Source organism: Triturus cristatus, chromosome 3_1 (genome assembly GCF_964204655.1).
Source record: "Triturus cristatus chromosome 3_1, aTriCri1.1, whole genome shotgun sequence".
Lineage (NCBI taxonomy): Eukaryota > Metazoa > Chordata > Amphibia > Caudata > Salamandridae > Triturus > Triturus cristatus.
This window is the reverse complement of record NC_140583.1, coordinates 1140319320-1140391408: the sequence shown is the minus strand read 5'-3', so window position 1 is coordinate 1140391408 and position 72089 is coordinate 1140319320. Positions and strand designations below refer to the sequence as shown.

Genomic DNA, 72089 nt, shown 5'->3' with positions numbered 1-72089 from the left:
GTTAGGCAGAATTTGGATATAAAGTGATCTGACCAGCATATGGGTGTTGCCAGGGCACAGTGGATGTGATGAAGGCTCGAAAAGATGGGGTCAAGCAGGTGGCCGGCACTATGAGTGGGGCCTGTATTTAGTAGGTTAATATTCATAGCTGCGAGGTCAGAAATGAAGTTGCTGCAGGTAGAATTAAGGGGATCGTCAAGATGTAGGTTTAGGTCGCCTAGGACTGAGAAATTCTTGGAATTTAAAAGGAAAGGGGTTATGAGGTTGGGAAAGGATGAGGCCCAGTTGGTGGGGGGTCCTGGCGGGCGGTACACTAAAACACCGGAAAGTGTGAAATTGGGGTTGAGGGATATTTTAAATAGGGCGGCTTCGCAGTTGGGAAAGTCTAACGGATCTAATTTGCTATCCCCCCCCCACTTTTTGTCACTCTGTCCTTCCTGACGATGGCATAATTGGAAGGTAGTGCTACTGCCACATCAGGGCTGGCACTCTCATGGAGCCTGGTCTCTGTGAGGAACAAAGCGTCAGGTTGTTCGTCTAGAAGAAGGTCAAGGATCTCCATTTTATGCTTGGGGAGTGATCGGCAATTTAGACTGAGGAACGTAAAATCTTTGATGGGTCGGCCTGACGAGTGAGGGTAGGATTCAGTACCAGGAGATGTGAGGCGGAGGGACTGTGAAGTGACAGGGGCAAAGTTGCAGCAGGGACAGACCTTCACAGCTAGGCTGTCAGCAGTGAACCGGGTGCATTTTGGGTTAACTGGGGGGCGGAGAGCTAGGAGTTGTTTAGAAGAGAGATTCAGCCGATTTATGCACTTTTGACCAGGGGTCGTGGCCCCTGGCCCCGTTTTGGCGCGGACGGGCGCAGACGGGCTTGCCTTTGGCGTGCCGGCTGCGCGCCCGCTGCATGCATCCACTGCGTGGGAGAAGTGGCATTGGATTTAAGTAGAGAGGAGCTCTAGGTCACGTGACCGTCAGAGCGCCGCCTCCCCCAAGCCTGAGCAGCTGATAGCAATCAAGGAAAGCGTGCACACGCCCACACCCTCCACAACAATCAGGGTAAAAGCCCTGCGGTGGACCGAGGTGAGAGCGCGAATTACCACAAAGTGCAAATAAAATGCTGAGTGAAGTAAGAGGTTATATTAAAAAACAAAGGACAGAGATTCGTTTTTTTTTTTAAATCACCAGAGCGCAACAATTAGACAGCAGCAAGCCTCCGCTTTACTTTCAGGATCGCACCCTTCAATTACTGCGTGCGTCTGCTGCGCGGGAAAAGTGGCATTGGATTTAAGTAGAGAGGAGCTCTAGGTCACGTGACCGTCAGAGCGCCGCCTCCACCAAGCCTGAGCAGCTGATAGCAATCAAGGAAAGCGTGCACACGCCCACACCCTCCACAACAATCAGGGTAGAAGCCCTGTGGTGGACCGAGGTGAGAGAGCGAATTACCACAAAGTGCAAATAAAATGCTGAGTGAAGTATGAGGTTATATTAAAAAACAAAGGACAGAGATTCGTTTTGTTTTTTTAAATCGCCAGAGCGCAACAATTAGACAGCTGCAAGCCTCCGCTTTACTTTCAGGATCTCACCCTTCAATTACTGCGCGCGTCCGCTGCGCGGGAGAAGTGGCATTGGATTTAAGTTGAGATGAGCTCTAGGTCACGTGACCGTCAGAGCGCCGCCTCCCCCAAGCTTGAGCAGCTGATAGCAATCAAGGAAAGCGTGCACACGCCCACACCCTCCACAACAATCAGGGTAGAAGCCCTGCGGTGGACCGAGGTGAGAGGGCGAATTACCACAAAGTGCAAATAAAATGCTGAGTGAAGTATGAGGTTATATTAAAAAACAAAGAACAGAGATTCGTTTTTTTTTTTAAATCGCCAGAGCGCAACAATTAGACAGCAGCAAGCCTCCGCTTTACTTTCAGGCTCTCACCCTTCAATTACTGCGCGCTTCCGCTGCGTGGGAGAAGTGGCATTGGATTTAAGTAGAGAGGAGCTCTAGGTCACGTGACCGTCAGAGCGCCGCCTCCCCCAAGCCTGAGCAGCTGATAGCAATCAAGGAAAGCGTGCACACGCCCACACCCTCCACAACAATCAGGGTAGAAGCCCTGCGGTGGACCGAGGTGAGAGCGCGAATTACCACAAAGTGCAAATAAAATGCTGAGTGAAGTATGAGGTTATATTAAAAAACAAAGGACAGAGATTCGTTTTGTTTTTTTAAATCGCCAGAGCGCAACAATTAGACAGCTGCAAGCCTCCGCTTTACTTTCAGGATCTCACCCTTCAATTACTGCGCGCGTCCGCTGCGCGGGAGAAGTGGCATTGGATTTAAGTTGAGAGGAGCTCTAGGTCACGTGACCGTCAGAGCGCCGCCTCCCCCAAGCCTGAGCAGCTGATAGCAATCAAGGAAAGCGTGCACACGCCCACACCCTCCACAACAATCAGTGTAGAAGCCCTGCAGTGGACCGAGGTGAGAGCGCGAATTACCACAAAGTGCAAATAAAATGCTGAGTGAAGTATGAGGTTATATTAAAAAACAAAGGACAGAGATTCGTTTTTTTTTTTTAAATCGCCAGAGCGCAACAATTAGACAGCAGCAAGCCTCCGCTTTACCTTCAGGATCTCACCCTTCAATTACTGCGCGCATCCGCTGCGCGGGAGAAGTGGCATTGGATTTAAGTAGAGAGGAGCTCTAGGTCACGTGACCGTCAGAGCGCCGCCTCCCCCAAGCCTGAGCAGCTGATAGCAATCAAGGAAAGCGTGCACACGCCCACACCCTCCACAACAATCAGAGTAGATGCCCTGCCTCCCCCAAGCCTGAGCAGCTGATAGCAATCAAGGAAAGCGTGCACACGCCCACACCCTCCACAACAATCAGGGTAGAAGCCCTGCGGTGGACCGAGGTGAGAGCGCGAATTACCACAAAGTGCAAATAAAATGCTGAGTGAAGTATGAGGTTATATTAAAATACAAAGGACAGAGATTCGTTTTTTTTTTTATATCGCCAGAGCGCAACAATTAGACAGCAGCAAGCCTCCGCTTTACTTTCAGGATCTCACCCTTCAATTACTGCGCGCGTCCGCCGGACTAATACCTCAATTATCTCCTGTGAAAGAATAATTTCCTCTGAATACTTCAAACCACTCCTTGAATACCTGGCTTTTAATCTCTGAAGAGCTCGATAATGTAAAGTTCCTGAAAAAATAGCTTGAATTGTAGATGAGAGCAAACCTAAAACTTTTGCCAACCCTCTCAAAGATACTTTTGCTGCAACCAAAACTTTGTGTAACTCCTTCCTTATTCTTCTCCACCTTTCCCTTGGTAATTTAAATAGACCATCCAAGGTATTCACCATATAAACCAAAAACTGTGTTTCCTGTTCTGGGACAAGACAAGACTTCTTCTTGTTCACCACAAACCCCACATCCTCCGACAATATCACCGTCATATTCATGTGATCCATCAACTTCAAATTTCATTGATCCATCAACAAAGCGTCTTCCAAATAGATAATCAACATGATCTGTCTTTCTCTTAAATACACTGCCACTGGTTGAAGAACTTTTGTAAAACACCATGGGACAGAAGACAGACCAAAAAGAAGGCATACAACCCTCCACATCTTTCCTCCCCATCTGAATTATAGACATTTTTGATGGGGCTCCCACACTGGAATTGTCAGATATGGATCCTATAAACCTTTAAATCCAAGCGAGTCAACCAATCTCCTATTTGTAACACATCCCTAAATAAACTAATACCTTCCATTTTGAAATGATGATATTACACCCAATCATTCAAGCTTCTCAATTGTATTACTGGTCTCATCCCTTTGTCTTTTTTCTCTACAAGCAAAATGTTGCTGAGAAAACATTCAACTTCCTTCTTTAATTCCTCTATTGTACCCTTTTCAACTAAATCCTGAACTTCCTTGTCTACTAAAGCTGTGAGTTCTACATTGACCTGTAACATCTCCGGAATATGGTTCTGAAACGGTTCCTTTATGAAATCTAGATGATATTCTTGAACAGTTTGCAAAACCCACGGATTCCTTGTTACCCATAACCAGTTGCCGAAAAAAAAAACAAGTCTGCTGCTCAACGTTTTTGGGGTAACAAAAGGGTCTTGCCTTACCTGGGGCCACGGAACATCAAACTCCACATCCACCTCTTCCTCTATTCCTCTGTCTTTGAGGATAGAAGCCACCAAATTGATATGAGATCTGAAAAGTAGTGGGTCTAAATGAAGCCCTACAAATGCCTTGTCCTCGGCTGAGTAACCGACCTCTTGTTTTCCCAGCCCCTCCAAAACCAACTCTATCAAAAACTCTTTTGATCTCTCTCTGATATTTCTGTAAATAACTAACTGTTCCCACGTTTTTAGACATTTCTTTGATGAAATCATTACCAAGTAATAAACCATTCGCTGATTGACCACCTTCATTATTCGCAAGCTCCACCAACTTTGGGTTAATCTTTAAAAAAATCTTTCTCCGTTCTACTGACAATGCATTATTTGCATTTCCCAAAAGAGAAACTAACCTTTGAATCCAATGTCTCAATTCCTCAATGTCCAAAGTTTTATTACCAATGTAAACCTTTTCGGCCATTTCAAATATTTTTTTTATTGGAACAGTCAGATCAAAACGACGGTCTTGACACATTTAAAGGCCCTTATCTAGACCTATTCTAGGATCCTTACCTCCTTTGCCAATGAAGGCTATATTTTAGCATCAAATTCGGGTGTCAACATAATCCTATCTGCCAAACTAGGCCTTGGACATTCAGACCTCAACCGAAGTCTAGCGTCTTTAGGAATTTGGGGGCACATGCATCAAAGTAAGGAATTGCGATTCCTTAATAGCGATTTTTAAGGAATCGCTATTAAAGACCTGCAATTCCATATGCATGTAAGAATCGCTAAATAAATTGCAATTCCTACACATTCCCTATTAGCGAATCACAAATTGTGATTCGCTAATATGGAATGCCTTCCCATTCATTCCTATGGGCCTACAATTGCAAATTACCATCAACTTGAAGTTGATGGTAATTTGCAATTCCTTAATGCAAAGTTGCATTCTCAGAATGCTTCTTGCATTGCAATTTCCCTAACTGCATTTGCAAAATAGGTATTCACAAATTTTGCGATGACCTATTTTGCGAATGTCTTTGGGCTTGATGCATCCCAAAAGGCTAATTACCGGTCGCAAAGGGGCTGATTCTGCAAACCGGCTCCTTTGCGACCAGTAATTAGCTTGATGCATGTATCCCCTGCTTCCTTAACCAATTTTCCACATACTCTGCTACATGAGCTATCAGAGTCCACTCATGTGACAAAGGATGCCTAATTAACAAGAGGTCAAACATACATTCCCCCAATGGATCTGTAAGAGCCTCCTGCTATCCATCATTATATGCCAAATCTGCAGACCTATTTGTGCTTCATCTCAACTGTTACTTTGATTCTAAATATGAGGGGCAATCTATTTCCACCTCTGCTCTCCCAGAGGATTCATCACAAAAATCAGAGGAATGTTTATGTGTTCCATGAGGTTGCCTACCAAAAAACTATGGACCCTTAACTTGGTCGCCATGTGCGTTTTTAACACCATCCTTTTTCTTTAGACCACCAAAGCCTTTATCTGAGCTTCCTCTAATATATTTTTAGCAACTGTCCCTACTTCCACCAAAAAAATTCTCTTCCTTCTTACTTTACCACTTTTACTTACAGCTGGACCTTCCCCAGCTGAATAAAACCTTTCATCCTGTGCTCCCAGACGTTTACTCTGCAGTAAATCATCCAGCTTCTTTTTCATTTTGTTGTTGAAATCGTTTGAGAACTTAGTTAACATTCCCATTAACCTTTCTTCTAATGAACTACTCTCCAGACTTGCCAAATTAATTTGCTCAGTCATTTTTCCAAACTAATATACTTATAAACTTTAAATAACTACATTAACCCACAAACTACTTCTCCGATGTGATCGCAAATACCTCCGCAGCGTTAATATTAAAAGAATACAAAGTCCGGTAAAAAACTAACTTCTGATCGCAATCTGTCAAACTAACCACTCAATCAAACAAATACAGGTATCCCAATCTTTTAACATGGTGGCCATGCTACATAAGATCTAAAGTCCTTCACCTATTTCTTCGCGCAATAAGAACAACCACACCAAATATTTGCACTTAGCATAAAAGGTCACTTTATTAGGCCAGGCAACATAAATTAGAATCTTGCTACAATAAACATTCTTGGAACAAAAACCCCATTGTCATTACTCTTGAAACTTTTTGCTCTCCAACCAAATATTCCCCACAAGACTTCTCATCAAAAATACCCCATGAAATGCACAATCCCAATCAACCTTTTCAACGCCCCTCCCTCACCCCAGAGGGAAGGATAAGCCCGCTCCAGACCATCCAACCCCCAAGAAAAAACGCCTCCAAAGGAAAATCAGCGAACCAGGAAAATGCTACCTGACCTAACGTGACTTTTTTTTTTTTGTATTGTATTCTTATCGGGAGGGTGGGTGGGTCACAAAAACGACAGCCTCCCAATCTCCTCACAGAAAAAAACACAGTTTTCCCTAACTGCTGCCTGCTCTGCTTGAGCTGCTAAGCCCCACCCCCTGCCTGCCTAGAGCCCTGACGCGCTGTGTGGACTGTTCCACCACGCCAAATTCCCATGGGGACAGCTGCTTGTGCAGCGATCCCCTTGGGACCCCATCGCGCAATAAGAACAACCACACCAAATATTTGCACTTAGCATAAAAGGTCACTTTATTAGGCCAGGCAACATAAATTAGAATCTTGCTACAATAAACATTCTTGGAACAAAAACCCCATTGTCATTACTCTTGAAACTTTTTGCTAGCCAACCAAATATTCCCCACAAGACTTCTCATCAAAAATACCCCATGAAATGCACAATCCCAATCAGCCTTTCCAACGCCCCTCCCCCACCCCAGAGGGAAGGATAAGCCCGCTCCAGACCATCCAACCCCCAAGAAAAAACGCCACCCAGGAAAACCAGAGAGTTTTCCTGGTCCCCCCCCCCCCCTTTAGACAAAAATTATGTTTGCTGCCACAACCTTAGTGGATATTAAAGGAACACCAAAGATTCTCGCACCAAAAATCCGCCAATAGATCTCTCAACTCCATTAAATAGTATGCCTGGCCCATTTGTGACAAGTGCACCCCGTCTTCCCTGAAAAGATGATATTCCGCACCCGTGATATTATCATGAGCTAAAAACTTTATCCCCATTGCAGAACAAAAAATTTTCATTTCCCGATTGAGTTTCCTGCGAGCCCTTTCCATCGCCGTGTGGTTGCGAGCTCAACCTCCAATGGTGCCTGTAAATAAATTCAGTCCAAGCCAGAGTGGTACCTACCCAGTTATTCTTGAGCACCGCCAAGTCCACTTTCATTTTCTTTAAAAGGGGTAAACCGGACAATGCCACAAGATCATTTTCCCCCAAATGGATTATTAATAAATCTGGGAAACCTCTAGCAGAAGACGGCTCAGATAGCATAGGAAATAAATCATCCCACTTCATCCCCCCTTTCCCCCACCATACAACTTCTTGTCCCTTGCTAGGCAAACCAAGAGCTCGGCCATAAATCTGCTGTTGGGCGAAGCTGGCTGACCACTTTACAAACGAATGGACCACTATCCATGTCCGCCTCTTTGATGATAATGAACTTTTAACACGACCTAACGGGAAAAAAACAAAATTAGTCCACATAGTAAATAACATCTCATTTCCTTACATAACGTGTGCAGCAATCAGATTTCCATCTCCCAACCTTTTTAATGTCATCCAAACCCCAACCCAATCTGTAGGCTTCCGTCGCTGCCCCTATCCGAAAAGAGTGAGTCCCAAAAAGTGCGGGGCTTTTTCCCAACAATGACAAAGTTTTACGTAAAACTGCCAATAGTTGTCCACTAGTAATTCTATTCCATTCTTGTGAATGAATATGTCCCCACATTGTAGGCGTAAGGAAACAAAAAATTACTCCCATTCCTTCACTGGACAACAATCCTGCACCCCGCTACCCTTTAAAAAGATACAAGTGCCTCTACCCAGCTGATCAGTTTTTGACTTCCTCAAAAGAATCCTACCTTCCCACCTTGCACTTCAATATCCTCTACCTGCATGCCCTTCTGATCCCGCAGACCTAACAACTCGGAAACTCTAAAAGCGCCAAAAACAGCCAAAAATACAAAGTCTAAAACGTGAAACCTCCCACCAATCATAACAGCACACTGTTAACTGCTTTAAGATTTGTTGCAAAATGTGAAAAGTGATTGGCTCACGTAACTCCGAAGAAAAGGAATGTTCCCTCCCCAGACCCTTCAACATGCGCCTTAATAAAACATCCCCCGTAAACTCCTGTCCCCACCACAACTGACTATAAAACGAAATGCCGGACAATTTTCCTGAGATTGTTGTATGAGATAACCCCAAATTGACCAAATGCAAAACAAACCGAAACATAACCTCTCTGATACCCTCTGTTGAAAGAACCATTTTGTGAAACTTAACATAACTTAAAAACTCCAACCAGGCCTGATGATAACTGCGTCTAGTAGAAGGGGCTATAGAATTTTCCACCAGATCAACGGTTCTCATTCCCCCAGCGCCCAGATGTCTTTTGGGATCGAAGTTTTGCAGCCATCCGCCCCCGGTGCCAAACTGCGAAATTTCTGCCAATTGAATCGAGACAGAGCATCCGCCATTGAGTTATTAACACCTGGAATGTGTCTCGCTCGAAACACAATGTTTAATCTGAGACTTTGCAGCATAAAAACTCGCACCAGGTGTAATACATGCACATCTTTTGCCTTTTGCTTGTTAATTAGCTCCACAACAGCCATATTGTCAGTATGAAAAAGAACATTCCTGTCCTTAAACTCCCCCCAAACTAAAACAGCCACTATGAGAGGGAACAATTCAAGAAAGGCTATGCTTCGGCCCTGTTGTAGCCAATGCGGAGGCTATTTTTCCGCACACCAACGACCCTCCCAAAAAATACCGAAGCCATGCGCTCCAGAAGCATCTGAAAAAATCTGAAAATGCCAAATGGTATCATCCTCCACAAAATATACAAAGACTCCATTAAAATCCTTCAAAAATTGCAGCCAAATTAGTAAATCCTCCTTAATCTGCTTGGTGAGCCTAATCCTGTGATGAGGAAGACATGCTCCAGACATCGCCATCCCCAAGCGTCTACAGAAGGTCCTGCTAGCACGCACCACGCGGCAAGCGAAATTCAAATAGCCCAAAAGACGCTGAACCTGCCTGAGCTGAACTTTTTCCTTGTCAATGATCTCCAATAAAAATGACCTAATCTCAGTCACTTTAGACGCTGGCAACCTAGCCATCATAAATTCCGTGTCAATTTCAATACCTAAGAATGTAAGTTTGGTACCTGGACCCTCAGTTTTTTCCCGAGCCAAAGGAACGCCGAACTCCTCAGCCAATTGTTGGAAAATGTTCAGGCATCTGTGGCACTGATGTGACTGAGCTTTGCCAATAAACAAGAAATCATCTAAATAGTGACAAACCTGTTTGTGACCACTTTTTTATGAAAAAACACCACTGAAGAAAAGTACTGAACATTTCGAAGAGTGCACATGACACCGAACAACCCATTGGGAGGACTCTGTCTATGTAAAAAGAATCATTGAAAAACATGCACAACAGCTCAAAATCTGATGGGTGAATGGGCAGTAAACGAAACGCTGACTGGATATCGCATTTAGCCAGTTCCGCACCACTCCCAGCTGTGCGTACCATCCTCAGCGCATCATCAACAGATGTATAAGACACATTGGAGTCTGACGGGGAAATGAAGTCATTAATAGACTGGCCCTCCGGCCACGATTAGTGATGGATTAGTCTAAATTCACCTGCCAATTTTTGGGGAACCAAACCCAACGGAGATATCATCAAATTCTTCAAAGGACAGTGCTTAAATGGACCTGCTATCCTGCCCTCCTGTATCTCCAAATCCAATATCTTCTGCACCACTTGAGGCAACTCCTTCGCCGATTTTAAATTGTCAGACCATCTATTATAACGGGGACCCTGATAACCTATCTTAAAAACCTCCTTGAAACCCCAATAGAGTTTTGAAGCTGATTCCGTATCAGGATACCCTTCCAACCACTGTGTCATGACCGATAACTTAATTGGGGTATGAGCCCTTTGAGATAAACTGCGGAAAAGCTCCTCTACCTCTTGGTGATTTTCCCTGATCCCCAAACCTTTGGTTGGCAAGACACTGGATGATGGCATGTTTCCCACCACACCACACGAGGACATCCACTGAAGCCACAGTTCCTGATCCACATCCCCCCAAGTCTTATCAAGGAAAAGACTTACTCTAGCCCTAAACTCCTCATCATAGTTGAGCCATGCGAACCCCCCGGACTGTAAATGTGCTTTGCGTATGATATCAATATACTTAAACATTCCTGATGTTTTTCACAATAGACGCGTGCATGAATTAAAAATGCTGCCGTCCAATTTTCGATATTTTTTGGAACCCTAGGACGCCTCAAAAGCTCCCACTCTTCTTCCTTGGACCCCTCCTTTGCTTGAATATCCCTATGAAGGAGCTTGAATACGTCTACAAATTTGTGGTCCCAAATCCTCGTCTTAGTTTTCTCAGCAAAATGCGTACCCAGGGGCATGGACAAACCGATGTTAGGTAATTTTTTATGCATGGGGTGAACGGCACCTGAAACTTGCCCAGATGAGGATTCAGATCTAACCAAAACCTGTTTATCAGTGCTAACCTGTTTAGCAATGCTTGGCGCCTTATGTGATCCCACAGCACCTGAACCCACTCCCACCTGTTCTGCAGATTTACCAAACGCCTCCCCCGCCCTGCAACCCGAACCTTCCTTCACTGAGTCATCACCCACCCCCACTGAACGTACACTGGGTTTGTCTGTCAAAGGTTGTGGCCACGAAGACCCCCACTGAGGCCTACCTGATGTCAATTGAGTAGCCCGCTTCTGGAACTCCTGAGGATCCTCTCGCCGTTGTTGCCCCCGAAGCCGTTCCTGTGCCGCTGTCTTGCCCGCTCGTGACCTTTGAAAAATACTAGCAACAACAGTTGACCCCGACCCCTTTGTAACCGCTACTTGTTCTTGACCCATAGCTCTTGTATCAAAAATCCCTTCATCAAATAGAAAACCTTCATGTATATTTTCATCCACCAAACCTTGACCAGCATATTCATCAGGTATGACCAAATCATTATTACTCCCACTCGGCATTTCCCCGTCTCCCACCCCACCATCATAACAATCCCAATTGGTCACAGCAACATCCGCCTTTGATCCGCTCTGTGACACAACACCCTTACCAACAGCCGCACCATACTTCACCTTCTTGTACTTGGACATGCCCGCCGCCATCTGCGGGACCTTGTAAGATAAAGACTTCCAGCCGCTCGTGCCAGACGCCGCTACCAACTTACCACCATCCCGAAACTGCGTGGCACTGCTCGTTGCCGAAGGTGAAGGAGTGGCATGATCCACCCAGACCCATTGCCCTCGACTTGGCCCTAATGCAGAGTCAAAAGAAAACTGTGAGAAACAAGGAGGAGAACCAGATTCTGGAAAAATAGATTCAAAACCTGAAGAATAACCAGGAGGTTCAGAACGTGACGTAGGGTACATATTGTGATACATTGAGTCAGCACCATCCAATTCCTGAACCTCCTCAAACGCTGAGTCTGTTAAATCAACAGCTAAATTGTTGATATTGTCTTGTAAATATATGATTTGACATACTCCCCAGGCGGGCCCCTAGGCACCGGGGCCAAAAGCACCTCGGGAACGGCTCCCTCCCCTGCAGTACCCTGCACTGGAGCAAAATTGTCGTTCAGACTATTGTGCTTACCCGCTGCCAAAATTTGCACCCCCTCACTGTCATCATCACTGTCACTAGAATAATCCACCAAAACAGCAGAGCGTCCCTCAAAAGACACAGGAGGCGCAATATTAATGGAAGACATTCCTTGAAAATTAGCAATGTTGGTGAGCACCTTGCCACCGATGTGCGCTCTCTTAAAAGCTGATATAGGTGCCGGCAAAACCAAATTTTCCTTTACCCCAATGTCATAACAAACCCCCCTCCCCCTGCTCGACAGGGAACTTGTTGTAGTAAGGCTTCTGGAGGTAGTACCACCCCTGTCCTTTACTCTCCTCCTAGCACGCCCCATGCGGAGAGAAGATACCTCCCTCAACTGGCCTGAAAACTTGTCAGGAAGCGAGTGACATCTGGTAGCCTGTGACCTGCTGGCTCCACTGTGACGCGCCACACAACCTCTATGTTGCAGCGTCGATGTTTCCACCTCAGCACGACCCACAGCCCCTTGAGACCGGCTCTTCGCAGGTAAACAAGCTGCCATTGCTTCTGAAACTCCTTGAGCTGCCATCCTCTTCGGGCTTCTCCCCACCGCCGCTAAAACTGTTGAAACTCCTGGCTGCAATAGGTCCTCACGACCTGCGTCAAAAATAATGCGCAATGCCTCCTTCACAGCCTCTGACTCTGCCATCCTGAAGCAAAGCCTGAAGAAAAACACACCAAAACTAGCAGAAAATGAGTAAAATTGGCAAGGCTTGTGTCACAAAAACGACAGCCTCCCAATCTCCTCACAGAAAAAACACTGTTTTCCCTAACTGCTGCCTGCTCTGCTCGAGCTGCTAAGCCCCGCCCCCTGCCTGCCTAGAGCCCTCACGCGATGTGTGGATTGTTCCACCGCGCAAAATTCCCCAAGGGGACAACTGCTCGTGCAGCGATCCCCTTGGGACCCCAATAACAAAAATAACCGGAAGCGTTCTTTCGGCTTTCTTGTAATGCGTGTGGCCCTGAAACACTAAAGCACATGATCATTCTACACTAACTCTAAAGAACTGCAGACCGGACACACACGCCAATCCCCTCATTCTACAATTAAACAAAAGAGCTGTAGACCAGACAGATGCGCCGATCCGTGTTTGCCTCGAGGGCCCGGACCTCCGTTCCTACCAAACTGTAAGGTCTTCATTTATAAAACAACACTCAAACCTATACTTGCCCCATGCTGCGCGGCGCTGTAACCCGTAACCGTCAAAATCAAAACCTGGACATTGCGGTCATAAAGCATATGCTAACATTACTTAAAAGTACTCAAATATTGTATATAATGAATTAACATTGAAACTCGATCTCCACTAATAACTCATCGTGCTGACACTCATAAGCGACAAATACTGTTTGTTAAAAAAATCAAACTCCATGCAAACATATCCTAACAGTCACGTTCCTCACAACAGCGAGAAATATACTCACATGCTCAACATACCAATTCTTACTATAATAAATCTATTCTAATAAACATTCATACACAGAGCTACCAAAGTTTACTTATTTGATCATGCAGCAGCAAAAAAAGAAGAAAGAGCAATTAGAGTTCCAGGGTGTTGGAATTCTCCATGTTTTGTTTTCTTTTCTTAAAGGAGCTGCGGCATTAAAGGAGAATGCAATATATTAGCCTACGGTCTTGCCATAAAATTTGCATTAGCTCTTCATTAAGACCAGTTTTGGAATAGATGTGAGAAATGTTTGAAGTGCCTTCCAGGAGAAAACAATTGGCTGTCCTGAATGGGCAGAATTGATTCCTCTGAAATCTAACATGTGGGGCACATTTGAAAGAAGGACAACAGGTTATTTTGTATCTCCTGTCTGGTTGGGGAAGGATTGTTCTTTTGTCCTGCCATACCTCTAGCTCTGGGGTAGTTATCTGTACAGTACCTGCTTCAAAGTGGATTTTAGTCTTAGTTGTGGGGGAAAGAGAGTGACCTCAGGAAGGACTGTAAGTACCAGCATGCACAACAGTGGAGCAGGAGACTGCTGGACACACCCCATTTCCTCTTGCACTTAAGCACTCAAAAGGTCAAAAGTGCAGGAAGCAGAGTGACCACGGGAGGGACTGCAAGGCCCAACAAGCACATTAGTGGGGCAGGTGACTGCTGAACATGCCCCCTTTCCTCACGCTCTTAAGTAGTGGAGGGGTCTCACAGCATGGGAAATAGAGTGACCTCAGTAGGAACTACTAGTCACAGCGTGCACAGCAGTGAGGCAGGAGAGTTCTGGACAAGCCCCCTTTCCTCATGCTCTTAAGCAATCAAGGAGTCTGCAGCACAGGATGTGTGCGAGATGACCGTGGCACCAAGGCGGGCCCATCCATACCTGTCTGAGCCCAGCTGAGGCTGGACTGGGCCACTCCTCTAATGTCTGCTCATCTACTTAAATAGTCCATCAAGTAAGTGCAACTGCATGGGGAAGGGCAAGAGCAGGTTTTTCCAATTGGTGTGTGCTCCAAAACGCCTATGCAGTGGCTCTAATATTTTCACATACCTGACATCTGGGGTGGGAACTAAAACTAATGAAATGATGTCAGTTGAGGAAGATCTGTTTCTAAATTCAGAATGCTCCATGGAAGGAAGAAAACAAACCAGCCTGGTACTGCCCCCAATGTTAATTCTAAAACAAGACCACTATTATCTGGAAACAGGCACCTTGTTTATTAACCTTCCACAGTCGGCCCTGTCTCATCCACTATGCCCCCTAGGGAGAAAAAGAAGGCATCCCCATCAGCGGAGTGACTAAAAGTGCTGAATTGACATTAGAACACGTTGGTTATATGATTACCAGTCACTTTAGTAATAATTAACTCCTTTGCAACATGCAATGTCAGACTTACCAAATTAGAAGATGCTCTTATCTTATCACAATACATACGTCCCAGTCCATCACCCTGGGTTCGGTTGCGAAATACACATTTTTTGGCTTCTATGCAGGATCAAGCACCTTTGTAGGAGGTTGGTTTCCATATTTCCTGTGCTCATCCCATTAATTTTTTTTGCAAGACTCCTGATCATAAAGCCATCAGCACCTCCACCACTGTGTCAAATTAATGTGATGGGGAGAACATGTTTCACACATGCATTTCTGGTCCCACCAGGAATCATCTAATAGACTCAACACGGGTATAAAGAGTCTTTACTCAGCTGCTTATAACAAAAACTGTAGTCCCTCCTTCAGAATTTTGACTTACCGGCCATGCCTTATGTAATTGTTCTCACTATTGTGCCCCCCTGAAACCTGAGGAGGGTGAACAATATCCACAGCTTAAACAAAACTATTTATTGGTTTGAGGGTTGATTAGGGAAAATCTTAAACAGGAATTTGTTTAAAGCTGTCATTATGATGTTGAGAGCATACTGGCTGGGCAAGTCACCTAAAACTTTGGTTGGAGACTGTATAGCTGTGAATGTTAACAACCCCAGCATTGCAGGCAGTCTGCTGACAAATCTTTCAAGTGTATGTGTATCTCATAGCAATGTTCAGCCATTGCATTTGGGTTATTTCTGTAGGCCCACGACCAAGCCTTATGTTCCTCTAATGCTTCCTCCTCAAACCACATTGGAGCTACTGATGCTTTCCCCCTTTTCGGAATACCCACCAAAAATTGATTTTTGTTCCATTGAATTATCTCGCAGATAATGAATGACTGCCCAGTGTCTCTTACACTAGCAATGAGACTGTTGCTTCTAAGATGTCTCAGAAACCTCTTGCCCAGATCAACCTTGTTATTTTGTGCTAAAATGTGACAAGGGTGGCAAGAAACTAGGGTAATGCCAAAAGGATTACCCTGTTGAAGAAACATAATATGATTTGTTTGCAGTACACATAGGATACATCAAATAGTTTGTTTTTGGAAGGTTATAAGGGGTTTATCATCCCTACTACAGGTTACAGCTCGAGCAGAGCCAAGGGGGAGGACTCTTGGTCTTTATCTCTTTAAGTCTAAACTCTGGTCTGAAACAACTGGACTCAGGCTCTCCCAATTTACTCACAGTATGACTTTTATTTTCAAATTCATGTAATGTTTTACTGGTCATTTTTAGAACACTAATCTTACTATCGGTGGGTGAAGAATTCCGCGCCGCCAGCGGAGTTCACAGAGTTTTGCCCACTCCTTGCAGAGTACCGCAAAACTCTGCAAACTGACATGGAGCGGTGTTTTTCCTCTCACATGTCTCACCAACGTTAAGTTGGAGAGCGGGAAAAATCACATGCTAGACTTCCTCTCAGCAAGATTTCTCAAAGCCTCCTAGTTAAGAGGATTATTGGATAAATGCACCCATTCTCTCAAGGATATTATATCTATTGTACTACTGCATACTTGTAATACTGCTTGTGTGTTACCAGTCCTGCTTATAAAACATGTAACTGGTTGCCTTTGCCACCAGTTGCCCATCCTTTCAGATACTCTACCATGGGTCATTCACTCAATGCCATTCTGAGTGATTGTAGCTTGGTCCTTATGAGCCTGTTACCCAAATACAAATAAGAATTTTACCCCATTTGTGCCCACCTTTTCGGGCAGAGATTATTTTTCTACAATTGATTTTGTTTTTGTTTCATCTGGCCTAATACCCTCAATGCTTGATTTCAAGGTGTTCTGGGATTCTAGAACCGACCATAACCAAGAGTGGGCTGCCTTTCTCTGGGTGAACAATTCTGCTCCCTCTTATCACACCTTGTGCTGGTGGCTATGTACCAAAGACCATGAAAGGGGAATTTGCTGGGACAAGATTATCTTCAGTCAATTTTATCTTGATTTGTTTAGAGGCTGCACCTCAGAGTTTTTTTTATCTGTTTAGATGGTAGTGCTTCGAATGAGGTGATCTTATCCTCTTTCCTTGTTATTTTAATTAAGGTGAGGTCGATCCTCACTTCTTATAAATCCAACCTCTCAGGCTCTATTGGATGGTTTACCTGTCTTGTTCCATTGCACTTATGGAAGCTTTAAAGGAGACGCCTACAGATAAACACAGTGTGGCTTCCCGCCATTGGGAATTTGAGTCTGCAGTTAAGCAAAGGAAATATATGCTTAAGTGGAAAGCATGGGCAGAGTTGATGGAGTAATTTTCCTCCATCAGTTGCAACAAGTTTTGGGAAGTATCAACCATCCCTTCTTAGAACCGTCTGCCAGGAGTCCTATTTCTAAGCTTGTTACTCTGGATTATTTGCTTGTCCACTTCCTATCCATCTAAAATGTCCCTATCATTGATAGTTTGACTGACGGTCACACTAACACTTTGTCGTTTTGCTCCCTGATTTCTCAATTAAAATTCAGTTGGGAAGAGGTTAGAGATGCAATCATTAAACCTCTCAATAAAAAATCCCCTGGCCCAGATGTTGTACCAATCGATGTGTTACATCCTAATTTTGAACTATGGGCTCCATATCAACACAGCCATTAGACATCAAAGTCCCCCTTTGTGGTCCAACTCTGTCATTGTTCTGGTCTTAAAGAAAGGTAACAGAGATGCCCCACATTGCTACCACCCTATCTGCCTGATTGATTCCACAATCAATGGGATAGGTATTATTCAATTGAGTCAACTTATCATGTGAGCCAGTGACATAATGTATTGTCTGACGTGCAATATGGCTTTCAGCCTGGTAAAGGGATGGTAGATCAAGATATGAATATATCCAAATATACCAAAGCGAAAGCAGGTTCTCTTCATTTGCAATTTATGGACCTAACCCTGGCCTTTGAAAAGGTTAGTAGGGCCAAACTTTGGAACATCATGCTACGTATGGGTTTTGACAAAAGCAGTGTTGGCTTCTTGCATGATTTGCATGCTGACCTAACAGCTGTTGTTCACTATGGGCCCGCAGGGAAATGCACTGCAATGTTTGCCTTGAAAAGTGGCATTAGGCCAGGTTGCATTTTAGCTCCTTTCTTGATTACATTTTATATTACCAGCTTAGAAAAGGTTTTGTGTTCGGAGGGGCAGGATTTACCACTAGCGGGTGTTGACATATACACATGCTACTTTATCAATAAATCAATCAACAAAGCTTTATTTCGATATTTGATATCATAAAAGCACATTTATACATTAAAACACGATTCATAAAAAATACATTAAGAGAAAGGTCATATAAAGACTTTTTGTTACAATAAATAATTTAAAACAGTGTATTAAACTTTAGCAGCTTTGTGAATAATAAAAAACATTTAGTACAAATACATCATATAGCCTTCCGCCTAATCCACCATGCTCAACTTAGAAATTTAGCCACCCCGCACACTAAGGTTGTACTAACGTCAGCCTTTAGTATTCTAAGTGCAACAGAGTGGTTCCAAGCTGCAGGCACACAGGTTTTAACCATTTCAGTCTAGGTTTCGAATAGGCTGGGCATACAAAAAGAAGGTGGAGAATGTTTTCAATAACACCTAAGCAGTTTGGGCAATCCACGGGGGTTTGATGCGGGGGCTTCCACTTGCTGGTACGATCACGAAGAGGAAGAGTGCCCATCCTAAACTGAATGAAGAGGGATCTATCCCTAGGCTTCATGATAAAGTCTAGATAGGGCTCCAGGTGGGGCATAGACTTATGCTGCCAAAATGCCTCAGTCAACCTGCCTTGGTTAGGGTCCCTCTGCTCTTGATTACCAACCCATGCCCAAAAGGCTCTCTTAATTTCTGCCTTAGATAACAGTGCCCCAGACTCCCAAGCAGTTACAAGGCCTATTGCCAAAAGAAGCTTCTTTATATTAGCTAGCCATCCAATTTTATAAGCTCCTTGAAGATTCATAACCTCTCTTAAGCCATCAGCGTACCTAGAAAGCTCTGGAGTACGCCATAGCCGCGCCCAATATAAGAGAGGACGCAGAGTGACTAAATCTTTAATAGAGCGCCGACCCAAATCGCTCAAGAGTGGCTTGGTTGGGGTGCCCCTCGGGAGGGATACAAGCTCCCTAAAGAACTTATTTTCTGAGGAGACTAGCACGTCTACACAGCCAAAGCCCCAGAGTTCTGCATCATAAAGGGCACAGCCTACAGCTTTTGCAGCGTAGATTTCCAAGGCAGGAGCAATGGGCTTAGTAGTAGAGGCACGATGTTCCCTCCCTAGTACTCCTACTACCCGCTTGTAATTTAACGCCATTTTATCAATATGAGGCTGCCATTTAAACTTGTCGGAAATTCTGATCCCCAAATAGCCAAACTCTTTGACGCGCTCTAATGGCATCCCGTCAAGAAACAAGGTAGATCTGGACGCTCTACTCGGGTTAACCCCTTGTATGCCCATGATGAGCTGGACTCGTCATGGAGCACAGTCGCGCTGTGCCCATGACGAGTCCAGCTCGTCATGAGGCATACACTAGGGAATCCCTCTGGTGCGGGCACCAGAGGGATTCCCTTTCTGCAAAAATAGCCTCGGGAGCTGGGGAAGAGCTTCCCCAGCACCCGAGGCCCCCCCCCTTTCACTGTAATGACGATCGGCGCGCACGTCGCGCCGACGTCATTACAGTGAAAGTGAAACTGAAATGAGCCAAGAGGCGTGTGAATGTGTGAAAAAGGTGATTTTTTCAGCTAAATTTGAGGTTTGCAGGGCATTCGGGGTAAGGAAACGTTGGGGGATCCACGCAAGCCATACCTCCCTGGAATCCCCCGGGTGTCTAGTTTTCAGAAATGTGTGGGTTTGGTAGGTTCTCCTAGGTGGCCGCCGAGCACCGGGCCAAAAACCCAGGTGACCCCCCTTGCAAAACCAGGTCGTTTTGAGGTAGGCAATTTTCATGTCGCCTCAATACGTTTTGGGGCCTTGCCTGTCGCGGGTACTTGGGCCTCCCACACGAGTGAGGCACCATTTTTATCGGGAGACCCGGGGGAATGCTGGCTGGTAGGAAATTTGTGTCAGCCCGGTGATGCCTCAACTTTCCCACACAAAAATGTGTGAAAAAGGTGATTTTTTCATCTAAATTTGAGGTTTGCAGGGCATTCTGGGTAAGGAAACGTTGGGGGATCCACGCAAGCCATACCTCCCTGGAATCCCCCGGGTGTCTAGTTTTCAGAAATGTGTGGGTTTGGTAGGTCCCCCTAGGTGGCCGCCGAGCACCGGGCCAAAAACCCAGGTGACCCCCCTTGCAAAACCAGGTCGTTTTGAGGTAGGCAATTTTCATGTCGCCTCAATACGTTTTGGGGCCTTGCCTGTCGCGGGTACTTGGGCCTCCCACACGAGTGAGGCACCGTTTTTATCGGGAGACCCGGGGGAACGCTGGGTGGTAGGAAATTTGTGTCAGCCCGGTGATGCCACAACTTTCCCACACAAAAATCTGTGAAAAAGGTGATTTTTTCAGCTAAATTTGAGGTTTGCAGGGCATTCTGGGTAAGGAAACGTTGGGGGATCCACGCAAACCATACATCCCTGGAATCCCCCGGATGTCTAGTTTTCAGAAATGTGTGGGTTTGGTAGGTTCCCCTAGGTGGCCGCCGAGCACCGGGCCAAAAACCCAGGTGACCCCCCTTGCAAAACCAGGTCGTTTTGAGGTAGGCAATTTTCATGTCGCCTCAATACGTTGTGGGCCCTTGCCTGTCGAGGGTACTTGGGCCTCCCACACGAGTGAGGCACTGTTTTTATCGGGAGACCCGGGGGAACGCTGGGTGGTAGGAAATTTGTGTCAGCCCGGTGATGCCACAACTTTCCCACACAAAAATGTGTGAAAAAGGTGATTTTTTCAGCTAAATTTGAGGTTTGCAGGGCATTCTGGGTAAGGAAACTTTGGGGGATTCATGCAAGCCATACCTCCCTGGAATCCCCTGGGTATCTAGTTTTCAGAAATGTGTGGGTTTGGTAGGTTCCCCTAGGTGGCCGCCGAGCACCGGGCCAAAAACCCAGGTGACCCCCCTTGCGAAACCAGGTCGTTTTGAGGTAGGCAATTTTCATGTCGCCTCAATACGTTTTGGGGCCTTGCCAGTCGCGGGTACTTGGGCCTCCCACACGAGTGAGGCACCGTTTTTATCGGGAGACCCGGGGGAACTCTGGGTGGTAGGAAATTTGTGTCAGCCCGGTGATGCCTCAACTTTCCCACACAAAAATGTGTGAAAAATGTGATTTTTTCAGCTAAAATTGAGGTTTGCAGGGGATTCTGGGTATGGAAACGTTGGGGGAACCACGCAAGCCATGCCTCCCTGGAAGCACACGCGTGTCTAGTTTTCAAAAATGTATAGGTTTGCTAGGTTTCCCAAGGTGCCCGCAGAGCTAGGGTTCAAAAACTACAGCTAGACATTTTGCCAAAAAAGGGTCATTTTTCACTGCGAAATTGAGGTGTGACCACGTTGCGTTTTGCGCCGTTTCCTGTCGCGGGCACTAGGCCGACCCACACAAGTGAGGTACCGTTTTTCTCGTAAGACTGTGGGGAACGCGGGGTGGGTGGCAATTTGTGGATCCACGCAGATTACGGAACTTTTTACCACAGAAATGTGTGGAAAATGTGTTTTTTTTGTCAATTTTTTAGGTTTGCAAGGGATTCTGGGTAACAGACCCTGGTGGGTGGCAGTCAAGTCACCCCATCCTGGATTCCCCTGCGTGTCTATTTTTCAAAAATGTATAGGTTTGCTAGGTTTCCCAAGGTGCCCGCAGAGCTAGGGTTAAAAAACTACAGCTAGACATTTTGCCAAAAAAGGGTCATTTTTCACTGCGAAATTGAGGTGTGACCACGTTGCGTTTTGCGCCGTTTTCTGTCGCGGGCACTAGGCTGACCCACACAAGTGAGCTACCGTTTTTCTCGTAAGACTTTGGGGAACGCGGGGTGGGTGGAAATTTGTGGATCCACGCAGATTCCGGTACTTTCCACCACAGAAATGTGGGGAAAATGTGTTTTTTTTGTCAATTTTTTAGGTTTGCAAGGGATTCTGGGTAAAAGACCCTGGTGGGAGGCAGTCAAGTCACCCCATCCTGGATTCCCCTGGGTGTCTAGTTTTCAAAAATGTATAGGTTTGCTAGGTTTCCCAAGGTGCCCGCAGAGCTAGGGTTCAAAAACTACAGCTAGACATTTTGCCAAAAACGGGTCATTTTTCACTGCGAAATTGAGGTGTGACCACGTTGCGTTTTGCGCCGTTTCCTGTCGCGGGCACTAGGCCGACCCACACAAGTGAGGTACCGTTTTTCTCGTAAGACTTTGGGGAACGCGGGGTGGGTGGAAATTTGTGGATCCACGCAGATTCCGGAACTTTCCACCACAGAAATGTGGGGAAAATGTGTTTTTTTTGTCAATTTTTTAGGTTTGCAAGGGATTCTGGGTAACAGACCCTGGTGGGAGGCAGTCAAGTCACCCCATCCTGGATTTCCCTGGGTGTCTAGTTTTCAAAAATGTATAGGTTTGCTAGGTTTCCCAAGGTGCCCATAGAGCTAGGGTTCAAAAACTAGAGCTAGGCACTTTGCCAAAAAAGGGTAAATTTTCACTGCGATATTGAGTTGTGACCACGTTGCGTTTTGCGCCGTTTCCTGTCGCGGGCACTAAGCCGACCCACACAAGTGAGGTACCGTTTTTCTCGTAAGACTTTGGGGAACGCAAGGTGGGTGGAAATTTGTGGATCCACGCAGATTCCGGAACTTTCCACCACAGAAATGTGGGGAAAATGTGGTTTTTTTGACAATTTTTTAGGTTTGCAAGGGATTCTGGGTAACAGACCCTGGTGGGAGGCAGTCAAGTCACCCCATCCTGGATTCCCCTGGGTGTCTTGTTTTCAAAAATGTATAGGTTTGCTAGGTTTCCCAAGGTGCCCGCAGAGCTAGGGTTCAAAAACTAGAGCTAGGCACTTTGCCAAAAAAGGGTAAATTTTCACTGCGATATTGAGTTGTGACCACGTTGCGTTTTGCGCCGTTTCCTGTCGCGGGCACTATGCCTACCCACACAAGTGAGGTACCATTGTTATCGGGAGACTTAGGGTAATTCAGTTTTGTAAAGGAACTGTTATTATCTATTGACTTTCGATGCATTTCTGCCTTCCAAATGAAAGATATTGTGTAAAAAAGAAGTCATTCTAAAAAATGACTGATAATTCTCCTGCTAGTATGAGTATTCCCAATTTCAGAAATGTGCAAATATCTACTGTTTCTAAACTCTATATTTTGTTCCCATTTCAGAAATACATAGGTGTCTTTCATACCGATGTTTCCATGTACACATTTTTACAGAATAATGACTATATACCCGGTACATAATAAAAAACCATTGCAAGTTGCTGCTCAGTTTTTGGCTCTGGCTTCGTCGGGTTCTTGGTGAACCTACAAGTCCTATATATACCCACATCCAGTAATGTCCAGCGGATGTAATGGTATATTGCTTTCAAAGAGCTGTCATAATTAGAAGAAGTTACAGGTGAAAACGTTGACACAAAAGGCTTTTTTTTCAACTAATTTTCAATTTATCCTATATTTAACTGTTAGTTTCTATAAAAAAAACTTTGATGGATCTACACAAATGACCCCTTGCTGAATTCAGAATTTTGTCTTCTTCTGGAAAATGTATAGCTTTCCAGGATCCATTATTGCTTTTGTACCCATTTCTGCCATTAACTGGAAGGAGGTCAAAAGCACAAAAAATAGCAAAATTAGGCTATGTCCCAGAAAAATGCCAAAACTGTGTAAAAAATGTTGGGTTTCTGACAAAAGTCTGGTATCCCTGAAAAGCTGGGAAAATGGTGATTTCAACCCCACAACCCCTTTTTTGATAACATTTGCAGGGAAAAACCCAGATGCTTTCATTTGCAGCCCGTTTTTCCAATTTTTCCGAAAAAAACTAAATTTTGCTGTATTTTGACTCATTTCTGTGACCCCTCTAGGAGAATCCACAAACCCTGAGTACCTTTAGAATCCCCATGATGTTGGAAGAAAAGGATGCAAATTTGGCGTGGATACCTTATGTGGTCAAAAAGCTACAGGGGCCTCAGCGCGCACTACCCCAAATAGCCAAAAAAGGGCGTGGCACAGGAGGAAAAAAGGCCTGGCAGCGAAGGGGTTAAAGTAAAGAAGCTTAGTTTTGGAAGTATTAATGGCTAGGCCCCTCAGCTTACAAAACAAACAGAAGCGATCCAACAGCTTCTGTAGTCCTGCCGGAGTTTTCGATACTAACAACGTATCGTCCGCAAAAAGTAATACGGGGGACTTTATCACCCGCCAGGACCGGGGCGTCGGCATTGACTTCAAGCAAAAAAGAAACTACACCGTTCACAAAAAGCGTGAAGAGTGTGGTAGCCAATGCACATCCTTGGCGGACCCCTCTGTTCACAGGGATTTTATCAGTTTTTTGCTCCTGCGACCCCCATCTGATGCGGGCATAATTACCATCATGCATACGGACCAAGAGATTCAAAATGGGCGGAGGAATCCCCATCTCCTGCAAGACCAGCCAAAGGCGGTCACGGGGGACCAAATCAAAGGTGGTCTTCAGGTCAATGAATGCCAAGTAAAGACCGCCCCTGGCAATAGTAACCACCTTCCAATGTAAAAACGCCAGCCTAAATGCCTGATCGATTGTGCTTGTACAGGCCCCAAAGCCCGCCTGGAACTGTGAGATAATATTATTTTCATCCGCCCAAGAGAGGACCCTCTCCAGGAGAACCCTGCCAACCAACTTCTGTCCAGCGTCTATAAGACTAATTGGACGGTAGTTGGCAGGGTCCCCCCTGGGACCCCTCTTATAAATAGGAATTACTTCGGCCCCCTTCCAAGAATCCGGGACCGGTGAGCCTTCCAGCAGAGCATTAATAAAAATCACAAAGTAAGCGGCCCATCCCTCAGTGTTTGCTTTAAATAGGTCGCCCGGAATTCCATCTTGTCCCGGGGCCTTAGCGGGTACAATCTTATTTATAGCGGCCTCCACCTCTTTCTTCTCTATCCTATCAAATAAAACCTGATCAGGATCGGTGGCTGTGGTGTCACTTGGAGGCCCTAGGCCGCCTAATTGCTCATCCCCTGCATACAGTTTCCTAAAATGCTCAAACCACTCCCTATCCGTTATATGATTAGGAATTTGATCCAAATCACGACCATTGGATCTTCTCACTAAAGTCCAAAAAAGCTTGCCGTTCTTAGACTGGCTCGCAGTTTTTAGACTGTCCCAATGCGATTCTTCCCATTCCCTCTTTGCATCTACAATGGCCTGCCTGTATTGTAGTCTTGCCAACCGGACGTCACCCTGGTTGTTAGATTTAATAGCAAGGACCAAACTGGCTTTTTTCAGTCTACAGTTTCTATTGAACCACTTCTGTGCTGACTTAGCACTCATCGGGCGCTTTTTGCTGGGGTCTAAAAACAGGCTACCAATCAAATCTATAGTATCCGCATAAATTGTTACTGCAGCAACGGGGGCAGCCCTATCCTTACATGCTGCAGAAAGCCTATGAGTCTGATCACTAAGAATTTCTTCTAGGTTACTTAATCTTAGTTCATTCAAAATGAACTTAGGCCATTTGAGGAACCTATTACAATTAGATGGTAAGACTGTCTTAGTTAGCATTCTCAATCCAATGATAGAGGTGTGCTCCTTTCTATGCCACATTTCCAACATTGTAAGAGACAGGGGGTTATGATCACTATTTACTGATGGTATAATGACCATATCATCCACAAACTTCCATGCCCTCCTGTCAACCAGTATATAGTCGATTCGACTTTGACAGGGGACGCTGTTGTATGTAGTTGCTCCCATTACATCAGAAGTCGTGCGCCCATTTACAGCTCTTAGCCCAAATTCTAGCATTAGAGCATTCAATTGGATGACAATCGGTGACCATCTCTTCACTGGCTTAAGCGACAGAGGGGGGATGCCCCATCTGGCATCCTCATCATAAATTCCCAGGATGTCACTTGCTGCTAGAGGCTCAAATGAACAATTGAGGTCGCCGGCGACCAGAATAAAGGAGTCAGAAGGACAGAAAAGGAGCATATCAGAGAGAACAGAAATGCTAGAGGATTTTGCCCCCCCTTGGGTGCCTCTAGCATATATGTTAAAGAGTTCCCAGGTATTATTACTCTTCGTAGCCTTAAGAGAAAGTCTCATTACATCTAGTGTAGGACAAGAATGGTGGGTAATCTTAAGATTGAGCTCTACCCTAACCCATACTATAAGCCCTCCAGATGGACGACCTCGAGCTACCGAAGTAGCTGGCACATAGAAACAGGAAAAACCAGGCTTATACAGCGGTTCGAGGCTCCAGGTTTCCTGAAATAAACACAGGTCATACCCATCAATAAAACCACTCCAGTCCGGTAGAGAAAGCTTATTTCGTAGGCCCGCCACATTCCACGAAACAATCTTAAAATGACTGGAAAGACCATCACAGGAGGTTAAGGCACATGGAGAAAGATCCAAGTGTCGGCCAGTAATGTTAATAACCCTCTGTGGTACACTAGCAGGAATTGGTAATTCAGAAGCCAGAAACTGGAGTGGTACAAAAGGACTAGAAGTACTGCTGCCTAAAGGGAACAAGGGACTAGTCGATACTCCTACTCTATCCTGGAGTCAATCGACAGCCTCCAAACTGCTGAAACGATTTTGAATGGGGGTACAATCTAAAGATGATAAAGGCCTATGCCAACCCCCTTGCGACAGCCCCCTCCCATTCCGCTGTACTAATGTCCACCCATCCGCTAAAGATGTAAAGTGACCTGGAGGATAAAAGTAGGTCAATGGAAGAGAGCGAATAGTTACTCCTGAGCTAGGGTGTCTCCAGTTACAAATATGCTCAACTATTTTGGGGTCGTTGAAGTTGATCAGAATGCAATCCCTCCTTATGTTCTTGGCCAGGTGTCCTACCCATGGCACCCTCCTAACCATGAGTATTTTACACACTATGTGTAGTGGCAATGGTCTGTTGTTATTTAACCAATGGACAACCCTGTTCCTCAAAGTTATGGGAGATTCAACTTCAGTCTTACCCAATTCAGGGACCCCTGCTAGAATTGCCACAAACGGACAGGCTTCCGGGGGTAAATTTAGAATATTTTTCCCCCTGGGAACCTGGGCTATGGAGACCCCACCACCCTCACTAAACTGAGGTGTATTATACTGGCAAGATTTACTGACAGCAGCCGCAGCTATGCCCTTATTGGCTTCAACTAGGACCTGATGATCTGTAGTAAGTGCTGAGGGGTCTTTCGGGACAACCGGGACTATTTCTCCTCTGACTTTAACTTTATCCAGTGGTTGGGAAACCCTGGAATGAGCATCCTTCTTTAAGGAGTCAATGATTCCCACAAAGTCATGCTCAATCCTTATTAGGTGCTGCTCAATCTTACTTAATCTATCCTCCACTGGACGAAGGAGAAGTCATAGTATATCACATAAATTGGTCAGCTCGGGAGCCATCCCCTCTGCCCTGTCAGCTTGGCTAGTCCCCCCGCTTGCAGCCTGATATACCGTTCTGGTGGGTGATGGGTGAACTAAAGGTGCAACTATATTTGCTGTAGCATCCATATCGGGCTGCTCCGATATAGCAGGGATTGGTCTAGGATTTCTAGTGTGTCTCGTGGCTTTCTTTTTCTTCCCGCCATTTTTATTAGACAGCCCTTGCTTATACTTAGGAATGGCCCCTGGGTGTCTCTCCCGCAGTTGCCTGGTGTTATTCTCTATTACTAAACTGGGGACAGGCGGCAACATATGGGGAGATGTCAGTAACGAGTCGGAAGCCGTGGACTGTTCTCCCGAGGAGACATTAGTTATGCCACAGGGTAATAAATGTGTAATCGGGGATTCTAAAATTGGTAATACAACAGTACCACTATTTTGGCCTTGCTGGGCAAGAGACCGCACATTAGCAATGTGCCCCATTGAAGACCTCCTGGCCATCGCAAGGTCCTGGGAAACTCGACGTTCCATTATCGTAATCTCCTGATCTATAACACTATTTTCCCTGGTAATGAACTGGTCCATAGTTCCTGTGAGGTTAGCATTGACCACTCTACCTCTGGCCTCTTTCGGTGGCATGACAGGACCAGTAAGTCAATAAGAAGAATAGGATGCCGTACACTCACACGTCGAAGCCCCAGGCAAGATAAAAAGGGGGGTGGCCCGTCCCGTCCTTGCACGGTCTTGAATGGGCTTAAACGGGCCCGCCCTTGGCCCGGGCTTAGCCCGGCGCTCGCCCGCGCGCATCCCACGTTGCGGGAGGCGCGAGGTGTTCAAGTACGAGCCCCAGGGTCAGAGGGCGGGACCTCCATATCTGATGCTGCCCCTCAGGCTCCTGGGGCTTGTGGTTGTTTGTCCCTGTGTCCGTACTGCTCCCAAAGGCTGGCGATGCGTCTCCCGCGGAGCGGGAGGTGCGAGGTGTTCAAGTACGAGCCCCGGGGTCAGAGGGCGGGCCCTCCGTATCTGACGCTGCCCCTCAGGCTCCTGGGCCTTGTAGTTGTTTGTCCCTGTGTCCGTACTGCTCCCAAAGGCTGGCGATGCGTCTACCGCGGAGCGGGAGGCGCGAGGTGTTCAAGTACGAGCCCCGGGGTCAGAGGGCGGGACCTCCGTATCTGACGCTGCCCCTCAGGCTCCTGGGGCTTGTGGTTGTTTGTCCCTGTGTCCGTACTGCTCCCAAAGGCTGGCGATGTGTCTCCCGCGGAGCGGGAGGCGCGAGGTGTTCAAGTACGAGCCCCGGGGTCAGAGGGTGTGACCTCCGTATCTGATGCTGCCCCTCAGGCTCCTGGGGCTTGTGGTTGTTTGTCCCTGTGTCCGTACTGCTCCCAAAGGCTGGCAATGCGTCTCCCCTGGTTACTGTAGACTGCAAGCCTATCACTCTGACAATGTGCTCCTTTCACACATGCGCAACAACACTTCTGGCCTTTCCTCTCTTCTACTTTATGCTAATGATGAACTTTTGATTTCCAGAACTGTTTTAGGTCTGCTCTTTTGGATCTTAGAGGCTCCCTGAAGGTTTGAGCCTGCTCTTTCTTGTGCCCAGGATATAGAAGTGGACTTCAAGGTTCAGTTGGCTGACTTTGTGTGTGGCCACAAAGAGACAACAAGCTGCAAGACGCCCTTTCCTGATGGGTCCTAAATGACCAAGGGCAACTGGACTTGGACTGGACACTATTATTTGCCTCTGTCCAGCAACTGTGAGTCTTTTCAGTGCCTCCCCTGAGGTTGTGGGAGCCTTCAGAAATGTGCTTCTGTGATTGCTAGGGAACTAGAAGAACGTTTGTAAACAGTGGGACCTAAAAACCTTTTTTGAGTTTTCTGACTGCCAGACTTTCACTAGGACCAATCCATGTATCTTATCTGACTCAAACTTCATCGCTGTTGGCCTAAAATTTCCCTTTGGTCCCACTCTACCCAGCTCCTTGACTATCATTGGTACTTTACATTTTTTGGGGCATTATTTCTACTTGAAACTTTAAAAATCCCTATCTTCGGTTCCCCTTACAAGATTTTTGTCACTGTTGTGTCATTTAGATTATAACATAGTACTCTAATTTGGTTTTGGGGTTTAAATTATTTTAATTTTGACTTCATTACTGTTTTGGTACTGTATACAAATCTTATAATATACCCCTATTTAAGCCGGTCTGCTCTGTGCCATAGCTACCAGGGGGTTGAACTCAGGTCAATTTAGTGACTTTAACCCCTTCCACGCGTGGCAAATTCCGCCGCGATGCGAGGGGGGGGCGGGGCTGGGCGTGGCGCTCAGGTGCCCAGGACTGCTCCCGGCCGTCATAAATCACGGTGGACGTGTGCTCATGACGGCCGGGAGCCGTCCGAACTCCGCCCACTAATTAATTCGCCCACACAGGCGGGGAATTTGCCACGTGTGGGCGGAGCGGTAACGGTCGGACGGCTCCCGGCCGTCATGAGCACACGACTACCGTGACTCATGACGGCCGGGAGCCGTCCTGAGCATGGATGTGGTTAAGGGTTTGCCCTGATTACAGTTGCGATTATGCCTTGATGTAGGCAGTTGGGCACCTCAATTAATAATCCAATGTCTTGCAATATTGTTTTCCTCACTGTGTGCGAAGACAATATTGCCATCATTTGAGTTATACTGTAATGTGCCCTATACATCAAGGGCTCTATAAAACTGATAAACAAAAAATGCAATTCTGCACACCATGACTTGGTGCTTGCATTTTCATCCATATAGTGAGGCTTACAATGCATATATGGGACACAATTGTCCCTTGCTTGCATTACACGTCTCTCGTCAGGAATAGTATAAGAAGATATGAGATGTGGCAGACATGAATTTTTGTGGATTCCCATATTAAGGAGAAACGAATAGCATAATTCCGAACTTCCACTAAGAACACATTTTGCCCAGGAGAATGCATGTTTATGCATAGAAAATTGCATGCACATATCTAAGGTGGAAATGCAGATATGTAACCTGCTTTTTAGCAGCTCCAGTGAAAAATGTTTGTGAATCAGGTAATGAATTCATGTTATGTAATTATTTTAGCAGTAAGTTAGGAAAGCAGTGCTGCATTATTCCATATTTCAGACATATTGGTTAGAGGAGTGTTTCGTGCACAGAAGCAGCAATCTCTCTGTCTTCCCGTGCTGAATGAAGAAAGCTTCACAGCAGATCATAATTGAGCCCGGGTGAAATTTCAGTTCCATTGGTGGAGTCTTGTGTAATTTTACCTTACATTTGCTATGCAAAATTCCTGAAATTAGGCCACTAAGTAAACCACTTTTGCAAAAAGTTAATTCAGGACCATGGGAACAACTTGAGAGATCAGAACGCCAGCTGATGTATATTTTGGCCTATTTCTTGAGCTCGAAAGCGTCTTCATATCCAAAATGGACGCACAGACTCATTTCACTATAATACCTCTAATGGCAATTTTCAAACCGCATAATTTTAAATATTTTGTGTGGAATGTCATTTAATTGCGCAAAAGAAAATGAAACAAGTATCGCACATCCCTCATGATCTAACCGATCTGTTTCCTACAATGAAACACAGTGAATTGGAAAAGCCGAGGAAGCTGTTAGAAAAGTGGAATTTTGTGTTGAACGTTTTTGTGCAGGGCGATGTTTGCATAAAAAAATAACTTTTCTGCCCAGTTGGGTGCTTGCTGGACAAAAGATCAAGAGTGCATCATTTACATGTTAATATTTTCTATTTAACACATTTTACGTCCCCATAAGTAGCTTCATTATTACCCTTTTGCGGATGTGCCTGTCATAAAATCCATTCCACTCAAATCCCCCATTGTTTCTTCACAGCAGCTCGCACCTCAGATGGAATTCTACTCATAATTTCTCAGTGGGATTTCCAAGCAATGGGCCATTTGAATCACTTTCTCATCTAGGCAGCCACATAAGCTCACTTGATGAATCGCTCCTTGTCTCTTTCCTGCTGGCTATACTGTCCGTCCTGGAGCCTATCTCTAGTATGAGTTACAATGATGTCCCTTTTTGAATATTTAACACATTCAGAGGTAATTGGTGATTTAGCCTAGCTCAAATGATGGCTTGTTGCGCCCAACATGCACAACACCTCTTCTTGTTACGCTATGATGTAACAGAGGCTCAATGTATTCAACTAAAATAAATGAGACCAAATGTCACTGTATGTTGCAATAAAAAGAAATACTTATATACATGGATAGAAATATATTACATTCTTCTTTGCTCTCTTCTTCAACACATCGGACAGTACCTCACTGATCCGCCATGTTTTATTTGGCATTCTAAAACTGGATTTTCATTTCCCTTTGCCACACCCCAGCCTACAAAACAGGAGCGCCCTAAATTTGTTTGAGATGCATTCATCACGAATTCCGAAACCAGAAACATACAGACGACTTTGGCTGATGCATCGTTTCAGAGTACTGTTCTCGGGCCTTCTCTGGACCATGTAGCCAAATTGTAGAACCCTAACACTAGAGGAGGTTGACTGGGCTCTCTGGCCAGTAGTGTATTATGCCATCTTGCCAGTCATGCGAAGCTCAAAAAGTTAGGGGATTGGAGTTGGGAGTTGCTGGGCAGTAAAGGGCCGGTCTTGAGACTTTGCAGAACGTCACTTGCTTAAGGGAAATTATAACAAAGAAGGCTAGAGTCAGCACAGTGGAAGACAGGCATTCCTAGCAGTAGATGGTCATTGGTATAATCACCTGCAATTCTTCCTATATATACATATATATATATATTTCACCAAATGCCATTCTTATGACCACAGAACACTTTTCAGAGCGGGTGCCTCCTTTGCAGTCATCGTGAGAGACATTTCCTACTGAAGGTGTTTTTTTCAATCCACAGGCACTGCAATTGGATGGTTATAAGACCTGGCAACCAATGTGAACGAGTTTGGTTATATTTCCTTTTTTTATTTTTTTTATGTTTACCAACAGTCAGTATAATCGATAGTCACTTACATATAAAGAATATCTCCAGTCAATATAAAAGATTACATAAAATAATATACAAGAATCTTGAAGGTTCATTTATAAATTGACCTGAGATGGCCAAAAAAACAAAAAACAAAAAAAACAATCGGCTATGACCAATGCGAGACCATATTTTCCCAACTTTTTTAACTGAGCATGGACCCAGAACTTTAGCAATAGCAATTTCACATTCATAGATTTGACAAAGCATAGTCCAAAATTCAGACACCTTGGGAGGTATAGGATCAATCCATACCCTAGCGACACGGAGGCGAGCACTAACAATTATGATCAGAATTAATGCTCTCAAACTGGGAGCCAATCCAACTTTATTACCCAACATGATTTCCTTATCACTCATGTTAATTTTAATCCCAGTATGCATTGTAATTAAATCGAATAAACTGTCCCAATAACTTTTAAGCTTAGGGCAGTTAATAAACATGTGCACTACATCTGCTGCATATAGCTTGCATTTGGAACAGTATGAGCGCTCTGAAGTCCCTGCCGTATCGCACTTAGAAATGTGATTAGGTGTGTAATATAACATACAGATTGTCTTGACTTGCTGTAGTTTGAGGCTGGTCGAGCTGATTGACTGATCGAGGATAGCTAATGCATCCTTTAGCTCAGCAGTTGTGACTGCAGTCATCAAGCGCTAACTCCATTTTAAAGCAAGTTGAGTACTATCGTCAGGAACACAGAGCATGTCTTTCTGATAAATTATACTTATACTGACCATCTTCGCTTTTTGTCAAGAAAAATAACAAGAAAGAAAGAAGGTCAGTCGTTGCTGCATCATTCCTATACTTCAGATTGTTAACAATAAAGTCCCTCACCTGCAGATATTTGAAAAAGTGGTACTGCAAGAGCCCAAATGCAACCTGTAGAAAAGTAAATGCCCGGAAACCATGCCTCTCAAACAACTGTGCAAAATGAACTATACCTACCTGACCCCAAATTCGCCCTGTCTTGTCATGAAATATATTAGGAAATAGAGCGTTGCCCCAGAGTGAAAACAGCAAATGTACAGTTGAAAAAGGAAATCTTGTACAAATTTCTCGCCAGATTCGCACTATGGGCCATATGTACGTAGCCTAATACCGGTCGGTAACGGCCGATTTTCGGTAATTATACCGTTACCGACCGGTATTTAGGCTTCTGCAATGTAGGGGGCACATTACAGGATTCGGTATTTACCGAATCAGTAAAATTACCGAATCGGTAATTTTACCGATTCGGTAATTTTACCGATTCGGTAAATACCGAATCCTGTAATGATATCCAATCCAATCAATGATATTTAGGGGGAGTGTGTGGGTGTTGTGGGGATTCGTTATTTACCACCAACTAAAAGTTGGTGGTAAATGACGAATATGTGAAAAAAAGCATTTTTGTGCACGTTTAAGTGTGCAATGTGGCAGACATACATGCCCTTAGGGCATGTATGTGTGCCACATGTGCACACATGCAGGAATCAGGGGTGCAACAGGGTGTCACTGTGACACCCTGCCACCCTTGATTGTGCTCCCCCCATTACCGAATCGGTATTTACCGATTCGGTAATGGTAACTGGCTTCAAGGGATGCATTATTACCGAATCGGTAAATACCGGTTCTAAAGTACCGAATTTTACCGATTCGGTAATAATTACCGAATTATTATCTACATAACATTTACCACTTCATAAATACCGAATCGGTAAAATTCGGTATTTATGAAGTGGTAAATGTTGGCCTACCTACATAAGGCCCTATATCCCTTACTACTTTGAATCTCACCCACTTAAAGTAGTTGGGATCCATCAATTTGAGCATAGAGAATCGAAAGTTGATATCCAGTGCTAGTGGGTACGCATATGTAGTTGACCCAGCCTTGTTTCCAACCAATAGGCTTCAAATCCGGCCTTTAAAAGATACCCAGAAAATAATTTGAAATCTGGTAGTCGAAATCCACCCTGTGCATAAGGTAGCTTAAGGAAGCAACTAGCACGCCTACGTCTCCCCATATAAAACTGCTGATTACCCCACCCAAATGTTTTAAGCTCTGCTTCTCGCTCCAGTTATGCAGAACGTGGTCTCAGAACCACAACATGGGTTTATCCCTGGCAGGGATACCACAGCTCACATTAACACCCCAATTGCAGCTTTTGATGTGGCTGGCAACATTAAGGATAATATAGGTATGAACATGCTGGACAGGGAGAAGGCTTTTGATCGGGTAATTTGGGGAGCACTTTGGCTGAATATGAATAAATGTGGAATTTGGTTTATCACACTCATACAGAGGCTCTATAAGAACCCGGTCGCTAAGGTAATGATCAGCAGCCAATCGTCTTCCTCGTTTCCAATAGGACGGGGCACACGTCAGGCCTGCCCACTTTCTCCCCTGCTGTTTGCCCTGTATATTGAATCTTATATAAGACACTTGATTCAGAGTAAGGGCATACAACCTGTCCGGCTGAATGATTTCGATCTGATGCCAATGATGTTGCAGTCTTCACTAGCAACCCGAAAGATGCTGTTAATATAATATCTAAGGAGGTAGAATCCTGTGATAGAGGTGGCGGATACCGCCACGTATCTTGGCATACATCTGAGTAGCCGCGTGCCGAAGATTATCGCACTAACTATGAATCTCTCTTGAAAAGAGTCATAGCGAAACTACGACAATGGCATAAACTCCCGCTGAGCATCTTGGTTAGATGTAATATTGTGAAAATTAGTATACGTCCAAAGTTTCTGCATCTGTTTCGCTCAACACCACTCTGAGTTCCAGACTCTTTCTTCAAGAGTTTTGTTATATATATGAAAGAAATGATGATATTAGACCCCCAGTGAGGACCTTTTATTGTGCCAAGCAGATATGTTTTGCGAGAATTCGCCTTTCTCAATGCTTGTATCCACCGAGAGAATGATATTACCAGTTCTTTCATTATCCAAAAGAGAGTTTTTAGTGGAGCGGCTACTGCTTTCCATATACTACTATTTCCCCACAATTGTGTTGTGATCGCACAAGAGTTTCACAAGTGTATAGTACAAGCTTCAGGGAGTGAGGCCTGCCACATGAGGCTTGAAAGATCCCACAAGCACCTCGCAAGACCCGCATGGAAAATTACTGTGACTGCCAAAAGATGTTTTCTGATCCTGTACGGGTCTCACATGACCATCGGCGAAGAAGTAAAAAATAAAAGGCCAGAGGCTCATCCAATAGTTACCATTTTTATTACATGGTTGGAGAAATGCAGTAATGTGACTGTGTGGAAAACCAAAGATAGCTCAGTTTGTCCTTGGTACCTTGGAGGAAAAGGAAATATGTTTGAGTTGTGCTCAGATAAAGTGAATTTATGTGGAGCTGAAAGAAACTGATGTCTTCCTCTTTATTAAAGAGAGAACTTCAAGTTCAGGTATTTAATCAAACATTTTATAAGCTTTGTTGTGAAGCATCAGTAAATGTAGTAATGTTGGTAAACTTATTCTACACCATATTTAAAGATTGAAAAGCTGTTCAGGGAGGTGTAGATGTAATAATATATCTTATGAGAGGTACACATTATATTGTAGAGAGATGTGAGCAATGTTTGCAGATTGTGATGAAAAAGGAAGTGTTTCAATTGTATATACTTAGCAAAGGAGGCAGTGTTACTCAAATTATTAACAAAGAATGTGGCATGTGTTCCTAAAAATCCCAGAGTTCTTATAAACCTCACTGTACAAATACTTTAGCCCAATGAGATGTCTCAGTGGTGATATTGCTATTTCTAGAGTGAAACATTGTGCTCAGTGTTGGCAACAGTATCTCAATAGAAATGTGTAACTTCATCAACTTTTATGAAATCAGGTTTAATAGCACGTTGTAATATATTTGTGAATAAAAATGCACTGGTTGAGGGTATGAATTTTTTCCCGAGAAAAGGAATACCAAGTTACTGTTACACTAGATATAAATATGTGATTGTGGGTGAAAGATGTAGAAAACTTTATAGATAATAGTGAAGAATGACTATAACATGTATTGACTAGTATGCAACTTTAATTTGTAGGAGGAAAATGGAAAACAGAAGTTGTGAACAAGAAAACTACCATGTGTGAAAATATATAAAGGAGAAAGTGAGGAAAAATACTATTAATTGGGGAAGTGATAATGTTTGCATTGCATAGGGGGGCATTTATGATTTTACACAAGCTTGTGCTGTGTAGGTCTAGTTGTCTCTGAGGAAATAATTATCCGCTTATATAAGCAGCACAAATTAGCTCTGTTAAGGCAGGGTTATTGTCTTTTCAATAGTGAGTACATGAGCAGGCATAGTGTATCCAGGTTGAAAAGATGGGGAAGCACATGAAGAGCTCTGTAGGTAAGCAGCACAAGCTAGCTCTGCCTGAGCTAGCTGTTGATAACGCCTTTAAAAAAAACTGTATGCATGAGAAACTTTATTGAGATTCTTTTGCCAGCTGGCCTCAAAACAAAAATCTGCCATACCAAAGACTTTTTGACAGGCTGAGGTGGTGCAGCTACACCAGGCTGCTCATCATAACATGATGAAGATATTATAAATTAGTAAAGTTGGTTGTTTCTTTTATAATGGTTAACATTGTTGTTAATGTAGTTAATGTTGCTTTGTAATGTTAAATTGCTTTTTATTATGAAAAGTCATTAAAGTGACCATTAATTTGTTTGCTGAATAGTTGTTATAGATTTGAATAATATTGCAGTATTGTAATGTTGGCTAAAACGGACAGTTATATCTTAAGGGAGTGCAGAAGTGCTGCTGCATGTATATATACACATCTATACAGTACTATGCATATCTTTCATGCTATGGAGACTTTTTAATGGAGAAGGCAATTTTTGGACTAACCAAGTATGGTGACGACTCATGCAACAGTGAAGTTCCTCAAGAGAAATCAGTCCTTGTTCTCACTGTAGTATACAGACGTCTCATACAAGAGAAAGGTTTAGGCACAGAGGCCAGTTCATTCTCATATTCTTCTATGCAATGCTTTCAGCTGGTAGAGATGTGATATTGGAGAGGGCAGATATTTTGCACATGTTAATATATATATTTGTGTCTCTGGAGAGAATATTCAGTGGAGCAGTCTGTGCCTGTGCACACCCTATTACGCCTAATTGTCCCCATGCAGAGAGGTCTGAAGGAGAGGTGAGTATATCCCCACATTCAACTATACACACAAATTCACTAAGACAAAGTTCCGAGCAGAGAGGATACTTCATTTTTATACCAAGGCCCCTCAGCCTACTTTTCCAGTATATTAATCTGGGGAGATGTGTCAGCTGACAGGGCAATGTGTTTAAACACCACCGTCTCTATTGATGCTATGCAAGTCAGACTTTTCAGCATAGAGGTAATTTTATTCCAACACCTTACTTGTACATATGTCATCCTGGGGAGAGCTGTAACCATGGAGGTATGCTTGCTTTCATGGCCTAATTTGTACACCCATCATCCAAGACACAGATCACAGTAGAAGGGCCAGTCTCTCCTCACACTGTACTAGGAAGACTTATCATGCAAGAGAGATGTGTCAGCAAACAGGGCACTTCCTCCCCACAGATTACTATGCACACATGTCAGCAGGGGAAGATGTATGACAGAGAGATACATGTTTCTCAAACCCTACTACAGACACCTATCAACCTGGTAAGAAGTGTTAGGGTGCAGGTCACTCCCTTCTCAGACAACACTGTGTATCCCTGTTGATAAAGGTAGAGGTGTCAGCAGAGACAGACTGTTGCAGTTACACTTTTTGCTCTAAGTGGGACAAGTATGCCCAGACTTGGGTCCCTTGCACACTGTGCCACTAGATCCAAGCTAGCATGGCTGATGAGGGGTGATATACCCCAAAACCGTTCCCAGGATGCTTGTTTCCGGTCCAGGAAGGACCTGGCTTGGCAGTTTGGGCTGGACTATTCCAATGAGGAATAGGGTCAAGACTGATTTGCATACGGCTGGGTCCAAACTGGGGTGGTGTAGAGGGCAAAAGAACAATGGATTTAACCCAGATCTCTTGACTGGGGGAGAATGTTTAAATCATTCAGCATTCCATCAATCAGCTGTTGCAGTTACACTTTTCACCTTAAGTGGGACAGGTCAGCCGCGGTTGGTAGTAGGAGTTCCTGCAGGGCGGTGACGTGGGGAGGGGGAGGGGCAGGGTGGGGCGTAGTAAACTATGGATTACGGAGGTTTACAGGTAAGTAAACATATAAATTAATAAAACAAATTTCGTTGCGTGCACTGCATCGCATTTGGGGATGCAGTGCACGCAACGAAATTTGTTTTATTAATTTATATGTTTACTTACCTGTAAACCTCCGTAATCCATAGTTTACTACCCCCCACCCTGCCCCTCCCCCTCCCCACATCACCGCCCTGCAGGAACTCCTACTACCGACCGCGGCTGGGACAGGTATGCCCAGATGTGGGTCCTTTGCTCACTGTGCCACTGGATTCAAGCTAGCCTGCTGATGAGGGGTGATATACCCCGAAACTGGTCCCAGGATGCCTGTTTCCTGTCCAGGGAGGACCTGGTTTGGCAGTTTGGGCTGGACTGTTCCCATGAGGAATGGGGTATAGACTGATTTGCATATGGCTGGATCCAAACTGGGGTGGTGTAGTCAGCAAAAGAACAATGGATTTAACCCAGATTTCTTGATTGGGGGAGAGTGTTTGAATGATTCAGCATTCCATCCATCATTTGTTGCAGTTACACTTTTTGCCCTAAGTGGGATGGGTATGCCCAGACGTGAGTCTCTTGCTCACTGTGCCACTGGATTCAAGCTAGCCTGCTGATGAGGGGTTATATACCCCGAAACTGGTCCCAGGATGCCTGTTTCCTGTCCAGGGAGGACCTGGCTTGGCAGTTCGGGCTGGACTTTTCCCATAAGGAATAGGGTCAAGACTGAATTGCATATGGCTGGGTCCAAATTAGGGTGGCGTAGTGTGCAAAAGAATAATAGATTTAACCCAGATCTCTTGACTGGGGGAAAATGTTTGACTCATTCACCATTCCGTCCATCATTTGATGCAGTCAGCAGAGAAGCTACTCCTTGCCAATACAGTACTGCACATCCATGTTGTTCTGGATAGGTGTTAGTGGGGAGGAGTATGTCTCCCTATGCACTACTGTATATGTTTTTCATCCTGGGCAGTGCTGTGACTGGACAGTCAAATCCATTCCCAGAACCTAATATAGGTTTTTTCCCAGGAAAAAGTCTCAATGGAGAGGCCAGGACTTACCATGGAATACTAATGTCTTACATGTGAGTTTTGTAACTTCCCCCTTTACTATCTATACTGCTGAACCTGGAGAAAGGTGTGATTGGAGAGACAATGTCTCTTTGCACACTACTCTACACACTGGTTAGCTTTGTGCAAGGTCTCATTGGAGAGGACAGACTTTCCTCATAGAGTACTGCACATAGTTTTTAGGCTGAGGAGAGGTGTCAGTGAGATCCCAGTGTCTCCTAACACCTCACTGTGCACTGTTGTTATACTGGGAAAAGGTCTCATTTGAGAGTCTACTTTCTCCCCACACCATACTGATGGGGACTATACGCCATATGTAGTGTAATAAAACTAAACACACTGTTACTATTCTGGTGTACATATTACATCAGGATATATTTAGTGTAGATGCAAAGTTCACTATAAAAAGTATGATCTTGCCAGCTCAGGGATGTCAATGTCATCAGTGATGTAATCAATGATGTCATTTGAGATGTCATTAGTGATATCATAAATGATGTCTTAGAACATGTCTTGAGTGATGACGTACGTGAGGTCTTAATCAGTGCATGGCAGGCATGCAAGATATAGTTAATGCAGCTAACTGTAACTGGTGGGTTTCTGTATACATATAGACAGTGGGTAGGTGGGTCTCATGTATGCATACTTTTAACAGGAAAATACAGAGCACTCGTGGGGTAGCTATCAAAGAATTAAAGTGAGAGATAGCTGCAGTCCTTTCTAGCTGACTAGAATGCCAAATCCTCCAATCAGAGCAATGCTTGTGGAATTTTTAAAAGATCAAAAAAATGTGTGTGCCATCTTTTAATTGAGAAGCACAAAGAAAAACTTGTCTGTTAAAATTAAAGAAATTCTTTGATGGCTACCCCACAAGTGCTCCATATTTTCCTGTTAAACGTATGCATAAGTGAGACTCATCCTCACGATTCCAGGGAGGCACCCATCTTGAGTGCGGTACCTGAGGTGGGACAGTGTTTAGCGAACTAACCTCGAGGGTACCTGCACTGTTGCATTTGAAAGCACTCCCGTCGCCGAATGACTTAAGTTATTAAAACTTAAGGATGATCAGTTATTGAACTGGCACCTGCAGGCGTTCTTTCTAGACTATGCAGCAGTAGCAAGGGGTAACTGGCATGAGAAACAAAACAGCAAGACTGTTTAATGGCGCCAGTTCAAGAGCAATTGTGATTATCAGTGCCTGCACGTTCCTATTCCCACTATGAAGAAATGGCACAAGGAGGCATTTTACTCAATATCAACAGGATAACCGGAATGCAGGCATTGTTATTGGAAGAAAAATTGATTAACATCACGCTGTTATGGGGGCCAGAGATACAACATTGAGTGAGGGACAGCTGCAGTCCTTTCTTGCTGACTAGAGTGCCAAATCCTCCAATCGGAGCACTGCTTGTGGCATTTTTAAGGATCAAAAAAATGTGTGTGCTGTCTTTTAATTGAGAAGCACAGAGGAAGGCATAATCGACGAAATGCTTCTGCTAAAATTGAAGGAATTCTTTGATGGCTACTCTGCGAGTGCTCCATATTTTCCTGTTAAATATTTAAATATATATATATATATATATTATCTACTGGCGGTCGCCAGTAGATAGTTATAGTTACAACCTAGTTTCCATAGGAAATCTCAAAATTCTATTTTGAATAACTTTGGCGCCGGTTGACGAATCCTCGCGAAATTTTCAAAACTAATGGGGCGCTCCGCTCAGCTCCTACCCTGAAAGTCTCGGGGTGATTCGTCAAGCGGGGGCCGAGAAAAAAGGGGAGTCCCAAAACGCGTTTTCCCCATGTTATTTTCCATAGGACCTTTAGACACAGCTACAGCCCGAACGGCTGAACAGAATTACGTGAAATTTGGCAGAGAGGTAGCCATAAGGTCAAGGAAGTGCCTTTTGCAGGTCTGGTGTAAATCTGTTCAGTATTTCCTGAGAAAATAGCATTTAAAAGCATATCAATATCTATACGCGCGCAGCGTGCGCGCTGGGTGCGCGCACCCTGCCGTGCGTGTGTGCAATTCTTCAGGAAGTGTCGGCCGCCATTTTGTCTCTCGCACTCTGAGGGGGTGAAAAACAAAGGTGGAGAATGTGAAAAGGGGGCAGAGTGGGCAGTTCCTGACCCCCTAGCCTTGGTCAGGGGGTCAAAGAAGGACCCCCAAGGGAGGAAAAAACAATCTTTTTTATTTTTTAAAAAATCGCGCGGTGCGCGCACCTCGCGATTTTTTAAAAAAAAAACATTTCACGGTGCGCGCACGGTGAAAAACCTGAAAAAAAATAAATTAATAAATACATAACTTAGCATTTAAAAAACCGTACAAATTCACTGAAAAAACCATAGGTTTCACACACGTTATAGTTACGAATTAGCATTTAAAAAACCTTGCAAATTCACTTTAAAAACCATAGGTTTCACACATGTTATAGTTAGCTGGACATTTCACTCGTAAAAAACCAATGAAATTCCCCCGTTATAGTTACTGCAGGCAACTATAACTCACGCGACCGCAATCCTCTGCTGATGACGTCAGATATTACATCACTGATGACATATGTGTCTTTATGAAAAATAAATATTTGTAATATATGTATAGCTAAAGATTAATGGAAGAAGACATGGGTAAATAAGTGCCTGAATACAGTGATGTAATATCTGACGTCATCAGCAGAGGATTGCTGTCGCGTGAGTTATAGTTGCCTGCAGTAACTATAACGGGGGAATTTCATTGGTTTTTTACGAGTGAAATGTCCAGCTAACTATAACATGTGTGAAACCTATGGTTTTTAAAGTGAATATATATATATCTATATATATATATATATATATATATATATATATATATATATATATATAGTACCTACTGGCGGTCGCTAGTAGGTAGTTATAGTTAGTACCTTGTTTCTATTCAAAAAGTGTTTTTTCTTTCGCCAATATCTATGGCGCCAGTTGACGAATCTTCACAAATTTTTCAAAACGAATGAGGTGCTCCTGTCAGCTCATGTCTTGAAAGTTTAGGGGTGATTCCTCAAGGGGGGCTGAGAAAAAAGGGGGTCCCAAAATGTGTTATCTCCATGTTAATTTCCATAGGAAACTTTTGTCACCACTACAGCCCAAACTGCTGAACGGAATCACACAAAATTTGGCAGAGAGTGCACTCTTTGCTTTAAATGTCGTAAATCCATTCAGTAGTTCCTGAGAAATTCAAACATTTTAAAATATCGATATCTGGTGACCGTGGTGGATCCGCAAACCCTCCCTATCACGAGCTTGACTCTGATTGGCTGCCAACACTTCAAACCAGAAAGTGTTGGCAGCCATCTTGTGACTCGGTTGAACCAAGTCACAAGAAAAAAGGTTAAAAATGAAGAAAAGGGGGCAGGATAGAAACACCCTGACCCTCACAGTCCAAAATAATCATTTTTTTACACATTTTCGGCAGGATTTGCGGACCCTATGAGAATCCTGCCCAACAAGTTAATAAAAAACAAAGTGCAGTGTCCCCCACACTGCCCTGGGGACCACCACCTCCCCGGGGCATTCCAAAATAATGGGTCGGGGGGCCTTGCATGCCCCCCAAGACCCAGGGACTGCCACCTCGCCAGGCTAACTTTAAAAATTATGTGTGGGGGGCTCAAGCCCCCCACACTGCCCCGGAGACCACCACCTCCTGGGGCACAGTTTATTCTAATATGTGGGTCCGATGCGGACCCCCAGCGCCAGGGACCGCCACCTCCCAGGGGCTATGTACAAGTTGGATGGGGGGCCTAATATGGGGGGCCCTGGAGACCGCCACCCCCCGGGGCCCGGCTCCAGCAATGTTCCTGGGTGCCCACACCCGGGGCATTGCAGTTAACTTCTGCTTTGTTTTATGGAACACAGAGCAGAAAAACTGATCTCGCTTCCATGAAGCGAAGTAGATTTGCTTTTAGGCAAGGGGAGTTGCATGTTTGCAGATCCCTTCATCCAAAAGCAATGCCAGCTCCTGCAGGAGGCAGGGAGTTGGCAGGGACCGGAGGGCATTTGGGCTTCCCCTGCGGTTCCCAATGTGAGGCCAGGTTCCGGGGGATGGAGTCCCCAGGGTCAAAAGTGGCCAAGGGAAGGGGGGCCATGTGGCCCCCCCTCCCGTAAACTTACAAAAAAAAGTACAAAAAGAGGCAAAGTCCAGGGGAATGGGGTCCCGGGGCGAAAAAGTCCTTAGGAGGAGGGCCGCACGGTGCCTCTCCTTTAAATGTAGATTTTACTTTTTTTCAAGTGACCATGCCCCAGGAGATGGAGTCCCTAGGGCAAAAATCAGCCTCGGTAGAGGGGCTGCGTGGCCCCCTTCCTTTATTATTATTTTTTTTTAAATGACCCTGGTCCTGAGGGATGGGGTCCCCAGGGTCAAAAAAATATTAAGAGAAGGGGGGCCACACAGCCACCTTATAAAAAAAGAAAACAAAAAGAGAAGCCGGCATCTCGCTGGAGGCCTCGCCCCCTCCCTGCCCCACTCTGCAAACATGCCTCCTGGCGTGTTCTGGGTTGAAGGATTAAGTCCCTTTGAATCCTAAGTATCCTTAGGAGCCAACTAGCCCACCAGGTAACTTCAGGAAGCCCCACACAGTGGGATTGTTGAGAGGTGGCCTGAGGCCATGCCCCTTTTTACACCACTCTTTAGAAGTGCCTCTTGGCGGACTGCTGGTGGGGTGATGAGGTCCTCTTGTCTCCACAGGACCTGAGGACTCCAGTGGACTTCATTCCCCGAGCAGCAGTGCCCCAAGAGGCGCATTTGCAGAGTGTTGTAAAAAGGGCGCATGGCCTTGGACCGCTCTCAGCAAACCAGCTTTGTGGGGCTTACTAGAGATAACAGAAGGGCTAGTTGGCCCGAGGGACCCTCAGGAGGCAACCATGAGCGTGCCAGGAGGCGTATTTGCACAGTGGTGGAGAAAGGGGGCATGGCATCCACCTCTCAGTAATCCCACTATTTGGGGCTTACTGGAGGTAGCAGGTAGGCTAGTTGGCCCCTTAAGGACCCCCAACAGCGAAGGGGACTTTAATCCCCATCCAAAACCATGCAGGGAGTGCGTTTGCAGACTGGTGAACATAGGGGGCATGGCCTGCTATGAGAACTTACCAATGCTGCTGTGTGGGACTTACTGGAGGTAATAGTAGGGGCAGTTGGCCCCCAAGGTTGTCCTTGGGGGCCAACTACCCCTCCTTTTATCTCCAGTAAGTCCCATGCAGTTGGGTTGCTAAGAGCTCTTCAGAGGCCACGCCCCCCTTTCTCTACCACTCTGGAAACGTACCTCCTGGCACACTACATGTTGAGGGATAAAGTCCACTTTACTCCTGAGGGACTTTGGGGGCAAAGACGCCCTCCTGTAAGTCCTACCCAGTGGAATTCCTGAGTGCTGGTTGGAGGCCCAGCACCCTTTCTGCACCATTCTGCAAACGCGACTACTATGTTATAGTTAGAAATTAGCATCTAAAAAACCTTAGAAATTCACTGAAAAAAACGTAGATTTTAGGGATGTTATAGTTAGGAATTAACATTTAAAAAACCTTAGAAATTCACCTAAAAAATGGAGGTTTCAGGGACGTTATTGTTAGTAATTAGCATCTAAAAAAGCTTAGATATTCACCAGAAAAACACAGGTTTTAGGGACGTTATAGTTAGTTTGACATTTCCCTCGTACAAAACCAGAGAAATTCGGCTGTTAAGGTTAGCTGAGCTAACTATAACTCGCACACCCACAATGCACTGCTGATGAAGTCACATCTTACATCACTGATGACATGGTCAGTGACATCACTGATGACATCTCAAATGAGACAAACAGTTATCCACACACCCACTAACTCACCCTTACAGCCTCTCAATACAGCCAGTCTCACCAACACACTTAACCAAACACTCACTGAAACAGCCACTCACTCACCCATGTAACCATTTACATACCAAGTCAGTCATTGATATAGTCATTCTGACACCCACTCACTCACTTACTCACCCATACAGTCACTCACATAGCAACTCGCTCACCCATATACCCACTGACATACCAACACTCTCATCAGCAGTCACTCACACACCCACTCACCCACACAGCTAGTCACATACCTACTTATCACCCTTACAGTCACTCACACCCCCACTCACACACCCATACAACCACACACACATACAAAACCACTCACATACTCACTCACACACTAATGCAACCTCTCAGATACCCACTAACATACCCATACAACCACTGACACAACGAGTCACTCACCTATAGATCTAGTCAGAAATCCACTCACTCACCCATAGAGTCACTCTTGCATGAACTCATAAGCACATACAGCCACTCAACACATATGCAGACAGTCACACACCCACTCTGATCACACATGTTAGAGATAGTATCACTCATTTGTAATACAACCAGTATACTAATCTAACTTTTGTAGTAGGTTAGGGTATATGTTTAGCACCCTTAAACTCTTAGGAACACTTAAAGTCACTTGGTGATGTCATCAGTTATGTCATCAGTGATGTCACTGACCATGTCATGAGTGATGTAATATGTGAGGTCATAAGCAGTGCAATATGGGGCATAAGTTATAGTTAGATCAGGATCAATATAATTGCTGAAGTTCAATGGAATGTATGTATATATGTATGCATTTTAATGTCTTTGCAACCATCTGACAAATCTCCACATAACTTTGAGGATCTATTACTTTTTCTACATTAGGTGATGATGCAAGGCTTCATTAAACAGTAGTCCCAAAACATAATTTTCCAACAATGCATTTTCTGAATGCTTTTTTGAAAGATGTAGCTGTAAAATGGCTGAACGTATTTTTATCACATTTGGTAGGAATATCAATTATGGTGTGAAAATGGCCCTTTTTCATCTTTTATCAAAATTGGTTTGGTAGTTTTTTCGGTAATGGGGGCCCAACCTGCTCCCCAACTAGCAGGTTGCCGGCTTCCGAGCCAGTACCTATTTCACCTTGCCCATTTAGACTTTTTTCCATAAATTATGGTATTTGAGATGTCATGAGTGTTGATATGAGTGCCATGATTTAACATGCAATATGTGATGCAGTATGATAGGTTATAAGCAGTGAAGATTTGTCCCCATTACCAAAAAAACTACCACACCAATTTTGATAAAATATGAAAAAGGGCCATTTCCACACCATAATTGATATTCCTACCAAATGTCATAAACATCCTTGTCCTTTATAGCTGCACACACTTCCTGAACTGTCACGGGGTCTCCCATGGCCTCCCTAGCCTCAAGAGGCAGAAACGGGAGGGCGATGCGCACCAAGAATTTGTTTTGCTCAACCTCAGGTACTGCCTATTGGCTACAATATAGTAACTCATAGTGCCTGTGGAACTCATCATTGATATCTCCTGGTGTGTAGATGTTTATCCTGGTAAGAGAAGTGAGGTGAGTAATAGTTGGCCCCGCATTTCCAGGTGGATCAACCATACCAATAGTCTCCCAGATTTACCCTTCTCTGAATGTGTCCTAACCATGTAGGTTTTATAGTCGTAACACCTCAGACATTCCTAGGCAGCATTATATCTTTCTTTTGTCATCTGGATCTGTTCCAAGAGACCCTCCAATGTATGGAGTGTGTTATCTAGGGTGGCTAATTCCATGTGTAGTTCCTTAATTACCCCAATTGAGTGGCTCATACAATGCCCGCATATCACCACCTTGTATGCCTCCCACTTGGTCAAAGAAGACAATGGCGAACCTCAATGTACTCAGTAATACATTAGTGGAGGGATTCCCTATGACAGGCGTCACCAAGTGCCATTGCCTGGAGTCACCATGCCAGGATAATAGGCCTGGCATCTATGGGCTTAAATTCCAACAGGAAGGGGCTGTGGTCAGAAAGAGAACGCCTGAGGTACTCAGTAAAGGTGGCATAGCTACCCAACATCTCTGAGCCAAGGAACATGTCAAACCGGGTATGTAGTGTGAAAGTGGACGAGAAGTAGGAGTAGTCACGTGCATGGTCATGTTGGGTGTGCCAAAGGGCCGTCAGTCCCCAGTGTTGCATCCAGTCTCTGACGCTAGCTGCTACTTAATGAGGAGGGTGGAAGGGTCCAGGGTCATGTCTGCAACACGGTTTCAATCCCTTCCCAGTAACAGATCACCACCCAGTGTTTGTTCCATTGGTGCTGAAAAGGAGTGTAAGAAAGCTACCTGAGCTTGATTAGGGGCATACCACTCACTAATGCAGAACATCCCTCTTTGTCATTGAGGGATTGTAAGCCTCTTACCCGTGATCAACACCTCATATCTCATGAGTGTCCAAATAAATGGTGGCAGAAGTGTGGAAGTTAGGGCCAAAAGCAAAAAGCAAGAGGAAGAGCCCTTGCATAAATCTTGATGCAAGACAAAAAGTAGTGAGGAAACCCCTGTTCCAGACAAAGCACAACTTATCAGTGTTCCACACATTTGCTCCGGATGTGCCCATTGAACTTCCTTTGCCCTATATGTAAAAAGAGTTAGCAGAAATGTTACGCAGCATGGACACCATCATCAGAATCCCCTTAAACTGATAGTAATTTGTGATCTTGGCTAAAGTAAAGCAAGGCACACAGGACATGATACCTATGCCTTTTGAGGATAGAATAATTGGTCAAATTAAAACAGTTTATGCCATAGCCTACTTTTTCTGTCAGAAGAACAATATTCCAATGCACAACAATGGTGTGAAAAACCCAGACTATGAGCTCACATTTGAGTCTGTGGTTGCTGATAACATGCCTGATGTGTGGCTGCAGCTCTCTGTAGCATGCCTTCTGGAACGTCGCCACCTGTTTTTGAAGCAACCTTGTGAACATAGTGCAGCAACATTATACAACTTTTTTGAATTCTGAGGATCCCTGCTTGGAAGTTGCTGGTGACAGCATGCCAGACTGGTACTCTCACATTTTATGTACACCAGGCTTCTCCAATGACCAGCTCATGAGCTACTGGTAGCTCTCCAGCTACCTAGAAGTAGCTCTCCTCTCTGCAATCCATCCTACTATACAAGTTGAATTAATATTTGTGTGCCAACATTGAAAAGCATGTATTCAAGAAATAAAGATGTGAATTTTCTGAACTCAGACACTGATGTTTGGAGAAAAATAGTTAAATTCCAAAAATATTTATTTAAAAAATATTTGAGTGAACAATCATACAGCAGTGAGGATACTAATTCATATTGCTACAATCTTTCAGCCAGGAATACTGCATTCAGGGCCGTTTTCGTATTACACACGTAAAGACATTCCACATTGGTAAAGGGCATGACTATGAATTTGGCGGTCTTCCAGCCAGACTGCCACTGTGGTGGTCCGAGGAAGACCGCCAAGCCTGCAACATCTCACCCACCCAATTACGATTTCGTAGCTGGTCTGGCGGGGCTGCTGCGGTGGTATCCTTTGGCTGAGGATTACAGCCAGGAGTCATGCTGCTGTTGTTGTACCCACTGCCATGTCAGGTGCACTATGTGTCATGCACCATGTCATGCGTGACACAAAGTAAACAAACAATGGTGCAATTCTAGGGGAGCTCAACATGTGCCCCCAGCACTCACCCTCATGGGCAAATTCAACCAGGGGCCCTATTTGGGCCCCCTTCACTACGTTTCCACTATCCTTTTCATTGCAGGGTCCCTGTCATGAAATGGGGGGTAGAAAGGTAGGTTATAATCTGCTCTGCGGTTCCAGCATCGGCACCGGCACCTATTCCAGCCCCTCTCACAGCTGACGGGGGATACTGGAACCCAGCGGAGACAGCATTCTTGTGGCGATCCTACCACCATCATCATAATCAGGTGGGAGGCCTGAAGCGTTTGCCGCGGTCAGACAACCACCCATGGGTACGGCGGCCCCAGGACCGCTCTACTTATAATTAGGCCCAAACTCTTTTCTATATTACTGTTGAGAACCATGCCTGATGAACTAAGGTGATCACTGTTGATAATCTTGCATATGGTAGATACTATGAGTAGCTTGGGGTGATTTTCATTGGATATAGCTCCTATTAAAGAAAACATTGGAGACCCCTCATTTCAACACTGTGATGCATAGTCATCTGTCTGAGCTGCTGCAGCCATACAGGTCAATAAGTAGACCAGAGCATGTGAAAGTGTTAATAACGGCTTGTGGCATGATGACACCTAAGATGGTAAAAGTTCTTGAAATTCTGGCCTTGCTGACCATGGAAACTAACTTGGTGGACACAAAAAAGAGGGCGCTTTGAATCTGAATCCCCTTGCCAGAATCCGTGTGGCCCTGCAGGAAGTTCCTGAGACCCTCCTGAACAGAATCCAATGAAGAAAGCTAAAAAAATGCAGACTATAATGACTGAGAATCCCCAGCAAGTAGAATGGCTCACCATGATGTCCAAACATCCATGAATATTCTGACTATTGCAAAGCGACTTTGTATAAGCAAAGAAGCCTGAACAGACCATGGAGGTCTCCTGCAACACAGTGATTGGAAGGTCTCGCTCGTCAATGATGCAGAGATAGGTGGATAAACACCTTTGCCCCCTCTATCAACTGGTCCCCAGATCTCAGCATTTCCCCAATAAGGAAAGAAACTTACTTAAAATTGGGTAGGACAGTGGAGCCTGGTCTCATTCTAGAGGCTCTAGATAAGAAAGTGTAGGAAGGAGAAAGACTTTAATCTTTGTGCCTTTGCTTGGGCTTGACTTGTACTGGAATTATGTTGCACATATTCTTGAAAATGTTACAAGATGAAGCAGACTTGTACTACTGTAGCAAATCAGACTTTTGAAAAGTGCTTGCCATTGAGAATCCTTATTGTTGCAGAACTTGAATTTGGTCTGAAGTAAGTTGCAATAGTGTAGATACCTGGAAATCACTATTTTTGTCATGTTCTACAGGTCTTTCAAAATTTTTCATGTACCATGATTTTAGATTCAAAGCAGATGGTTTGATGTCAGCTTGGTTAAGCATCAAAGCTCACCAGGACTTACCCTTGCATTCTATCAGGCGGCTGCCTTGATGAATTGCTCAACTGTCCCAAATATAGAGTACTGTGAAGGATATGGCTGATATAGGTAGGGACGGGTTGGTAGGGCAGGCAAAGGCAATACTCAAATTGGGGGTTAACGCCAGGTGTCAACTGAATGTAAATTGAGAGGTTCAGACTTGTGGGGTTTAGTCAGACCTTCTGAGTCAGGAACATTCTGTTTCCTTTTAATTTTCCCATTTAAAATTTTTAATAGGCACCTATATTGTTTGGGTTCTACCTTTGGGCCATCTGTTTGAACTGTTAGTAAACAAAATGTTTTAATAAAAATGACAAAACTTGTAGTCAAACAAGTGAAGAGACTAAACACTTGAGGTGTTCGTGTTTCCAATCACCACTTTTGTTGGACTGTTTTTGGGAACAAAAGTTGACTGCTTAGATAACTTTAAACCTCTATTGCCTTTAGAGTAAAGAAATAAGAAGCCCACAAATAAAATTAGGGAAATATAAACATTGTGTGAGCTGCAAAGGTACAAATTGGGCACTGAGGGGAAGATAATAGTACAGTGCATGTTAAATGCTATGCTCTATTTGAAATACGTGCCAGATGGGAATATATATATTCACCACTTGCAGCCATAGATAGATCATACTTTCCATATAAAGAGCATGTTGTCTTTTGCTACAATCTTTAGTGCTGTTTGATGAATCTTCATGAAACATTTGAAAAATAAATTTCATCAACCCCAGTTCCCTGGTTTCTGGGCATTCCATAAAGCAGGGCTGAGAAATAGGGGGGCCCCAAAAAGTGTTTTTATCATGCATTGCTCCATAGGAATTTCAGGAATAAATACAGAAACATTAGCTGAATAGAATTACACCAAATTTGAAAGAAGGCTTGATTTTTACTCACAAAGTGTGCTTTTTGCGATTTGATGTAAAACCGTTCAGGTCTTCTAACGAAATGGAGCTTCAAAATAATGTGATAGCTGGATGGTTGGTCTTGAGGGACTACTGCAGTGCAACAAATTTAAAAATAAAGCATTCTGATTGGCACTGAAGGTTTTTTTTGCTCACCAGAGCCTATGGTCCTGTTGGACTGGCTCTGGTCTCCCGGGACCAACATATCTAATTGACTGGCCTCAACTGAAACAGAAATGTTGTGGTTGTCATTTTAGGACTCAGGGACTCAGTGCCCATGACCTGTATTTTAAAAAAGAGAATATTCAAGGAGGCAGGACATTGTTCCAACACCTGGCACTCGTAAGGATGTCCCACAGTGTCCCCAATAGGGCAAATTTCAAAAATGATGCCACTGCTCCTGCAATACTCCTGTAGAACCCAGTGCTGCTCTTTAGTGTGATCCTGCGGGAGAACAGCTGGACTATGGAAGCATTTGACAGTGAAGATTGAACTGTCCTGTGGTACCTTTAGAGTGATGCTTGCATAGGATTACCACGGTACCTTAAAATAAATACACACAAAAAATGGAAATTCATTGCCAAAAACAAAGATTAAAATGGTAAGTTTGAACACAGCCATGTGCAAATCAGTCTTGATCCTGCACCCAATGAGAACAGTCCAGCCCGAACTGCCATGCCCGATCCTCTCTGGACTGGAACCAGGCATCCTAGGACAAGGAGTCCCTTCCTGCACAAAAACAATCCTGCCTGCAATGCAGGTACCCTTGCAACAAGACGCAAGGGTGGTAGGGTTGACACTAGGCAGCCAAATGTACACCAGCATTTGGAAAGAACAGGAATACACTGCATAAGGGTAAATATGGTCCATTCCTGCCCCTTGACTTTCATGCGGTGCTGGCTTCATTATATTGCATAAATGTTTGATAAATATGACCATAAGTTTGGGTTGGGTTAATATAGACAAGTCTTTTTAAACAGGTTCCTGGATGCAAATATAATAATAATTATGCCATATTTGCACAGCTTCAAATACTTTGGATCTTTGAAGTATTGTTCCCAGTCAACCCTCAATGAGATTTGGGTTTTGAATTACCTTGTTGGACCATGTTTTTAATTTGCTTGTAAGATGAAAGATCAAAGTTTCCCAAGACAATAGACCCATTTAAGTAGATGAATCCTTCTCCTTGGTAGAGGGAGAGGGTGGGGAGAAATCTTTATTATATAACAGTCACTTCAATGATAAACATTGGTGTGCCTTTTTCACAAGGACAAAAGAAGACCTCTGTAACCACTCACAGCAACTAGCTGCCATTTGAATTTGTTGTGGGAAGGAAGCAACCAATTTGCACTGCCAATTAGGGTCACGGTTTATGCCCAGGAGACAGCTATTGCAAACTGACCGTTGATTCTGCTATCTTGCAAATCCCATCAAGGTGTGCAATGAGGTGAACCAGCCAATGGTTGCACCTAAAAGTGTCTGTAACTGGTGATTGAATTATGTGGTATCCTTAGACTGGGCAGAAATGTTCACTTCCTAGAACTCTCCAATTCTACTTATATACCCCTTTATAGGGAAGAAACTCTGAGAAGTAAATGAAACTGCAAAAGAAAAGAAGGGTATGACCCTGTAAACGGAACCCATTATTGAGTGAAGCAACACTCTTAACTTGGATTTTCTTGAGGTTTTTGGACTCTTGTTTCCAGGGCCAGCGGCACTGGCCTCCTCAATCCCCACTCTCCTAGGTGAATGTAATTGCTAGACTTGCTGTGAACCCTGGGGAGATGGTACCACTGTACAGTATGTAGACAACAGCTATAGGTGCCCTGGAGGGAGGACTTCAGATTGCTGTAAAACACACTGGTGCCCTGCAAGTGGCCAAGCGCTTAAGATATCTGGAGAGTTGAGGCAGGTGGTGTTATCTCTATTGAGATTTGCAGGTTGCTGATGTCTGGGGCAAGGAAGACTGCTGAGGGGCTTGTGGGCATAGAACAGGTCCCTGAGCTCACCTCCATTAGAGGAAGAATGATCCTAAGCAAGCTTCAAGAATTTGCTGAAAACTCGAGTCCAGGGAGCCTTAATTTAACTCTTCAGGTTACTGAAACCCACCACCAGGGGCAAAGCTCAACCTTCATTAGCTAGGAGAAATCTTTCTATTTCTTGGCTGCTTGTGTGTAGCAATTGAAATAGGAGAGAGTGGTGTCCAGGGGCTAGAGGGGACTGCCATCAGAATCTGTTCCCCAGCGTGACTTTGGAATCATGTCTGGGGGGGGCAGGACCATAGTGGACCATAGTGTGATGGGGAGATAATGGTCTTCCCCTCATCCACCTCCTCTTGTATGCCCAGGAATAGGTAGTGCTTCAGTTGTATCTCATCTTTGAGTACATTGGGACCCCTACTGTCAAAATACTTCCATGAAGGGCAAGTGGCCTGATACAAAACCAATCCTAGGATGTCACTACTCACCATGTTTAGGGGAAGTGGGAGAGTAGGACTGGGAGGTAACTCCTTCTCGAACTTCAGCGGGTGGTTAGGAGACCAAGAAGTGGTGTCAGGTGGGTAGGAAGCCAGCTGGGTCCTCAAAGTCCATGGGGCTCCCTCGTGGCCCACATGATGTGAACTGTGGGTGCCCCACTTGGGCTGGGGCCGGCACATGGGATATGATAATTGTGTATGCCAGTGTACAAAAAGAAAAAAAAGAACAAGCATTACAGTACCATAGGACAGACCAAGTGCCCCATAGGCTCATGAAAGGGCAGGGAGAAATTGCCCCACAAGGCTTATAGGTGTGACAAAAATGCACATATTTCAAGGAAGTGCCTGGATGGGCAAGGGCACCTGCAATGCATGGTTTTGGCTCTTGAGGCAGCCAGGCGCATGTCAGGCTCCCACAGGAGCCTTACTTTTCATTTTTCAAATGTTGTCTCGCCGGTAAAGGGAACAGTGATTGGGTGGAGTTCATACTTGATTGTGAGCATTCCTAGAACTGGGACTTTTGTCAAAACATTCCTGCATGTGTAGACTACGTTTTGGCCAGCATCAAGTGCAGTTTTACTTTGATATGTTGAATTGTGTGAAGTCTTGTTAGGTTGTTTGGTATACCTAAACAATGTAGCTGGGGTGGGGTGGAGGGTATCTGGCCTTGGCTGTAGATTGTGAATGAGATTCTTTGCTGCTTTCTAGCATCTCGATTATTTTGCCTAAATTCTGATTTGGAGGTGTACCGCTTTCTCTTTTTTCATGCTCAGGGTCTCTGGAATTAAAGGTGCAGTATGTGCTGCAGAACCCTCAAACCAGCAGACATGGAAAAATAATTCAGGTAGCATTGACTGTTTTCTCAAATGCAGTGAAAAGTCAAGTTTAATTAGGCATAGCACAGAAAAAAAACTTTCAACAAGCCACTGACTATTTGTTTGTCATTTCTATATAAGTTTATAGTTTCTGGCTTCAAAGAGATGGCATTTGCTTATCATGCGGGTGTTTAGGTCCTATTGATGAGGCACATGAAAGGCACCAATGTAAACAATAACTTTGTTAAAGTTTGCAAAGATTAAAAATGAGGCTCATTTGCATTTGGGTCATTCAATTGTGGAATATGGGGGCTGGCAAGTTTTGGAGTATAGTAAGAAAAGTTACCAATATATATTTTTTACCTTTGTGTGCATGCATGGCTAAAAACATTCAGATGTAATAATGGTCTCTTTAAATTATCTCTTTTTTTGATTAAATTTTGACATCATTTATTTGTATATTTAAGAACATTGCAACAAAACGCATCATTCAGCGTCATTTTGTCATAAATGTCAGTGACTGCCAGCTCATCCATTACTTTACCTCCCACAATTAAAGTCTCCCAAATTTGTTTTTTTTTTGCTCATTTTCAAAATACTCTTGCTCATGAACACCAGGATTTTCTGAACCCCTTTAGTTTTAGTGAGCCGATGCCCCAGGCCATGTGCCCTAGCCAGAACACTATTCCAGAACCCCTGCTCAATCTTGAGAGTATGGAAAATATGTGAAACCAGTTGGCATTTGGAATAGGTATTAGTGAGCTTCAGATTAGCTAAACTGGGATTGTTAGATGTTAGAAATGAATAGGGGGTTAATTTTTTTAGGCTAAAGACCTCTGTATTTGCAGAAAAAGAAAGGACAATAAACATCCTTTATATGAAAGCAAAATATTCAGTGTACAAATTGAAAGCAGAAGTTCGCTTAGCAAAAGACTATTTAGATAGAATCGATTTGCATCTTGTGTTATGGAAGATGGAATGTTTAGAACAATTGCCTGCTATGTTTTGCAAGAAGGCCATGCAAACCAAGGTCAGCTTCTTCTGCAGCAGTGAAAGCATCCAAGAGCACCTGAGAATACGTTTGCCTGGGCATTTTTGTAGCACCTCACATGCTGTTGACTCTGCTAGCACTTTTGAGCAGAAGAAGGAGGTGGCTGCTGAGGGGCGTGGACGAACCGCCCGCAAGATGGCAACAGACTTCTAAGACTTTCTGTGACTCCGTAGCCTACCATCTATTTGCAACAGAATTCTGACACTGGCGAGCAGAGCGCAACTCGATGTGGGTGTCAGGTATTTTTGCTTTTGGGCAACTCTGTGCCCTTCTACCTGCCTTTTTCCTCCTGTGCTGTGCTCTTCGTGTCTGGGGGCCACGCCTGCCATTTTGCATAATCGACAACGTGTCCACGCTTCACCGCTCCCTCTCTGCCCGCACTTTGGCAAAGCTTAACAAATGTACGGAGACATTGCTTTGCATGCCCGTAGGTGAATTTCTGCCATTTCTTTTCTATTAAAATTCATTTTTTCATATTTTCCTGATGCTTGCAATTCACATAAATTAAGTCACTCTACCTCAGAAGAGTGCCTTTTTTAACTCTTGAAGGGCTTGTTTTTTGGCCCCCTTCAGCCTGTCTGTTGTCTGGAGCTGCTGTTGTAAGGTGTCCTGACAGAAACAAAGTGACTAAAGTGCAGGATTAATTAAGTGCCTACAAATAAGACCTGCTGTCCTTGGGAGCTCTTAGCATATGCTGCACCTTGGTAGGTCTATAAGCCAGCCTTTTCCTTATCTGGTCACATTGTTTGCATTCTCAGTTCTTGTATTCAGTGGAGTATGTGACTTTGTGGCTCAGATTTATTTTCCTGCATTTTTCCTGCACATTTACCCCTTCTACTATAGAGTTGCCTTCTCTTTTGAGCCTCAGAGATTCTGCCATTCTCTTCAATTATGAAGTCCTCTTCATCTTTTGGCCAAAAGGTTTTGACTTCATCTGGTAATATGTATTCTTCCCACAAAAAGGCCACAGCCACCACTGCTACAAAATGACTTAAAAAAGACCCTGTTGCCCCAAAAAAGTCTTCTCTACTGTTGACCACAGATGACCTTATAGAAGAGATTTAACTTTTAAAACCATTTGTCATGGAAACTAATTATACGCTCCAGTAAGTAGAGGAAAAGTGGTCCAACCTTGAATCTAGAGTGTCGGAGCTAGACCAGCGCATCAGCAATATACAGGATGCTGCTACTAAGATTGGGGGCATGTCCAAGGAAATTGCACTCTTGAAACAACAAACTGAGGATTTAGAAAACTGCAATTGCTGTAATAATCTAAGAATTTATGGCATCTCAGAAGAATCTGAAGGTTCAGACGTGCTTGCCTTTCTTAAGGGACGAATCCCGAAAACAGTTAGCCTCAAGGAACATATGAAGCATAGTCTGAAACGTGCTCTCAGAATTGGTCCTGTATCTTCCAAATCCTGCTCGTCCTAGAGGAATAATAGTTCTCTTTTTGGAGTATACTGAACTTCTTATGGTTCTTTCAGCGACCACGTTGAGAAAGCAAATGCTTTGATCTGGTCAAAGAATCATTTCCTCTCAGGAAGTGGCTTGTACAATGGCTGCCCATCGTAAGGAATTCTTCTCTTTTTGTCCTGCTCTATGCTCCAGAATGCTAGATATGGTCTAATACTTCCTTTTTTCTTCAAAGTGACTTACAAAGAGAGGACTTCTTCAATTAACTCTCCCGATGATCTACGAAAATTCCTCTTACTGCGTTGGGGTGAAGATATGGAACTTTGGAAAACTTGAAGGGTTTTTGTTGGTTTACTGTTGTTGGTATGTTCCTCTTTATATTTAATGTGCTCTGTTTGTTTGAAGTTATTCTTATAGTTCTGAAGATAAGTCTTTCCTTTTGCAGATGTCTCTTGCTCAACCTGGACCCTCCTCCCCAGCTGTATCTTCTTCCACATATCTCCCATCCCAGACCTATTCCATATACCTTATTCACATTTGTTGGTAAGTGCTCTTTATTAGTTAATCTTGTACATTACATTTTTGCCCCCCCATATTTCTTTACTCTTCTTTCATTCCTCTAATCACATCTTTTAATTTATATTTTGATATTGATTGTCTCCGTGGCTTCTGTTTTCCGTCTTCAGCTGTTATTGGTCTGCCATTTTTTCTTTGCACTTCCCCACTCACTCGCATTAATGTTTTTACACTGGATGTGTTTAATTTCCTTTCTATTCTCCTTCCTCTTTTCCCTTTTTCTCCTCATTTTTATTTACTTGACTCTTACAGTGGAAATACAAGCTACCTGATCATTTACATGACTTGGTTATTTTTTCCATTTTGCAATGTATCCTTTAATGGTTTAGGAATGTGTTTACTGTAAAACCTGCCCTTTTTTATGGTTAATAATTTGTGAATAGTGTCCTGGAATGTGAAAAGTCTAAGTAACCCTATCATGAAGAACAGGGTGCTTGCACATTTAGTCAGAATAGAGTGTAAGATAGCTATTTTACAAGAAACTTATCTTACAGAAAAAGACATTAACTCTTTGAAGAAACATTGGGTTGGCCCAGTATACTGTTCCTACCCAAATCATAACTAAAATGAAGTAGTTACCTTATTCTATAAGTATCTTACAGGATTGGGATGAACATGGACAATAGCTTCTCCTCCACACCACCATCAATAACACTCCCATTTCCCTCCTTAACATCCACTACCCCACTAACACAAACATACAATTTTGGGAGCTTATAGCTCATCTTTTACCATCCTTGTCTGGTGCCAATCTTCATGTGGGAGGGGGATGAAACAAATTTATGGACCCTTTCATTGATAGGAAATCTCTTGCCGGATATATCCACAATAAAATACAAAAAACATTCATAAATACTATCCAATCCAGGGACTTGGTAGATGCATGGAGGATCCATAATTCCAAATCTAGAATTGATAGTTTTTTATAACACCTAAATTACTTCCCATGTTAGTCCACTCTGAGATTGGCAGAATTTTAATATCAGATCACGCACTTGTAATTATTGATATATCAATATTATTTGAATCCTCTAGATCAAAGAGGTGGTGTTTCAATAACTAGTTAGTGAAACATCAAACCATTGTGGAAAATGTCAAACTTTTTCTGAAGTATTATTTTGATTCAAATATTACTTCAGATCGGGGGCGCTAGGTGGCGCACGACCGCGATGGCCGCACGCCTGTGAGGCTCCAGTCCATCCGAGCAGGAAAATATACTTTTACCCCATCCTTCATTGCTGAAATAGTGCCCAGACATCACCGGAAGATGGCTGATGTCCCGCTGAGTCTGGGGATACCACATTTGGTGAATTGAGCCCGAAAACTGCCTGGAGAGAGACGAGGAACTCAGCGGGCGGGGCGCTGCGCTGTGCTCTGTGACCCGGAGGCGGACGACCGCGCTGGTGGAGCCCGAGGCCGCGGGGGCGGTAAACTTTCGTGAGCTGGCTGCTGAGACCGGGCGACTGCTGGAAAGCACACCGGACCGCTGTAATACGGAGGTGGGTGCTTGAGCATGGCCGAATGCGGATATTGGCACTGCCTTTGACCTGCTGTGTGGATCCCCCGTCCCGAGTGCTGCAGCCGCGGGACGAGCCGTGTTACGGAGCGAAGAGCCGGAGCTATGCTGCCATTTGAGGAGCAGAGGGATTGGCGCTCACGGAGAAAGCGAAGGAGCCTCTGGGATAAATTGCCTACAACGCGACCTTCCTACATTTCTCTGCCAGGTTAAGATTGATGCCGGTATCGCTGCGCTTTCGCCAGCACTGTATGGAGCGGCCGCCATTTTGAATAACTGACTTTCGGTGGGCCGGTGCTGAAGTGTAGGTCTCTGGGGCCTGGCTGGGGCAGTGAGCTATTGACTGACTCTTCCTTCTACATGCCTGCTGCCTGGTGAGCCCGGGGCCCTTGGGGTGCGCAGGGGCTTCTCCCATTGCGAATGGGTTGTACCTGGTAGCCATTGTGTGCATCCTGAAAGATAAACGAACTGCATCGGCTACAGTGGAGACGCTGCCCCATTGGCTGGAAAGTTGTTGCATTCTACCCCTTTGGGTTTCCTGAGGGGCGCAGGGTTTACCTGGGGAGCCTCTGGATACCTGGGGCAGTTGTTCGTTGGCACAGTCTTGGCGTACTGCCAATCCACCTTGCCTACATTCTTGGCGGACACTACGCTGCTGACATAGGGGGCACCTGTTACGGCACTGGGCCACACCTTGCCACACAGATCCTTGCGCATCTTATTTCTGGGTGTGTGTTGTCACTCTGTTGCCCTTCATTGGTGGGTGACGGGTGCCACCCCAGATTGGTGACGGTTCCTGCTGCTATTACCGCCCTGGGTGCTCCTGGGCTGATCCATTGCTTCATCCTTATTGTGACACGATGGGGCGTACGGATAAACAATCCAAGCTTCCTTTTGAAATGCGCAAAACCCCCAGGTCATCTAGGTAGGAGCCAACTGATCTGGATGCAGCGGAGACGCCTGATGAAGTTGGAAAGCCCTACTGGTGGGTATGAAACAAAGCCTCACGTCCATCGGCACCAAGATCGACACAATGAACATGCGCATGGAGGCGGTGGTCAACAAGCTGGATCAGCACGAGCAGCGGCTGAAGGAGGCCGAGGCCAGAGTCTCGGATCTTGAAGATGGAGATCCTTTCAGTAAGGGGCACTTATCGCACATGGACAAACTGCTCAAAATTATAGCTGACAAAAATGAAGATTTAGAAGCGCGCTCCTTAAGAAATAATGTCCGTATCCTTGGCCTGGTGGAATCCACCAATGTGGGACGTATGGAGGACTTAATTGAAAAGCTGGTGGTTGATCTTTTTGGCTGAGACTCCTTTTCTGCGCATCTCACGGTGGAGAGAGCACACAGATCGCTATGGGCCCGGCCGCCTCCGGCGGCGCCACCAAGACCGGTGATAGCCCGCTTTTTGAATTATCATGACAGGGATGCGGTTTTGCGTCTGGCTCGGGGAAAAAAACAGGTGCACTATAAAAACACTACGCTGGCCTTCTATCTGGACTTTACACAAGCAGTTCAAGACGCCAGGCGTAAGTTCTCTGTCGTCAAGAAAAAACTTCAGTCGCAGGACATTTCCTATGCCATGTTGTTCCCGGCAAGGTTGAAGATTACGAACCAGGGTAAGCAGCATTTCTTGCAGACCCCGCAGCAGGCTGAGGATTACCTTAAACAACAGCGACGTGCGGCGTCCGGGGAGCTAGGGGCACGACGGCGCTCCAGGTCTAACTCTCCTGTGTCGGCTCCGGATTAAGCCTTGCATTAGACATTGGTTCCCATGTGACTCTGATTGCGGACACACTTTTGCTGAACGACTCCTAGTTGGTTATGTATAACCATTTCAAATTCTTTTTTTCTTCTGGTGGACTGTCCTGCTCGGCATCTCCTCGCGGGTGGGTGAGAATAAGGAGGGAGAGGACAGGTCGTGGGCCCTTGGCGCTTCCACACGAGGGCAAACCCCCATTTCTGTGGTACCGTAGGGTAGTAAGTGTGAGATGTTGCGGGTTACTTGGTTGGGGGGGTTAGCGTACCCGGCATGTTGGGGAAGCCAGTGTGGGAGGCGGGCGGGGGGTGTATGGCTGTAGTTTTTTGGACTGTACACACTATGCTAGTTCTAGATGCAAGGCTGAGTACTGACAGTATTAGTAGCCATACTGGCAGGAACCACACATGATGTTATTGGGATTACGATTCCTACGTGGAATGTGCGAGGCTTGAACAACCCCAGAAAGAAGCGGCAGATACTTGGGTATTTGGACAGATATCGGATTTCCATTCCTCTTTTGCAGGAAACGCACCTTGGCCCTAGCGTTGCACCTCTGTTCGCGTCCCGATGGGCCTCCCACCGCTGCTTCGCTGGCTACTCCAGTTATTCTCGCAGTGTTGCTATCTTAATCAAGAGAGGGGTGCCTTTTGTACCTAACGGGTCAGTCATTGACGTGGGAGGTAGGTATTGCCTGATCTGGGGGAGACTCCATTCTTATGATGTGACGATTGCTAACAATTATGGTCCCAACACCGACGACCCTCGAGCACTCCTACAATTATGGGATAAGATTCAAGAAATAGGTACTACTTATGTTATTTGGGGGGGGGACTTTAATATGACAATGCAACCACGGCTGGATAGATCTAGAGTTACCTCGGCCCACTCTACGCTCACCCATAGGACATTGAAAGATATAATAACTGATAATCGTTTACTTGATTCGTGGCTCATGTGCATCCACAGGTACAGGAGGGTACGCATTACTCAGCGGTTCATTCGTCCTGTGCCAGGTTGGATTACCTGTTTACGTCAATTGGTATGGAGCACTGGCTGCAAAATGCATCTCACTTGGCTCGAACGTATTCGGACCACTCTCCAGTTGTGGCGGAAATTCATCCCCCGCTGCAGCACACCCCGTACAGTAGTTGGCGTCTTAACCCATCACACTTGCATGACACTGTGTTTTAGAGAGGAGCTGAAACAAGACATCCGTGATTTTTTTCAGCACAATGTTGACTCAGTTCCCAGTATAACTGTAGTGTGGGAGGCATTTAAGGTTACGGTTTGTGGATGGTGTATATCCAAAGGGGGAGGCATCCTGAAAACATTGCGTAGGGATCTCTCCAAGCTGGAAGGGGAGCTTAAAACATTAGAGCAGGATATTGCGGCCAGTGCTGACGGTGATGCACTTAGGGCTACCATGCGTAGCAAGCTAACCGAATATGGTGAGCTGGCGGACAGGGAATGTAAATTTCGGGGGAAGTCTCATACGGCCAGAAGATATGGGGAGGGAGATCGACCGGGGAAGGTGCTGGCTGCGGCGATCAAACCCCCTCGATTCTCTTATTATGTGTCGGAGATTCGGGATGCGCAGGGCAATATATACAGGGATCTTCCAACACAATTATCCACTTTCAGCGAGTTCTACAAGACTCTGTATTCGTCGCAGAGAGGTGCCCCCCTCGACCTGCCTGAATATTTCGAGGATACGGCACTCGCCTGGTTGGGAGAGAAACAGCAAAAATTCTTAAACCTGGAATTAGAGGTTGACGAAATTACAGAGGCTATTATGCAGATGCAGTCTGGTCGGGCTCCGGGGTCAGACGGGTTACCCTTAGAATTTTACAAAACTTATGTGAGGATTCTCATCCCCATTCTGAAAGAGGTATATTATGTCGCGCTCGAGGAGGGTGGCTTGCCTGGTACAATGCGTGAAGCATTAATCACCTCGTTGTTGAAGCCTGGGAAGTCCCCCCTCTCCTGCGACTCGTTCCCATTCGCCATCTCCAGAGGCACGCGGCAGGGATGCCCCCTATCTCTGGTTCTGTTTGCGCTTGCTATTGAACCCTTAGCTGCGAAGCTCCGACAGCATCACAATGACATGGCGCTAATTTATCCCACTAGACAATTACTAATCTCGTTATATGCTGATGATATGACGTTATACGTGAGGAATCCCCACGATAATTTGAACCCCATACTGCGGGACATAACTAAATTTGGAGCTATATCTGGCGTGCAAATCAACTGGTCCAAATCTGCGATATTCCCCCTCACGGAAAATACCAAGCCATACCAGCTGGACTACCCTCTCATATGGGAATCTGATGAATTGAAATATTTGGGCATCCGTATTACTAGGGACAGGGAGGAGTTGATGAGGATCAACTATGGAACAGCCATGAACAAGATAACTGATGATGTCACTAAATGGATGAGCCTTCCCCTCTCTATGCCGGGAAGAATATCATTAATTAAGATGGTACTGTTGCCGAAGCTATTGTACCTGTTTGTCAACATACCATATCATCCAGGGCGTTTTTTCTTTAGTACACTTAGGGCGCAACTCACGTAACTCATATGGGGAGGGAAAAAGGCATGCCATAACCTAGCCACGCTCATGTTGCCCTATCACCAGGGGGGGTTTGAGGTTCCTGATTTTGAATTTTATTACTACTGTGCGCAGGCCCATTTCGCAACTTATTGGTTTCATCAACCACCGTTTATGGCCCAATTGGCAGTGGAGGACGGCTATATGGCCCGACCCCTCCGTCAGGGTACCTTTTTACATCAGTTAGGGAATGCGCGCGAGACCCATCCACGGTGGACTGTACTATACTGGCTTGTCATCGGATAGCTCGCAAGCTGGGAAGTCCTATGTTATACTCTCCCCAAATGCCTCTGCCGCGAAACCCTCTGCTGCGCGTCACGGAGGAGGGAATATGTTGTAAGATGCTGGCTAGCCTCGAGTACTCCACGTGGGGTGACCTTTACATAGCAGGGCAGTACCGCTCACAGGAGCAATTCTTCGGTACATGCACACCCACTGCCATGGATACATTTCTGTATATGCGGCTCCGCCAAAGTGTTAGGGCGGTAACCCCGGAGTTTCCTGCAGAACCCATTACATTAGCTCCGTTACATGCATTCTTGCAGGCAGCGCCCCCCCAGCATGCTGTATCTCTCCTCTATACACACACGTTGCAAGCTAAGCTCACCCTCTCTACTCGAGCACGTACTGGGATAGGGACTTGGTTACCCCATTGACTGAGGAACAGTGGGAACTTAGCTGCACACAGACAGAAGCCATCACAGGCAACAGTAGATTAAGACTTATACACTTTAAATTCTTGAACCGGTTGTATTATTCTCCAGCCAAGCTTTACAGGTTCAAACTTAGGGAAAGTGATCGCTGTGTGCGCTGTGGGCAGGAAGGGGCAGACTTCTTGCACCTGGCCTGGAGCTGTCCCCTGGTGGCGGAATACTGGGTGCAGGTGTTTGAGGGTATCTCGAGCATGATAGGGGTCCGAGTACCATCCTGTCCACTCCTAGCCCTCCTGGGACTGACGCAAAAGGTAATCACACGATATAAAAAATTCTTATCAATGGGATTGCTGCTAGCCAAAAGGCAGGTGGCGTGCCTTTGGGAGAGGGGCCGTGCTCCTAAGTTTAAAGAGTGGATTCATTCAATGACTACATGGCAGGGACACACGCAAGACTATGCTGACCTTTTACCCACTAAGTCACGACCGAAAGACATTTGGGGCCCGCTCACTTCATATTTGCTTGAACAGGCGGCGGGGAGCGGGGAAGAGGAAAGTGTGGGGGTTGTAACCATAGTTAAGCTGGTACGGGAAGGTGTTCTATGTATATGTACCTATGTATACTAAGATAGGATGGTTGTTTATCACACTGATGTACCGTACGAATTTTCAATAAAGGTAAATTAAAAAAATATATATATATTACTTCAGATCTCCCATTCTATATTATCTGGGATGCCTTCAAGCCTACAGCTAGAGGACATATTGTTGATTACGTCGCAGTCAAAAAGAAAAAATCCTTGAGGGAGTCTGTGCTGCTACTCTCTTCTGTTATGCAACTATAACACCAATGTAGTACTTCTAATAATGAAAACACTCTCAAGCACCTTGCTGAAGCCAAGTTGGCTTTTACCAAAAAAATCAACTGAAGAGGCCTCCGGCTTGTTATTGAAGATTGACTCTAAGTTTTATGGAGGATGTAATAGAGCAGGGACGCTACTAGCAATTTATCTTAAAGTTAGATCGCAAAAATCCAAAATAGTGCATATTTTAGATGACGCAGGGGTCAATCACTTCAATGTTTCACTGACATCAGAATCTGTACATATTGGAATCCTCTCCATCTGAGGAGGCCCAAGACTCTTTCTTTGAATCTTTTCCAACTCATTCTCACCTGCCTCAAGATTATTCCTTACTTGATAAGGACATATCCTTAGCTGATATTAAGTCTACCTAAGCCAAATTACCCAAACATAAAGCCTCTGGACCAGATGGATTTATAACTGAATTCTACTTACCGTTTTCTCACATTTTAGTTCCTCATCTCCTCTCTTTATAGCAATACTTCCTTCTTAATAATGAGGCTAGAGGCAGTTTGTGGTGGCAATGCTTTGTTTGATCCCTAAATATGATAAAGACCTCTCTTCTTGTGCTAACTACTGACCTATTGCCATTATTAATTTGGATTGTAAGAGCTTCACAAAAATATTAGCTCTTCGACTCAATCAATTTATCACAGACCTTATTGGGATGGGACAAACTGGGTTTGTTAAAGGTAGGCATACAGCTGACAATTCAGGAGCCTTTCTAAATATTATTCATCTTACGTCTAAGAGTTCTATCCCTATTGCTCCCATCGCTTCAGATGCTGAGAAACCCTTTGATCATAATTATTGACATTTTATGCTGCTATGATCACTCAAATGGCATGGTTTTGGTCCCAGAAGTTTGCAAAATATTAGTTTGCTTTATTCTTCTCCAATGACTTATATCTTTGGTAAAGGTTCCCAATCCTCTAATTTTCCACTACAACATGGGACCAGACAAGGCTGTCCATTATCTCCTTTACTTTTCATATTATCCCTCGAACGCTTTTTACATACTTTGTGCCATTCATCATCATTTCATGACTTTAAACACAAATACACAAAAATTAAATTCACGGCCTATGCAGATTATATTACTCTCTACATCTCAGACCCTCAGATTTCTTTGCCTGCTTTAACAGGCCTTTTAATCACTTACTGTAATCTATTGTATTACATCTGAAATCCTCCCATTAAATAAATATTGTTTCAATGAGATGTGTGCCGAAAATAGTTTCAAATGGATTCTAAATATATTAAATGTCTAGGGCTCAAATACTCCTCTTCCATCTCCCAAACTATACAAACTAACTTGGATGATCTCCTTCATAAAATTCTTCAAATGTCAGAAAAATGGTCCCATCTCTACATATCCTGGTGGGGCAGGCTAGACACAATAAAGATGACGATGTTCCCTATTATTAATTTTTATATATCCATGCTACCTTTTAGATTTATTTGAAATTCTTAAAATCCCTTAATAGCTCCTTTAGTAAATCTCCATGGAAGGGACACAAAGCAAGTATTTCTCTATCCTTTTTGTGCAAATCCAAAGGTAAGGGTGGAGTCAAATTTCCTACCTTGAGGCAGTATCATTCTGCCTTTTCGATGAAACAAGTTTTATCTCACATTCATCCACCTCATGAGACACATTTAATGGTTTTGTGTTACTTGAAAAATGTGTGATTTCCCCCCTTCCAGTTTCAGTCTCCAGCTCATTTTTCACAGCTCCCATGCTCTTTTACATCTCCTACTATATTCTTCACATATTACCACTCTCTTTGCAACCCTTACCAAATTATTTTAAACTTCTACGTGTTCCTAGAATCTTCCATATGACACAATAAATTCATTAATATATCCAGTTGAATTTGGAAAGATTGGGTTACTGAAGGATTAATTCAGGTCAAACATATTTTCCAAGGGACAAGTTTTCTTACATCATCTGACGTGCAAAACAATTTTGCCCTTTCTGCCGCCTCCACTGTTTGATATAATTTGCTTAAAACTTTCCTTACACAACATATCTCTTTTCTTTCACAGCCTCCTCCTTCACATCTGATCTTCTTCCTGCACAATCAACCTTTCCCTCCCCTTTAAAGCGTCCTACATATATATGTTTCTTCACTATTCTATACCTAACCGTCCCAAATATAAATTAGATTTCTTATGGGAATCAGAATTACAACACTCTTTCACTACACAAACCAGGCATTCCTTTTGCCAAAAAACTATATCATACCTAATGTAATGCCAGCACCACTCAAACTTTATACTAGTTTTATCACAGACTGTTCTGAACTCCTACTTTTATTAGGGAATACAATTCAAGTCTGTGAAATTCATGCTGAACCTGTCAAAATACACCCGCACATATTTACAATCATGTTTTCATTGCCGTTACATTAATTCTTTCTGGAAGAGAATTTATACAACAATTTCAAATATATGTTCTCTTAATTTTCCTATTGAGATTTAATATATTTGTAAGGGTAGTTCTCCACCTTCCTGGATTGCTACCTGTAAATTGGGTAGGTTTGTGGACTTGCTTATTTCCATTTCTTTCCAAATCATTGCATCAAACTTGAAAGATGCTACCAAAGTTACCTTCACTGGATGGTGGAAATTACTTTGCCACCACCATAGACTTGACAGGGCATCAACCACCTCCACCCTTCATCTTATTCAGGAATTCATTTTTGGCCACCTCTAACTAATTATTTATCCACTCCTTCTGCATGAATTTAGTATATTAATCTTATTTTTCAACCGCCTTGATTTTCTGATTACTGTTTATAACATTCAAATGTCATTAATTGCTGTTATACTTATGTTTAATGCTTTTCTAATTTCAAAGTAACTGTCCTTGGTAAGCCTTGTTTTTCGTATTATGTCATTTGCTACTTCCATTAGTATCTTCGCTTTCCTTTCGTCTTCTTTTCTTTTTCTTCCTTTCTTTCCCCTCTTAACATAAAACACAAAATGAGGTATTATTATGGTACTTTTTTATTACATTTTTCTTCATTGGTCTGTTTTAGAAATGGGGGTTTCTAGTTGGCAATGCTCTGCACCTTTGTCCAAGTAGGGTCCCTTCTCCCTAATCAGGGTGAGGGGGATACAGTTCTAAAATAACCCCTGCTCACCCCCTTGGTAGGTTGGCATGAGCAGATGGGCTTATCTCAGAGGCAATGTATAAAGCATTTGCTCACACATACAGTAATACAGTGAAAACACTACAATGGGACACCACACCTGTTTAGAAAAATAAGTAATCTTTATCTAAACCAAACAAGACCAAAACAACAAAATCCACAATACAGTAATTAAAATGTACTCGTTAGAAGGTAAAAATAGTTCTGTCCAATAGCAAACTATAGATGCGGCACTTTCAACACAAAGTACCTTGGATGCATCACAATCATAAACGAAAACAGCCACAGGGAAGGTGATGCGTAGGTTCCTTACACCCAGGAAAGGTGATGCATTGTTCCTTACTCCAGGGGAGGCGATGTGTCAGTTCCTTACTGGCATGCAGGGGAAGTTATGCATCGGTTCCTTACTGAAGGGGAGGTGATTCATCGGTTTCTTACTGTGTGGGGAGGTAATGCGTCGGTTTCTTACTGTGCGAGATGGTGATGTGTCGGTTTCTTACTGTGGTCCCAGTGTCCTTGTAGACTTGGCGCCCTGGTGAGATGAGTGGGGATCAGGGATGTGTCGGATCTCGATGCAGTGGCAACGGCACTGCGTTGGTCTTTCCAGTCCCTGTCCCATGATGCGTTGGTTCTTGCAGCCGCACAGCAGGGCGTGCAACATAATAGGTGTGGTGATCTCGTACTTCGGAGATTGGTGCAAGGGATTTGCCGTGCGGCAATTTCTCTAGCCATAGGCAGGCGCTTCATCAGTTTCTTAAGTGGCACAGCACAGATGCATTGGAAACAAGTGCAGATGCATCACACTTCTCTTAATTGCATTTTCTTCCAGCTCCCAACAGCAGGATCAACCTCCTGAGGCCCAACTCAGCACCAGGCACCTCTTGGCAGGTCAGAACTCCCAGCAAACAAGTTCAGGAGAGCTGGTAGTGAAGTCTTTGTGTCCCTTAGACTTCAAAACATGAGGCAAGCTCTACTTCAAGCCCTTGGAGATCTTCTTTCAAGCAGGATACACAGCACACAGCAAATACTTATCCTCTCCTTGACAGAAACAGCCACTGCAGGCCAACCCCTATACAGCATACAGCAGAGGGGCAGTACTTCTCCTTCAGCTTTCCCAGCTTTTCTCCTTGGCAGAAGTTTCTTTTGAGTTCAGAAGTTTTCTAAAGTTCCAGGGTCTGGGCCCCAATATTTATATTCCATTTCTCTTTGTTCTCTTCCGGCAGAGAGGCTCTGTGCTCAGTCATAACCAGTTCTGTCCTCTCTGGTCCAGCTTCCCGGCATGAAGTAGAGACAGCAGACCAGGCCCATTCAGGAGAAAGGTAATCTCCTCCCCCTACTCTAAATGCAGCCTAGGTCTATTCAGCCCAGCCCTGACTCATCCAGGAAAGGCAGGACACACCTCAACCCCTCTGTGGCTGTCTACAGTGAATGCACATCCCCAGCCCCTGTCACTCCAAAGCTAGACAGTCAATCCACAAACCAGCAGAAGCACAGAGGATGGCTAAGCAAGAAAATACCCACTTTCTAAAAGCTGTATTTTCAATCAATCAGGGGTTTTGAATAGCACACTACTTACCCTTGAGGGTCTCAAGGTGCTGGGGGTGGGGGGTTGGCGACGGCTCGTGATCAGTTGAAGAGCAATGTCTTGAGGTCCTTCCTTAACGTGTGCACGGTGGGGGAGCGTCTGATGTCCACAGGGAGCGTGTTCCAGGTTTTGGCAGCGATGTGGGAGAAGGCTCTCCCACCGGTCCTGTTTCTGCGGATGCGGGGGATCTCTGCCATGGCGAGGTCTGCGGAGCGGAGGTCCCTCTTGGGTACGTGGAAGGATACTCTCTCGCTGAGGTATTTGAGTCCGATGTTGTGGAGGGATTTGTAGGCGTGGGTGAGGAGTTTGAAAGTGACCCTCTTCTCGACGGGGAGTCAGTGAAGGTCTCATAGGTGTTGGGTCATGTGCTCCTGGCGTGGTGTTCCCAGGATGAGTCTGGCTGCGGTGTTCTGGATGGTCTGGAGCCTGTGCATGAGAGTTTTGTTGATTCCGGCATAGAGGGTGTTGCCATAGTCTACTCTGCTGGTGATGAGTGCGTGGGTGATGGTCCTTCGGCAGTCAGGTGGGATCCACTTGAAGGTCTTACGGAGGATGCACAAGCAGTTGAAACTAGCGGAGGCGAAGGTGTTTATCTGGCGGTTCATGGAGAGGAGGAGTCCAGGATGATGCTGAGGTTCCTAGCATGGTCTGTGGGGGTGGGTGGGCTCCCAAGGGCAGAAGGACACCAGGTGTTGTCCCAGGCGGTGGTGAAGGGGCCGAGGATTAAGACCTCAGTCTTCTCTGAGTTTAGCTTCAGGCAGCTGCGGTTCATCCAGGCCTGCTCATTCTTCATGCCCTCCTGGAAACAGAGTCTGGTGTCTTTGGGATTCTTTGTGAGCGAGAATGAGCTGGGTGTCGTCAGCGTAGGATACGATGCTGAGCCCATGATATCTGACGATGGCGGCGAGGGGGGCCATGTAGATTTTCAAAGCGTGGGGCTGAGTGAAGATCCCTGGAGGACTCCGCAGTTGATTTCTGTGGGCTCGGAGAGGAAAGGGGGGAGTCAGATCCTCTGGGTTCTCCCGAAGAGGAAGGATTGGATCCATTTGAGGGCGGTTCCTTGAATTCCTCCGTCGTGTAGTCTGGCTGTGAGGGTGCGATGTGACATGGTGTCGAAGGCTGCAGCAAGGTCAAGTAGGATGAGGGCCGCGGTGTGTCTCTGGTCGAGCAGCAAGCGGATGTCGTCAGTGGCGGTGAGGAGGGCAGTCTCGGTGCTGTGGTTGCAGCGGAATCCAGACTGGGAGGCGTCCAGGATGGAGTTTATTTCCAGGCGGTCAGCTGGGTATTTTCAAACTCAGAATGTAAAAATCATTATTACTAAAAGATGCATCTTTACATTCTGAGTTCAGCCATACTAAACATCACCCTCCTATCTTGTCCCAATGAGAAGTTATACTTATACAATGTTATAAATAAACTCCCATTCTATCCTATGGAGCAGATAGCCTATTAAAACTGAAAAACGAAATACACTGTATTACACTATCAGGACAAGTCACACACATCAGAGCATGTCCTACCTTTCACATACACTGTACCCTGCCCACAGGGGTACCTTGGGCCTACCTTAGGGGTACCTCACATGTACTAAAAGGGAAGGTTAGGGCCTGGCAAGTGGGTGCACTTGCCAGGTCGACATGGCAGTGGAGACTGCACGCAGACACTGCAGTGGCAGGTCTAAGACCCTTTTGAAAGGCTGCTTGTGTGGGTGCCACAATCAGTGCTGCAGGCCCACAAGCAGCATTTGACTTACAGGCCCTGGGAACACACAGTGCACTTCAGCACTGATCAGCAGTGGTAAAGTGCCTAGAGTCCTAAAACCAACAAAAACAGTGTTAAAAACAGGAAGCCAAAAGCACAACATCTTGGGGTAAACCCGCTGAAGACGCCAGGTCTAACACTGGAACTTTCATAATGCATATTTTAATATTTGCTTGTCCTCTAATTTTATCATCATTTCTGCATTATTATGTCAATAATATTTTTCTATTTTTGATGGAAGTATTTTAAAAAAGCTTTCTTAAACTCAATAAAAAAGAGGAGGCTGCTGGGTGTACGGTTGAGTGCAACAGAGGGTGACGAGTAAGACTCAGGTGGAGGCTCTAAATGAGGTGGACTTGATTACTGGAATGAATTGAAAAGTCCAAATGTAGTTGTGCCACAAAAGGTTG

At 44.6% G+C, this 72089-nt stretch overlaps 2 pseudogenes; both read left to right on the top strand.

The window, feature by feature from the left end:
* The first annotated feature begins 47821 nt into the window (after positions 1-47821).
* On the top strand, positions 47822-48504 carry LOC146861626 (DNA replication factor Cdt1-like; annotated as a pseudogene).
* A 1089-nt stretch (positions 48505-49593) lies between these two features.
* LOC146861625 (DNA replication factor Cdt1 pseudogene) lies at positions 49594-50201 on the top strand (annotated as a pseudogene).
* The last annotated feature ends 21888 nt before the right edge of the window (positions 50202-72089 follow it).